The sequence below is a fragment of the Seriola dumerili genome, unplaced genomic scaffold (assembly GCF_002260705.1).
Source record: "Seriola dumerili isolate Sdu_G_001 unplaced genomic scaffold, Sdu_1.0 BDQW01000226.1, whole genome shotgun sequence".
Taxonomy (NCBI): Eukaryota; Metazoa; Chordata; class Actinopteri; order Carangiformes; family Carangidae; genus Seriola; species Seriola dumerili.
The window spans coordinates 2,127,873-2,192,111 of NW_019174481.1; the positions used below are offsets into that span (position 1 = coordinate 2,127,873).

Genomic DNA, 64,239 nt, shown 5'->3' on the forward strand with positions numbered 1-64,239 from the left:
TGCCAGGAAGATTCTAACAGTTTTTTAACAGTTTTCTAACAGTGACACTATTTTTTTTTTTTTTTTGATTAAGCTCCAACTCCATTTCTACCTTGTTGAAAATAAAGGTCTATACAAACTATCTTTGTTTTATATGTGCTAACTTGGGTTCTAAAACAACCGTTAAGTAAGGTATAAAATATCGTAAAGACATCATAATAAGGTAAAGCAAAAAACGTCATTAAACTTCATAATATATGTAAGGTGCAACATTTCATAAAAAAGTCTTATTATATAAGGGAAAAAAATGTAAAAACTCGTCACCGTATAGTAAGAGCATGAAAAACGTCATAGTATAATATGGTATATTGAGAATTTTTTTTTCAAAAAGAGTATAGTAGTATAAAAAATGGTAAAAATGTGAAAAAAGTCCAGATATAGTAAGGCATGAAAATGTGAAAAAACGTCATAGTATAGTAAGGCAAAAAAATGTCAAAAAACGTCATAGTATAATAAGGCAAAAAAAGTAAGAGTATAGTAAGGCAAAAAAATATCAAAAAACGTCATAGTACAATAAGGCAAAAAAAGTCATAGTATAGTAAGGCAAAAAATTTCAAAAATCATCATTGTATAGTAAGGCATGAAAATGTGAAAAAATGTTATAGTATAGTAAGGCAAAAAAACATCATAGTATAATAAGGCAAAAAAAAGTCATAGTATAGCAAGGCAAAAAAATGTCAAAAAACGTCATAGTATAATAAGGTAAAAAAAAGTCATAGTATAGTAAGGCAAAAAAATGTCAAAAAACGTCATAGTATAATGAGGCAAAAAACATCATTATATAGTAAGGCATGAAAATGTGAAAAAACGTCATAGTATAGTAAGGCAAAAAAATGTCAAAAAACGTCATAGTATAATAAGGCATGAAAATGTGAAAAAACGTCATATTATAGTAAGGCAAAAGAATGTCAAAAAACGTCATAGTATAATAAGGCAAAAAAAGTAAGAGTATAGTAAGGCAAAAAAATGTCAAAAAACGTCATAGTATAGTAAGGCAAAAAAAAAGTCATAGTATAGTAAGGCAAAAAATGTCAAAAATCATCATAGTATAGTAAGGCATGAAAATGTGAAAAAACGTCATAGTATAGTAAGGCAAAAATAAGTCATAGTATAGTAAGGCAAAAAAATGTCAAAAAACGTCATAGTATAATAAGGCAAAAAAAGTCATAGTATAGTAAGGCAAAAAAATGTCAAAAAACGTCATAGTATAGTAAGGCAAAAAAATGTCAAAAAATGTTATATTATTATAAGTCATAAAGATGCGACAGTATAGTAAGGCAAAAAATGTCAAAAAACGTCAATGTATAGTAAGGCAAAAATCGTCATAGTATAATAAGGCAAAAAATAATTTTAAAAAAACTTCATTTTATAGTTAGGCGTTAAAATGTCATAGTATAGTAAGGCAAAAAAAACGTCAAGAAACGTTATAATATTGTAAGGCATAAAGATGTCATAGTATCGTAAGGCAAAAAATTTAAAAAAAAACGTCATTGTATAATAAGTTATAAACACATCATAGTATAGTAAGGCAAAAAATGTCAAAAATCGTTGCGGTATATTAAGAATATATATTAAAAAACGTCATAGTATAATAAGGCAAAAAAGTCATACTATTGTAAGGCAAAAAATGTCAAAAATCATCATTGTATAGTAGGGCATGAAAATGTGAAAAAAAGTCATAGTATAGTAAGGCAAAAAATGTAAAAAAAAAACGTCATTGTATGTAGGGCATGAAAATGTGAAAAAAAGTCATAGTATAGTAAGGCAAAAAATGTAAAAAAAAAACGTCATTGTATAGTAAGGCAAAAATCGTCATAGTATAGTAAGGCATAAAAACGTCATCGTATTGTAAGGCATAAAAACATCATAGTATAATAAGGCAAAAAATGTCAAAAATTGTTACGGTATATTAAGGCATGAAAATGTGAAAAAACGTCATAGTATAGTAAGGCAACAAAAAGCCATAGTATAGTAAGGCAAAAAAAATGTCAAAAATCATCACAGTATAGTAAATCATAAAAATGACATAGTATATTAAGGCAAAAAAATGTCAAAAAAAAGTCATCGTATAGTAAGGCAAAAAAAATGTCAAAAAACGTCATAGTATAATAAGGCAAAAAAAAGCCACAGTGAAGCAAGGCAAAAAAATGTCAAACAACGTCATAGTATAATAAAGCAAAAAAAGTCATAATATAGTAAGGCAAAAAAATGTCAAAAAACGTCAGTATCTTAAAACATAAAAATGACATAGTATAGCAAGGCAAAAAAAATGTCAAAAAACGTCACAGTATAATAAGGCCAAAAATGTAAAAAAACGTCATTGGATAGTAAGGCAAAAATCGTCATAGTATAATAATGCATAAAAACGTCAGATTATTGTAAGGCAAAAAAACGTCATAGTATAGTAAGGCAAAAAATGTCAAAAATCGTCATTCTATAGTATGTCATGAAAATGTGAAAAAACGTCATAGTATAGTAAGGCAAAAAAAGTCATAGTATAGTAAGGCAAAAAAATGTCAAATACCGTCATGGTATAGTAAGGCATTAAAACATCATAGAATCATAAGGCAGAAAAACATCATAGTATAGTAAGGCAAAAAAATGTCAAAAAACGTCATAATATAGTAAGGCAAAAAAATGTCAAAAAATGTCATAGTATAGTAAGGCATTAAAACATCATAGAATCATAAGGCAGAAAAACATCATAGTATAGTAAGGCAAAAAAATGTCAAAAAACGTCATAATATAGTAAGGCAAAAAAATGTCAAAAAATGTCATAGTATAGTAAGGCAATAAAATGTCAAAAAATGTCATAGTATTTTAAGGCATAAAGATGTCATAGTATAGTGAGGCAAAAAAAACATCATAGTATAGTAAGGCACAAAAAAATGTCATAGTATAGTAAAGCAAAAGGATGTCTTAGTATAGTACAGCAAAAAAAATGTCAAAAAACGTCACATTATAGTAAGGCAAAAAATGTAAAAAAAAACGTCATAGTATAGTAAGGGAAAAATCGTCATAGTATATAGTAAGGCATAAAAACATCAATGTATTGCAAGGCATAAAAACATCAAAGTATAGTAAGGCATAAAAATGTGAAAAAACGTCATAGTATAGTAAGGCAAAAAAATGTCAAAAACCATGATGGTATAGTCAGGCATTAAAACATCATAGTATAATAAGGCATAAAAACGTCATAGTATAGTAATCCAAAAAAAAACATTATGGTATAGTAATGCAAAAACTGTCAAAAAACGTTATAGTACAGTAAGGTATTAAAACATCCTAGTATAATAAGGTATAAAAACGTCATAGTACAGTAAGGCAAAACAACGTCAAAAAACGTCATGGTATAGTAAGGCATAAAAACGTCATAGTATAGTAAGGCAAAAAAAAGTCAAAAAACGTCATGGTATAGTAAGGCATAAAAAACATCATAGTAGAGTAACGTAAAAATTGTCAAAAAACATCATGGTATAGTAAGGCATAAAAACGTCAAAAAATGTCGTAGTATAGTAAGGCAAAAAAAAGTCATAGTATAGTAAGGCAAAAAACGTCATAGTATAATAAGACATAAAAATGTCATAGTATAATAAGGCAAAAAAATGTCAAAAAACGTCATAGTATAATACGGTAAAAAAAAGTCATAGTATAGTAAGGCATAAAAATGTCCAAAAACATCATAGTATAGCAAGGCAAATAACGTCATAATATAGTAAGGCAAAAAAATTTCAAAAAACGTCATTGTATAGTGAGGCAAAAAATTTTAAAAAACTTCATCGTATAGTAAGGCCTAAAAACGTTATATAATAGTGAGGCAAAAAAAATGTCAAAAAATGTCACAGGCATAATAAGGCATACAAACGTCATAGTATAAAAAGGCAAAAAAAACGTAATAGTATTGTAAGGCATAAAAACGTCATAGTATAGTAAGGCATAAAAATGTCCAAAAACTTCATAGTATAGTAAGGCAAAAAACGTCATAATATAGTAAGGCAAAAAAATTTCAAAAAACGTCATTGTATAGTAAGGCATAAAAATGTCCAAAAACGTCATAGTATAGTAAGGCAAAAAAACGTCATAGTATAGCAAGGCATAAAAATGTCAAAAAACATGATATTATTGTATGGCTTAAAAACATAATAGTATAGTGAGTCAAATAATGTAAAAAAAAACGTCATAGTACAGTAAGGCATAATCATACTATAGTAAGGCATAAAATGTAAAAAAAAAACGTCATAGTACAGTAAGGCATAATCATACTATAGTAAGGCATAAAATGTCATGAAAATGTCATAGTATGGTAATGCATAACAAACTTCATAGTATAGTTAGGCAAAAAATGTCAAAAAACATCGTAGTATTGTCAGGCATTAAAACATCATAGTAAAATTGGCAAAAAAAAGTCAAGAGACGTCATGATATAGTAAGGTATTGAAACATCATATTATAATAAGGCAGAAAAACATCATAGTATAGTAACGCAAAAAAATGCCAAAAAACATTATGTTATAGTAAAGCATAAAAACGTCATAGTATAACATGCAAAAAAATGTCAAAAAACTTCATGGTATAGTAAGGCATTAAAACATCATCGTATAATAAGGCATAAAAACGTCATAGTACAGTAAGGCAAAAAAATGTCAAAAAACGTCATGGTATAGTAAGGCATGAAAACATCATATTGAAGTAAGGCAAAACTGTCAAAAAACGTCATGATATAGTAAGGCATTAAAACATCATAGTATAATTAGGCAGAAAAACATTATAGTACAATAAGGCAGAAAAACAACACAGTATAGTAAGGCAAAAAAATGTCAAAAAACGTCACAGTATATTAAGGCAAAAAAATATAAAAAAACATCATAGTATAATCAGGCATATAGACATCATAGTATTGTAAGGTAAAAAAATATCAAAAAACATCATAGTATAATAGGGCAAAAAAATGTCAAAAAACTTCATGGTATAGTAAGGCAAAAAAAATGTCAATAAACAACACTGTATTGTAAGGCATAAAAACGTCATAATATATCTAGGCAAAAAAAATTCAAAATTTGTCATAGTACAGTAAGGCATAAAAACATCAAAGAAGGTATATGTATAGTATGGCATAAAAATGCCCCAAAACGTCATAATACAGTGAGGCATAATCACTGTATCACTGTAAGGCATAAAATGTCATGAAAATGTCATAGTAAAGTAAGGGATAAAAATGTCAAAAACCGTTATAGTATAGTAAGGCATAACAAACATCATAGTATAGTTAGGCAAAAAATGTCAAAAAACATCATATTATTGTAAGGCATAAAAACGTCATAGTATATTTAGGCAAAAAAATGTCAAAGTATTAAAAGAACCTAAAACTTTATTAGTTTAAGGCAACAGTTATAACCCCTCCCGCCCCATCACAAAGGTCATAGTATAGTAAAGCATAAGAAAAGTAATAAAATTCATGGTGACATGGTGATTCTTCCTCAACCTTCATTTGATTTCTGCTTTAAGCCTAAAAGTTTGCATTTTCCGATTGATGCAATTTAAAGCTTAATAAGCAGTGTGTCACCTAAAAATAAGATACAACCCAACCCGTGCAGTAACAGGCCTTTTGCACATTAGACAATTCAACTTGTTGTCGTTGAAAACCACAGGTTTCCAGGCATGCTATTCAAGTGTCCGTGCCAGTGTGACTGTGAGCCAGCATGAACTGAAAGCCTACATGAAATTTATCCATCATTAATTTTAAAATTTACCCTACTGTGAAATGTACACATTGTCTCTGAAACCTGTGTTGTTTTAGGACTGAAAAAATATGGCAGATTACACGAAGATCCAGCACATGGTAATCAGAGTCAGAGAAAGAACTGAAATAAAAACTGTCAGACCCCAAGGTAAATATCCCATGAGCTCATGGTGCCATATGAGCTAAAATGGAACATGATGGTGCATCTCTTTTTGGTTTATAATTAAACCTTTAGAGAATTCCACCTCGGTTTCAAAAGTCTGTCCTTTGATGTGGCTGAGTTTTGATATTTCGTAATGCTGATCCCTGAACACAGCTGTCAGGAAAATCAATTTGAAATCTGGACTATGGACAGTTTCATAGATTTTTGTAGAAAACACTGAGAAATTTAGGATCAAATGAAGCACTGAAGGTATTTCTTAACTTAAATAAACAAATGTGGGAACTACAAAGCCAGAAGACTCACTAAAAAACATTTATCAAAACAGATAAAGCAGATAAAATTATATGTTAAGGCTCCAAAAATCTATGTGGATACCTCCATCTGTAAGAATCATTCCTCTATACCTGGTCTAAACGATAATGTTTTTTCCACTTGGAAACAAAGAGGTATTGTAAGTATTGTAGGTGACCTTTATATTAACCTGAACTTTGCGTCATTTGCAGTTACAAGCTGTTTGTAATATTCCTACGTCACGTTTTTTCAGATATCTACAAATTCGAGACTATGTCAGGAAACAAATGAATAATTTTGAAATTCTGGACAAAAAAATGCATTTACTCCTGTTTCTCTTTTAGGGGTTACCTTTTTCTATCAGATCCTACACAAGAAAACTCTATTAAACACAGCAGGACTTCAGCAGGCATGGGCGAATGAACTTAATTTAGAACTGAAATATGAGGTTTGGGATGAGTGTTTAAAGATCATACATGACTGTCCAGGCAATGTCTGCCATAGTCTCATCTCATTTAAAATATTACATAAATTTTATTACTCTAAAGAAAAGTTTCACTTATTTTTCTGATTTCTCACCTATTTGTAATCATTGTAAATCTGGGATTGGTAATCTGACATACTCTTTCTGGTCATGCAGTAAACATAACACCTATTGGAAAGCATTTTTCATTGTCTTTCAGAGGCATTTGGGAAACAGTGGGTGCTTTACTATCTGCCAATAAATATGAGAAAATGGCTGTCTTGTTTGGAATGGTAACTGCAAAGAAGTTAATTTTACAAATGTGGAAGCTGGACTCTGTACCCACATATGATTTGTGGCTGGGAGAAATGGCAAACACACTATATTTGGAGAGACTGAGATTTTACAATGAAGATGTGTGCTTGATAAGATTTGGGACCCTGCTCTGCAATATTTTCAGGCTAAGAATTAATGTGTGGAGTCCAATGTGAAGCACCATGCCTTTCAAAAGGTACTTTGTTGTTGCTTTTTTTTAATCATTACTAATGATATGAATTACTTTTTTTTATCATTATTAATCATTACCTTGCACGTAATTTATCTGACTGTGGCTACTGTTATCATGATTGATGTGCTGTCTGTTTGTTTGTGGGATTTTTTTTTCCTTCTCTGTTTTCTGTATGTTTGTTGAATATGCAGCAAAAAATTAACATATTTTGAAAAATAAATAAATAAATGTGAAATAACAAGAGCAGTGTTTTCTTGAAAATGATCGACTCTCCTCTTAGATATGTTCATGTTGCGGTGTGTACCAAAATGGGAAATAACAATTGAAAAACAAAGTAAAAATATGACAACAAATGATATAACAGCTGTACATAATACTGGTCTGTGTACTTTGTTCACATTTTTAAAGAACCTCATTTCAGCAAAATACTATTGCAAAATGTGACTGATCTGAGTACATTTCTGTTGACTTCCAAACAACAGCATAATGACAGTAATGCATCCTAATGTTTACTATTTCTCAACCTTTAAGCTCATTGGGGAAATGGCCTTAACAATTATTAACCGTTCCAGATCTGAACAAGGCTCTTCACCCTGCTTTATCATAGTGAACAAAATGAGCATGAGGTATCTTGGATTTGTTCTCCTGGTTTGGATGCATGGAGTGCTGCATGGTAAGAACAAATCAATTCTGTCACTTAGAAAAATCTCAGTTTGTTAAATATATGTTTAGGATGTACTTTTGTGTATCATTGTATTTCAGCACAAGATGCAGCTAAGTCTTGTAGCGCTCCCAAACTGGCTGGTGGTTATTTTGTCCCTGTTGAAAGAAATTATCCTCCTGGAGCTAAGATCACGTATGCCTGTGATGACAGACTTAAACCAGTAGTGGAGGATTGGTGGGCAACCAGCACATGTGAAAATGGCACATGGGTTCATGAACCACAATGTATCGGTAAGTGTTTCATAAATACTTCTACTGGAATAGGTTGGAGGTTATTTGTATATCCTGCCAAGGAATAATGTCAACAAATCATTCAATACATGCACTAAAAATGCAGTCAGAGTCAGTGAGATTTTTGGAAGCACATTATTTCAGCAATTAAATAGGAGAAGCATAAAACCGGCATTTCACATTTTGTGCACGCTAACGCCTCCTCTTTTTAAATGCAACTTCTTCAAATGCAACACCTTCCCCCAATCCCTACCGAAAGGCCTCAAGATGAATCACCAGTAAGAAATATAAAAAATAAAATAAATAAATAGATAAGAATTCTGTTACTGAAGGTTATGTTTATTTATGTATTTATTTTCATCTAATCTTTGCTTCTTCTCAACTTCTGAAGTAAGGTACATATTACTTCATATTTCCAAAGTATCTATATCAAACATTCATAAAAGTAATTTTGTAAGTCCAAAAATGTTGAATGAGACTGAAATTTTGTTTTTTTTTCCTCAGATGAACAAGACTGCATTTCACCAACAATCCCCAATGGACATAACAGTAAAAACTCAACTTGGTATAAGAACGAAAGCGTATTAAGGACAAAATGTAACAGCGGATATGAACACAAAGACCGAGTCACAACAGCCAAATGTGTAGATGGAAACTGGTTGTCTTTGCCCATCTGTCAGAGTAAGTCTGGCAGATATGTTACTTGAGAAATAAAAAAGGAAAAAAAAACAGTTCATAGGTTTCCATGTCTAAATCCTGAACCACGTTCATCATCTGCAACAACCAAGTAGTTATTCATAGGGGCAGCTTTTCCTGTTCCTCTTCATGATTTGTTTTCTTATTTACAGAAAGTACCACTGCATGCGGCCAGCCCCCTAAAGTCCCTCATGCCGTAATAATTCATCAGAGATACCAGGAGGTTTTTCCTGCAGATTCAGAAGTGCAGTATAAATGTGAAGATGGATACGCTACAGAGGAAGCATCCAGCAGCAAATCCATCTATTGTATAGCTGGGAACTGGGATGAAGTCCCAACATGCAGTAAGTGGACAATGTGCTGAGATATGCAGGGATGAAAATAACATTTATGAATTGGTATTAAAGTGGATATTATCAATATTTATATATTAGCAATGGATCACATGACATAAAAACATGATGGGAAAAATGATTAACCATTATGGAAGAAATGCACAAAAACAACAAGGTGGTATGATAACTAACCATAACTAATAACTGGTGTGTTCACTGTCTCTTATAGCATATTCTAGCAGGTCTGGATCAAATACAAAAGGGAGTCAAACTCAAATCCCAAGTAAATAACTTAATTTCTCCTTATACATTGTATAATGTACCAGTTAATATCTCAACCAACAAGAAACTTTTTTGTTTTTTCTATTTCAGTCAATAACTGTGGAAGACACCCTACCATAGAAAATGGTGACGTTGTGGAAATTGCTGACATGTTTTTGAGATTCCGCTGCAATAGTTTTTACAGACGAGTGGGTCCAGAGAAAGTGACGTGCGATACAGATCGCACATGGTCAGATGAACCCATGTGTGAAGGTATAAACAAGTCAACCCTACTAACTTTTATTTCAATGGACTGCCCATGAGGTTGGTTCACGAAAAAGTTAACAAAGTGTTGTTCCTTGTGTGCAGCTGCCTACTGTTCTTTGGACACTTCTGAATATCCTGACTTAATACCTGATGGAGTTAAATTTATAAAAGATGGTGACAGAGTGGAATTGAAATGTGTGAAAAAACACTGGCGCTGGGTGACAGATCATTACTCTTTGGTCCAGTGCATTAATGGAAAAGTTAAGTTAACAAAATGTAAGTATCACTTTAAGCTCTTTACATTAATATGCCATTGACAGAAATACAGTAGTATCATGATGAACCGCGAGGAAAGTGACAAGGTTTAAATATTAGTGTGATCCTTACAGGCTAATAAAGGATTTGTTCCCAGGCTCAGCTCTGGTGTACGATTAACCTTAGCCTTAAAGGAATTGTTTTGACATTTTGGGAAATACACTTATTCACTTTCTTTCCAAGTGTTAGATGAGATGATTGACACTATTTTCATGTCTGTACTCTAATATGTAGCTTGAACCAGCAGCTAAGTAGCGTAGCTTAGCACAAACACTTTCAACAGGAGGAAACAGCACCTGGGTTTGTCCAAAGGTTTATAAAATCTTCCTCCCTGAACCTCTAAAGCTCTCAATGATCACTTCAATATATTTGTTTGATCCGTACAACAAACAAAGTGTAAAAACAACAACTTGTAGTTATACAGGGATTTATGTGCTGGACTATATTTGGCTGAGATTCTCTGCTGGTTGCCAGGCAACCTCAAGGTGATGACCAGAGAGCTGAAGTCATGACATCATACCTGGGCTAGCGTCTGTTCCCCTATAGCTTCTGTATCTAAATGCTATCTCTCATTTAGCATTTCTTCCATCATTTTCTCTGAAGTGAAGTGTGTTTCTGGGGTTATTATTATTATTATTATTATTATTATTATTATTATTATTATTATTATTATTATTATTATTAGTATTAGTATTATTATTATTATTAGTATTATTATTATATTCATGGCTGTACTTCTATATGATTATTTTTAGGTTGTGGCTATTTCGAAAGAAATACGGTGAGTGTTATTCCTTGCATTTATGATTATGTATTTATAGTATTTGGTTTTTTTTTATTATTAGTGTTTATATAACTATTTATTGTCTTGTGACCAGAACACTTGCTGGGGCCCTATGACCGAGTCGTCTTAGGATTTGATCACCACTGACTGAAAACGACTGCCAGCCTGGAAACTTAGTTATGGTGATGTCACACAATGTGTTGAGTTTTTCAGAAACTGTTTCAGGCTTCTCATTTTGATATATGAATCCCTGCATAATGTAGTAGTACATTTTTGTCTGTATGCTCAAAGCCACAAAAATGACTGGCGGATGGCCTGAATAAAATCTCAACACTAATCTGTATAGAATTGTGTTTCTAGAGTTTTTTGTGTCATCAAAAAAACAAAACAAAACAAAAACCCTGCTTATCCTGTTCAGGATCACAAGTGGCAGGTGGCTTTCCCAGGTGGACCACATCCTGGACAGGCTATCACTTTGTCACAAGACTAATGACTCACACAGATTGATTAATTAATTAATTAGTGGTGAATTCTGTGATTGCTGTGACACAATTAAAATCCACCCACAACACTACCCCTGGATGCAACCGATACTTTATTGTACTTGATTTCTTGCCATTCAGTTTTACTGTTTCCGTTTGTTTATCCCCTCCTTAGTTACTAAAAATAAGTAATTTCACAATTAATCACATTTCATAGGATTATATGTCTGTATTCAAATTAAGTTTCTTGCATATGTACATGACTACATCAACTTCTAATATCTAATCATTGTGCTCATTTATGCTAAATGGGTTAAAAAATAATCACCTCTCTATGTTTATTTTGCATTGCACAGTTACAAACCTAAAGATTTTGAGTATAAATCAGGTAACTGTGTGAATCATTGTGGTTCCACAAAAACATGTGCCATTGCACATGTAAAATGTGATGACTGCTGAGCTTTGAAGATGTGAATTCAGCTGTAAATGAGACATAACTTCATTTTGGCAGTGTATATTTACATTTTATTGCTTAAATATCCTCCCCAGGCATGTTTTCATATACTCTGCTTTGAATGATAACTTGTGTCAACAAATTTAGTGGCAGATATAAGTAATGCATTCATGTTGTAAATGAGATTCTGACTGTGAATATTTCAGGTTTAATGTATGTAAAATTCTATAAACCTTCAGTGACTTGACCAAAGATAGGTATTTGCTCTGACCAGCGTTGCTCTTACATTGTGCTAAGTTGTCATTTAATAGATCATTGGATTTAAACATGCTGCCAACATGCATGTTAATTACTTGGTGTCTTTTGTTTGATACCATACAATGTCTCCATGTTGAAACAGGTGTAAGTATTTGCATTGTTAAAGTCAAGTTTGATTTGTGAGGCATTGTAGGTGACTGTCATTCAGTGACCAATGGTCAGAAATATTGTTGTTTTTAGACATTGTGCTCATCCAGAAGTGATGAAGACAGACTCAGCTGGATAAATAATTAAACTAGGGGAGGCATAAAACTGACCTGAGATCACAGCAATCCGGGAAATCATTTTGAAATTTGAACTCTAAATAATAATCAATCAATAATATTTTGTTGACTGTTGCAGAGCAAATGACCCTCAGATAGTCTGGTAGCTCTTCTCCAGGGACAAATTAATCATTATCATAGACCTTTCCCAAACAAATTTACAAATGTGGAATTAATACAATAAACATAAAAACTGTGTCAGTCTTTGAAATATGAATAAATTTATGTTATGCAAGGTCAGGAAGCAATGCTGAACACAAAACTGACGTTTGTTAGCAAATTCATTTAAAAGAGATTCTTTTGCAAAAGTGACTGATCTGAATGTGGAGCCTTCCAAACGCTGTCTTTCTTATCGTAACAATCATTTAGATTTCTAAACAAATTTCACTAAAACTGCTTGTGTGAAGCCTATGTTCTTATTGTAACGCTGGTGACTCTTACGCTTGTTAACTATAAACTAAGTTCTTACTGAATCCATCTACATTTGGGTCGTGGGTAGATCGATGACTCAGTGACAGCTTTCTTCTGGCTAACTTCATCCACTTTAATGTCCGCTCCCACAGAAGGACAACTGAATACCACCAACTGTCATACACCACATCACTGCCTCACATCATATCAAAATAAATCTTAACAGAAATAAATCTCATCTTACACTATGTTTTGTATGCATTAAGAAAATGAAAAAGTACTACAACTTAGAGTGTATGCATGTTTTTTCTCCTTTTCTGTGTTTATATTCGATCTGTAGCCCTTCTTGCTTTGGCCCTACACCAGCAACATGATGCTTGAGTGTTTACTCTAAAAACTCTTGGGTGGGGGTTCCTGTCAATATTAACTAACTGCTGCTGATCTGGACTATAGTCTTAGCTCTGCTTTGTTTTGAGATCATTTGAATCCTGACAAAATGTGCATCAGATATTTTGGATTTCTTCTCCTGATTTGGTTTCCTGACGCGCTTCATGGTGAGAAGATCGAATACTTTCACATACGATCAATGAAGTTTGTAAAAAACACATTTATTCTAGAGTAATCTTGCATATTGTTGTGTTTCAGCACAAAATCCATCACAGTCCTGTAGTGCTCCCAGACTGGACGATGGTTTCTCTTCCCCAAAAGTGGCTTACTCTCATGGAACAATGCTGAACTATACCTGCAATGACGGACTTAAACCAGTAGTGAAGGTTTGGTGGGCCACAACCACATGTGAAAATGGCAAATGGTCTCATCAGCCACAATGTATAGGTAAGTGTTCCCTAAATACATCTAATGTTCTCTTTTTTTGCCATGCTGCATGGCTCTGCAGTTGGCACCGTTAGCATGTTGGTCCACGGGTCCACAACTTTGCGCCACACTGAAATATCTCAACAGCTATTGTTTGTACTGACACAAAATGATGTTCAGACATTCATGTCCCCTTCAGAATGAATTGTAATAACTTTGGTGATCCCTGACTTCACATCTAGAGCTACATCAGGCCAAAACTTTAACTTTTAGGACAATAATTTGCTTTATAATCAGCTGTACTTTGTGTTTAGTGCTAACTAGCAAATGTTAGCATGCAAGTGGTGAACTAACAAGCTAAGATGGTGAACATGGTAAACATTATACATTATACCTGCTTCACATCAGCATATTAGCATTGCCATTGTGAACACATTAGCATGGGGACCTTAGCATTTAGCTAACCGCATCTAAACACCCTACAACCCTGAACAACATGGTTGTAGACTTTTAGATTTTTGTTTTCATTATGCTACAGAGCTGCTTCTTGATTTTTCATGTCAACATAGTTGTGAAACTTTTGAAAGAGTAATGTCACCTAATATTTAATTATATGAGTCTGTAAAGTAAAAAATTATTTAGGCCTAAAAATGATCAGCAAAAGCCAATATCCCACAATCTAGCCGTTACAAGGAATATAACAGCTGGTAAATGCATAAACACTACAGTGACAAACTATAGCACACAGTAATCTATATGTTAGCACATGTAAGGAAATGTGCATTTGGGAACATTTAGTATCCCTCCATGATTAGTGTTTTAACAGATAATACATGGTTTATAACACATTGTGACATACAGTAAGGAACTAAAATGTGTAGCTACAATATGTAACGAAAGTAAAAAGGCAGGTAAAATAAAAGACGACAGCAGCTTAAGACACATTTCAGAAATTGATCAAGAGTAGAAGAGGCATAAGAATGGCAGCAAACATTTCTGACTGAAGATACAGCCAAAAAGTGTCTTAATATTAACTCAGATTTCGACTGTTAGATTGTCTATAAGCTTGTTGGTGATACCAGCATATCCACTATACTTTGAGTGTTGATTAAGGTGCATGAACTTGTTTTGCTTCAACTCCAACAAAAGCTTTTTAAACTTTATAACATTGAGACAATTTTCAAACATAAAATGTCTTCCAGGAGCAAACATCTGTAGTTTTATTAACCTTCAAAGAAGAAGACATTTGAGATCATTTATTAAACCATGTGTGATAGGATTTATGGTAACATTGGGAGTTTAGGAAGTATCCCATTCTTTGTCATTAAATAATAAAGGATGTCATTAAAAGTATGAAAATGTTGCCAAACTATGGTCTTGTTCTTTCTTTTATTTCTCAGATATAAATGCCTGCATTCCTCCAACTATCCCCAATGGATATTACCGTGAAAACTCAAATGGTTGGTATGAGGAAGGCCACATAATACGGATAAGATGTGAACAAGGATATGAACACAGACACCAGATTGCTACAACCAGATGTATAAGTGGAGAATGGTCGTCTTTGCCCATTTGTGAGAGTAAGTCTGTCTATTGTTTACTGTTTGTTTGTAGAAAAATCACAATAGTAGGAATAATACCAATTTAAATGCTTTGGGGTCATCTCTGGTCACATGAGCATTTTTAATTATTGATTACTTTTCTTATTTACAGAAAGTATCACTGCATGCGGCCGGCCCCCTAAAGTCCCTCATGCTGTAATAATTCATCAGAGATACCAGGAGGTTTTTCCTGCAGATTCAGAAGTGCAGTATAAATGTGAAGATGGATACGCTACAGAGGAAGCATCCAGCAGCAAATCCATCTTTTGCATAGCTGGGAACTGGACTGAAGGTCCTATGTGCAGTAAGTGTAGTATGTGCTGAGATATGCAGGGATGAAAATACATTTTATGAATTGCTCTTGAAGTGGATGTTATAAATATTTATATTAGTAACAGGTCGCATGGGAAAACAAATTCAAAGTAGTCTAATAAATTAACATTTTATGAGATACGGTCACAAGGTTAATTCTTTCTTTTATTTTTAAAGCTGATGTAATCACCATTTCTACATAAATGATTTGTGAAAGGTATCATTCATAGTGAGAACCCCATAAAGAATTATAACCTGACAGTATTACTCACTAAAATACTCACTAGACTTTGAGGTTTCATATTTGATATGAATGAAGACCATAATATTTTAAATGTTAATGTCACTCACAGAATTAAATTTCCTCTACCAAGAAAGAACATGCAACTTTCAAATTTTACAAAGAATCATGGGAAAAAAGTTGAGACATTCTGGAAGAAATGCATAAAAACAACATGGCGGTATGATATCTACCTCATAACTAATAACTGGTGTGTTCACTGTCTCTTGTAGGACCTTCTACCATCTCTGGATCAAATGGGAGCGAGATTCAAACTCAAATCACAACAAGTAAATAATTACATTAATTTCTCCTTTTACGTTACATGTTCCAGTTGATATCTCAACCCACCAGAAACCTTTTTGTTTTTTCTATTTCAGTCAATAACTGTGGAAGACACCCTACCATAGAAAATGGTGACGTTGTGGAAATTGCTGACATGTTTTTGAGATTCCGCTGCAATAGTTTTTACAGACGAGTGGGTCCAGAGAAAGTGATGTGTTTTACAGATGGCACATGGTCAGATGAACCCATGTGTGAAGGTATAAACAAGTCAACCCTACTAACTTTTATTTCAATGGACTGCCCATGAGGTTGGTTCAGGAAAAAGTTAACAAAGTGTTGTTCCTTGTGTGCAGCTGCCTACTGTTCTTTGGACACTTCTGAATATCCTGACTTAATACCTGATGGAGTTAAATTTATAAAAGATGGTGACAGAGTGGAATTGAAATGTGTGAAAAAACACTGGCGCTGGGTGACAGAGCATTACTCTTTGGTCCAGTGCATTAATGGAACAGTTGAGTTAACAAAATGTAAGTATCACTTTAAGCTCATTACATTAATATGCCATTGACAGAAATACAGCAGTATCATGATGAACCGCGAGGAAAGTGACAAGGTTTAAATATTAGTGTGATCCTTACAGGCTAATAAAGGATTTGTTCCCAGGCTCAGCTCTGGTGTACGATTAACCTTAGCCTTAAAGGAATTGTTTTGACATTTTGGGAAATACACTTATTCACTTTCTTTCCAAGTGTTAGATGAGATGATTGACACTATTTTCATGTCTGTACTCTAATATGTAGCTTGAACCAGCAGCTAAGTAGCGTAGCTTAGCACAAACACTTTCAACAGGAGGAAACAGCACCTGGGTTTGTCCAAAGGTTTATAAAATCTTCCTCCCTGAACCTCTAAAGCTCTCAATGATCACTTCAATATATTTGTTTGATCCGTACAACAAACAAAGTGTAAAAACAACAACTTGTAGTTATACAGGGATTTATGTGCTGGACTATATTTGGCTGAGATTCTCTGCTGGTTGCCAGGCAACCTCAAGGTGATGACCAGAGAGCTGAAGTCATGACATCATACCTGGGCTAGCGTCTGTTCCCCTATAGCTTCTGTATCTAAATGCTATCTCTCATTTAGCATTTCTTCCATCATTTTCTCTGAAGTGAAGTGTGTTTCTGGGGTTATTATTATTATTATTATTATTATTATTATTATTATTATTATTATTATTATTATTATTATATTCATGGCTGTGTTTCTATATGATTATTTTTAGGTTGTGGCTATTTCGAAAGAAATACGGTGAGTGTTATTCCTTGCATTTATGATTATGTATTTATAGTATACTGTTTTTTTTTTATTATTAGTGTTTATATAACTATTTATTGTCTTGTGACCAGAACAATTGCATTGGCTCTATCACCAAGTTGTCTTAGGATTTGATCACCACTGACTGAAAACGACTGCCAGCCTGGAAACTTAGTTATGGTGATGTCACACAATGTGTTGAGTTTTTCAGAAACTGTTTCAGGCTTCTCATTTTGATATATGAATCCCTGCATAATGTAGTAGTACATTTTTGTCTGTATGCTCAAAGCCACAAAAATGACTGGCGGATGGCCTGAATAAAATCTCAACACTAATCTGTATAGAATTGTGTTTCTAGAGTTTTTTGTGTCATCAAAAAAATCATCGCCCAAAAGCAATCCAATCATCAATCTATTATCCATACTCACTTAACCTGTTCCAAGTCACAACTGGCTGACAGGTCACCACTCTGTCACACAGCTATGGACATGCACATATTAACTCAGTTCTGGTTTTATTGGGCATTGCACAAAATCTGGGAAGACTATTACCATTGTTTCTTTTCATCTGATTATTCTTTGTCTTCTTACTTTTCTCAGCAAAGTGTTTGTGCAGCAAAGTCTGTCAGAGCAAAATTCACCAAAACTGGCAGGTGGCTTGCAAATTCCTGATACTTCCTGACCTCAGGGTGGCCCTACTTTTTAAAAATTTGTTAAGTTTTCAGAATTATCTGAAAAACGACTTGGCTTAGTTTCAAAATTATTTAATTGTTTTAATCTCTTATTTCATCTGCATCTGGAGTTCTGTTCTAAAAGGTCAAATTTAGCTTTTTTTCCACAATCTGCTTTAATACCGATTATTGACAATTACAGCAATAGTTACACACATTTTATATGATTAAACATTTGTATTTAAAATAACATTCTTGCACACATACATAAGTACTTAGACTTCTAATACTTAATAGTTGTGCTCATATTTATTCTGCATGAGTTAAAAATGTTTCTCTTCATTTTGAATCTAATAGGTACAAAATTCTGTGACACTTAAAAACCCTGCTAACACTGAAGCTCAAGTTGTTGTGCAGAAAAGGGACCTGTTTATGAAAAAGAAAAATTGCCAAAGTAACTTTGTATCATCATCTAACATGTAACAAAATGTTCCCAGTTTTTCAGAGTTAAGGTGATACTTTTCATTGTTTTGCTATTTCGCTAATTTCCAGTGAGATCAGCCTGAACATCAGAGGTTTTCCTGTGACAAAATGAATCAAGTGCAGTTGTGTCGTGTTTGTCTTCAATTTAATAATTTACATGGAGGTCAAATATTGCCCTCTGTCTTAAAATGTTTATATATTTTAGTGGTGTATATTGTAGCATCTGTTCTTCTGACTGAAATGACTGGGTAGGTTTCAGGGCTGAGAAGCATCAGTGTGTGTGATCAGAGTTGGAGATGTTCTGCACAGCAGAAGCTGAATCCAGTCCCAGCAGCGAGCCCAGGTAGGACTGCTCTCGAGGGTCTAGCATCTGGTCTGGCCTCACAGGGTGGACGATGTTGGTGGCCTGGGGGGTGAGGGTGTACTTCTCTAAGAATGCCAGATCTGTGGCGGCCTGGTAGCCAGAGTTCTGCTGCTGTCCTTGAGCCTGCATGCTCACAACACTGTGACTTTGGGAGGACAGAGACGAGGCTCCATGAGCACTCAGGTCGCCTTGCGCTCCTCCTGCCATCTGGACAGGAACTAAAGTTACTGGCACGCAGACATTCATAGTTGGAGGGGTGTTTTGGAGGGTTGACTTAGGTTCAGCACGATATGCCTTTGAGGTTTCCTCAAAAGGAATGGAGACTATTTTGTCCTCGCTGAGCGTGCTGAGGGGCTGCTCAGTAAACCGGGTGCTGTGCACATGGTCAACATGGTACTTGAGCTTGTCTTTTCTTTTAAAGGTGGCACTGCAATGGGGACAGTTAAAAGGACGAGCGTCTGAGTGAATCACCATGTGCTTTGTCAAGGTCTTCTTGATCCGAAATGTCTGGTGGCATTCAGGACATCTGTGGGGTTTCTCACCTGTCACAGCAACACAAGTGGAAATCTGAGAATCATCAATCAAATATACAACCCGCATGATCAAAATATGTTTCTATTGTACTCTCTCTTTTAAGAATAATTGATCATTTTGATGAGCCCCACCCCAGTACAGCGATCGTCCATAGATAGTTTAGCGAGAGTTACAATAGCAGCTCCTGTCCTGGAAGATGTACGCCCATAATTTCAAACTTTATAATGAATTTCGAGCGGGAAATCTGCTACAGTTATCATCACAAACTGAAAATATGTGCCGTGCTAGAACAGATAGCATAGCAACAGGAAGTAACTAAGGGGGCGGGGCTTATGAACAGTCAACTGAGAAAGTTGCCTCCTCTAGCAGCGAACTGCCGCTCTTGACTTCTTTGGGGGTTTTTTTTTACCTGAGTGAGTCCTGAAGTGCATTTCTAGACTGGACTTTCCTTTAAATTCCTTCTTGCAAACCTCACACTGATGCACAGCAGTTTTATACCTGTGAAAAAAAAAAATCCTCATTAACAGAGACAGAAACCAACAGCATTTGCCAAACTTTGAAAGGCACACTAACACTAATAATACCATTTTTTACAACGTTACCAAAAAGAGATTAAGTGTGACTGTGATATATATATGATAACATACTTCTGCCGGACTTTCTCTCCCAAATGAACACTTTTGTAGTGGACAGTCAGATGATCATGGCGCCTGAAGCATTTGCCACATTCCTCACACTGGTGTGCCTTCTCACCTGTAATAAATGTGGGTTAAGTTAAAGTAAATTCTTACTGGAAAGATTAACAGAATATCCCACTGTACTGTATTGTAATATGAAATGAAATTTAAACTGTGTGAAGAAGACAAAGTAGACCCTATCACAAAAGGAGATGCCCAAGAAAGACATACGAGATCCCACTGCTGTACCATACCAGAGTGTATTTTCTGATGTTTGGTCAGGTGATCATGGCGTATAAAGGTTTTCCCACATTCATCACACTCATAGCGCTTGTCATCGTGGTGGACTCTGAGGTGAAGCCTGTCCATGGAACAGTTTGGTCATTATAGGCAACTTCATCAATGACACAAGCCAAACAAATTGAGAGCTTGAAACATTTTACAACCCCCAACATCAAACATCTTCTTCAAATCTCACTGGAATCACCTGTAGGAGCTGCCGTGACGGAAACTTTGGCCACAGATACTACAGAGGTGAGGCTTTTCCCCACTGTGGATCCTCAAGTGCTCCCGCAAGGTCGTCCTATGAGGAAAAATCATCATCAAACATGTTTTTTTGCAGCTCTGCATGTCAAAATAAGGGTTTAGGTTTTAATAATACATAATATACACACTGCCACCGTCCAAAATATCTCGGTGCTCTTCCATATAGGAAAGTGTTTAATGACAGTTTAGGGACAGAGAGACGTACCTTTCCCTTACGGATTTGCCACAAACAAAGCAGGTCCACTTCCTTTTGCCTCCATGAGTACACTCGATGTGTCTCTTTCTGTTACCTGAGTCATTAAACTGTCGGCCACAGATCTCGCAGGGAAAAGGGCCTGAGAATGAGACAGGATGTAAACTCTTTTGTCAAATGCATAGATTGCTATAGTAATATAGTTGATGACTAATGTTAATGTATTAGCAGCTGTCATACAGCAGTGAAATCATTTTAAGGTTGTATTAACAGGTTTGCCATTTAGTAGCCTATAGGTTGGAAAGATGCAATAACATCTTTCTGAATTCTCTCTTTTAATATTTAATTGTTAGAAAGTGCTTCCATTAGTAAAAGAAAATGTTTATCTATAATTCTAAGAGTTTAAAATTCTTTTTCATGGTACATTTCTTACCTAAGTGGTACTTTTCTTGATGCTTCAGCCTGGCAAACCGTGACTTGAAGTATTCATCACAGAAGGAGCATTTAAAAGGCCGGTCTTGGGTGTGCAGGATCATGTGCTCTTGCAGATGAGGCCTACGGTTGAAGGTCTTCAGGCAAATCTGGTTCATAAAGTCAAAGGTTACAGATCTCTGTTAAATTCTTTCTTTACATTAACTGTAATATATATATTAATTACTACTATTACAAATTAATTCATCCATCATTGTACTTCATAGTTCAAATAGAACAAATAGTTCTAGCTAAATTGGTGTGATCATGTTGTAAAACAAAAACCTGTGGCCTGTACTTATGATCAACCTGCATCATCAGGAAAAATATGAAGAATATTCCAAAACTGAAGCCAATTCTTACAGCACATTTCCAGCCTTCACTCTTCCTCTTCCTCTTGGTGAGAAACTCTTGGATGTGGTCTGGATGAAACCTGGCAGGATAGTCAAGAAGATCATACAACATGACTGTAGCAGATTAAGTCATCATGGAGATCCAGAAAATAATAAGTGCTATACAAATTGATTTATTTCTTATAACTTAACTAGAACTTGGAAAATAATTTTCAGTTAGTATGAACACATAAAGTATTTTTCCAAACTTCATCACCATAGTATCTGCTGACACTTTCATCATTATACATCTATACTACACACAATAATACACACATGTTTAAGGTGTAACACTGTCGATTTTTAGCCAGAGTAGCTCTAGAAATGGCAACGTCAGTCAGTCGACCACTTTAGCCCAGCATGAAAAGCCTTTGCAAATGTGATGCCAAGAGATGATACCTGCTGACTTTTCCTCTAGCACCACCATGAGGATGACCTTTTTGTTTTTTTATGAAATGCCTCAACAACTTTTGGATGGATTGTAATCATTTTTTTGATCCTTTAACTTTCCATCTAGCACCATTATCAGGTCAAAACTTTGGTTTATGACCAAATATGTGCAAAATGAATGGCATTCTTATCAGCTTCACCTGTGGCTAATTTACTTTGTTGTTAATGTTAGCATGCTAACACAGTTCACAAAGATTGTACATGTTAAACCTGCAAAAAAATCAGCATGTTTACATTATCACTGACTTGTTAGCATTTAGCTTAAAGCGTCGCTGTGTCCAAGTACAGGCTCGCAGAGCCACAACATGGCTGCAGACTCTTGTGTATGACTGTGATTATCAGAACATGAAAAACAATCTATTAAAAAAGGATAAAAACCTGATATTTTCAAAATAATTCAGAGTGAACTGAGTGAGTTTTGAGGAAATACTGAATATAGAGTACAACTAGGGAAGGTGTTTGCTGTGGCTGTTGGCAAAGACAATAATATCATAAAAAGTTTTTTTACTTCAAGCAAGTTTTTTTACTTTCTTGGCTCTGCCAGCAATGTATTTTGTCAAGGCAACTAAAATAGCATGACAACTACTAAGACTGGCTTTTGCCAGACAGGTTGTGTGAAAACCAGATGTTTGCAACAATGACTGTCATCAACAAAGGTATTAGAGTTATCTAACCAAGACAATAATGTTACCTAACACCAAATTGTAATAAACCAGTGGAAGCTGGTTAAAACACAAACACCTAACAGTTAACCTTTGCTGAATTTAGTTCAGATGACTAACACACAAAGTAGAATGAAAGGAAAGGTAGACTGAAGGTAGACTGGATGTTTTGATACAGCTGTCTCTAACCTCCTGACATGCTTGGCCAGGGTTTTCTTGCTGGCATGGAGTTTGTTGCAGAAGGGGCATTTGTGCTCCTTCTTCTGGAAGGGAGCGTCGCTGGCATGCTTCTTCTTGTGCGCAGTCAGGTTAGACTTGGTGGAGTAGCACTGCAGACAGATGTCACACTGGAATGGTTTCTCTCCTGTGTGCACTCTGGTGTGACTCTCATACTTCCCTGAGCAATGCAAGAAAGGTTAATATATTGTATCAGTAACACATTTGAAACATTTGTATAATCACTCAATAAACATGGCAGTAAATATGACTACTAAATTATACATTGAGTGCCCATCAGGTTGAAGGAAACCTACTGTGTTTCTACATAAGACGAAACAGGAAGAGAATCTCTCGTCTACTCAACACAAACACAACCAAAGCTTTTAAAGAGACTTTCTAGCAGTGGCAACAGGTGACAGACAAAAAGGAAATTTGCTGTTTAAATGATTGGCTCTCATTCTTGTTCTTACTTTTTAAACCAGAGAAAAGGGAGAATGGGTAGAATACTAACCAGCAACAATTCGGATAATTATTTGTCATTAATCAAACAAAATTTCCAAACATTTGCTGGGTTTTTTTCTATGATATACTTGTCTGTACTGAACATCTTTGGAATTTGGACTAATTTCTGACATTTTAAAGAGCAACTTAATTACACTTAATTCACTCACTTAATTAAAAAATGTGATTTATCCATAATGAAAAATAATTGTAAGTTGCAGTCCCACACCCCAACCATGTAAAATTGAATTTATAATTCTATCAATACTAATAGTGAGTAAAACTAGATGCTCAATAGAGCCGATTGTTGTGTTTCATATCTGTGTGGAAAGGTAAGAAACTAAAAAAATTAAACAAAAAGCGCTGGCCACGGTTCTCAGTAATACAGCTACCCCTCTACAATAGCCACCACTACTAATGCTTCTACTGCAAGAGGTAACATTAATGATAACACTAATACTCTACTCTATGGTTCCCACCTGCACGGTCAAAGGTCTTGTCACATTTGGGACACTTGAGAGTCTTCTTGTTGGAGGTTTGGATGATGACTGGAGCCAGACCCTCGGGGTACACTGGACTCTGGCTGGAGCCTCCTGCTGCCGGCACATGCACTTCCACCTCTCGAACAGCCTGGAGCTCTGTCCTTTCTCCTTCTGCACTCTTGTCAGCTGTATAGACTTCAGCAATTTTCTTTTCAGCAGCCACATCCTCATTCATGTCTCTTCCCTCTCCCTCTTCATCCTCCTCATCCACTACATCATCCCCCTGAGCTGGTTTAGATGTCTTGTTTGTGTCCAGTTTGGATGTTTGGTTTTCCAAAACCACCTCTCCTGCTTCTTCTACTCCGTCTTCATCCTGCTCTCTGGGTGATACAGTCCTTTCCTCAGGAGTGTTGACAAAGTACTCTACATCATCTCTCTTATACTTAGTGGGTATTCTCCTCCTACGAGCCGACCTCCTCTGACCTGCCGCCCTCTCTTTCTCAGTTGAGATTTCCTGCTGTACATCAATGTGACTCTCAGCCAAGTGGTTCTGCACAGAGTTTTCCGACCTAAAATGGCGACTGCACAGGGTGCTCTGCTCAAATGGGCTCTGGATGTCTGTGTCACATGCTGGCGAGTCACTGGAGGTCGTTTCTACCTCAGGGGACTCTCTTATCTCAGCCTGGGCCTGGATCACACTTACAGGGTGGACGTCTCCTTCTTCACACAGCATCTTTAGTATATCCATCATGTCCAGGAATCGGGCCGCTTCAGTTAGAGCCGGTAGGTCTGTCTCTGCGACAACGCACTCAGAAGTGTACAAAAAGCCAAGCAGGTGTTGGAAAACCGAGTCCTCCACATGGTCCAGGGTCACATGAGTGGTAGCTGGGTTCTTGGACAGCTCAGCGTGGAAGTAGCTGCTCCCATGGGCCAACACCACTTTGTGGGCACTGTAGAGCTTCCCACCCACAGACACAGACACGTCGCAGAACTTCTGCCGGGTCCGGTCCTCATTCAAAAACTTGAGGAGGTTGTGACTGTGCTGCAACATTGTCAGGTGCCTGATTTGTGAGTCTGATTCTGGGACAGTTTCAGAGTTTGGTGGAGCACTGGAGCTTTGCACCGTGCCTGGCTCTGTAACACATTCACTGCTGGCACTGACCAGCCTGCTGCGTTTGGGACGCAGAGGAGTACTAGGCTTTTTCTTCATTGGTGTGTCTGATGGGCCACCATGAATCACTCCTGAAAACCAGAGTAATAGAAACAGCGTTGAGATTGAACATACATAGGTGTTCACCTCTTGATTACTGTGTTTTGATTAAAATTTGATAGGATTAACCAAGAGGCTAGACAAATGTTTTAGGATTAGAGCTGAATTATATGCACAATAATCATATTGCGATTATTTTGACGGGTAAAAATTGTAACGATGTGATGTTTGCAGCCTTAGGACGGGATATCTCTGTAGCAACACAATGCTTTATTTATAATAGTATGTTGTGACAAATTCTGCCTTTATCAAACATCTGCAGCTTATGTGATTTGAATATTGCACTTGGCCACATTGTAATTTCGCTAATCAGCCCTACTTCGCATGTAAATGTACAAGACTTTAACTACACAATGAGAGGATTGACAGCTGACACCGGTAGGACATTGGTGAAAAGTTACCACAAATGTGAAAACTGTGCATGAAAAGATGAACAGTAACGACTTATTGCTAACGTTTCTCCCATGTATTAACACGGGGCAGAAAGAATGAGCATTAACACTGCACTCAATAGACAACATAGGCCTAACAGACGACATGAAATTAAGCTAGCAACAGTGTAGATATCCTGAATTATTGACGATGGAGACGCTGCATTTGCAGATTCGCTCCCCACCTCATGGACCCCTCACATTATGACGACTCCGACGAGCGGACCCCCTCCGGGGAGAGTGTTGACAAACGACCCTTAGTGCTTCCCCGGGAATTAACGATGATATCGGGATGTCTTTTTTAAAGAAATCTTACCTGAAAGATACAGGCCTCGTTTACAAAGTACTGTACACTCCAGCTAACATAAGTGAAGTGGAAAATAAACAGAGGAATAATAATTTCCTGAATATCTGTAACGCCCAACCTCGCCATCCTACCAGAAATGTCTGACCCTGCAACAAACTGATCGCCCATTGGCTGTTTCAGCTTGTGTCTCCTACTGCTCTTGTTTAAAGATGTAAACAGAAGAAACAATAATAAACAGCGACGGAAACACGAGCTTTTGATACTTTCATTCGTATTGTAGTTCGTAGTTTGTATTGACCGCATAAAAAGTCAAACACGAATTGAACAAAGAGGAGGTGTTGACGAGCAGTATCATAGGTTCACGAGAGGGTTCACCAGACGAGGGAGTTATGGGTAATGTAGTCTGAAAGCTAATAGCATACTTCCATTAGCTGCTCTCATTAACATATCAGTCTTTTACAGCGGTATAAAACAACTAAATATGTTTACCTAAGTACTGTACTTGAATACAGTTCTGAGTAACTTGTACTTTACTTGAGTAATTTAATTTTAGGTTACTTTATAGTTTATCAGCTATATGTATCTGACAGTTAAACTTACAAGTTACTTTGCAAAATTAAGATAAAAAGTAGGAGTTACAAATGCTGCTTACATGTTAATGCATCAATAATAATAATTCAACAGTATAATATATATTAGCCCATCTTAGCTGCATACTGAGTTCTTTTAAAATATAAGTACATTTGTTGATAGTACCAACCCACATTTACTAAAGTAAGGATTTTACTTGTAACAGAGTATTTTTAAATTGTGGTATTGCTACTTGTACTTGAGTAAAACATCTGATCGCTTCTTTCACAATTTGTCTTTTACTTTACTCAAGTAGTTACACGAGCCTATCTAACATTTTAAATATATCTGCAAATACACCAGCTATATTTGCATACATATACAAATTACAATGAATGTATGCTCAAACATAATGATAAACCTGTACATTACAGTATTTAATAGTTGTTTATATTTTTAAAAAATGGATAATGGCCCCAAATTCTGAGCTATAACATAATGTGGGTGTGACTGTAAAACCTGAGCCAGAGCAAGTGTAAAACTAGTAACACTAAAAAGAGCAGTAAGGCAATTAGTATTACTAATGAGCAGATTGAATGCTCTAAGGGCTGTTCAGAGAAATAACTTGTGATTACGTCAGAGATGTGTTAATGACAGAGATGCTTCCCAGATTAGAACCACTGGCCTGAGTTTACATCCTTCAAAGACTGGGACTCAGTCCAACCAATTGCTGAGACCAAATAGTAATCAACTGTGGACACGCCCTGTAGTAGACTACATGTGTTTGTGCACGTGCACACACGTATTTGTGTTTATGCCCATGTTTCAGGGTGTATATTATGTGTAGTTAAATTGTTGGAATATTTCCCTCTACAGAAAACTGAAGCTGTAATAAACATCTGAATTACAGTTTGTTCCTCTGCTGAGGTGAGGCTCACCGTCTGTTCCAAAACTCTTCTATCCCATTGGTTTCAATTGTCAAAAGTGAATATCAAAGTTCTGTAAGTGAAAATGTTTGGAGTAAGTCAAATTAGCCTCCTGGATGAACCCCTCCCTTCACCAAGACATGAAATGTGTAAGACATTGTAAGTGCATTAGCTTAATCCCTCCTATCTGGCTCACAGCACTCCAGTGAGCACACACATGCATGGAGGAGCAGAGTTGAAGATGAAGCTGCACACACAAGTGTTCTCCACCTGTCTTTGACTTAAAATGAAGATATTGCCAAACATCTAGTAATTTGGAGGACTTGTTGAGGACAATGTTGAGATACAGCGTGCATGTGTGGATGTTATGGTTGCTTTATGCAGGTAACCTTTGGATTCAGTATAAATGTTGTAACCACAGATAAATATTATTTGCAAATGTTTAGCATATCTTTAAGCATGTTTAGTGGTATCAATAGGGCAATAATTTGTTCGTATTTCTCTTATTGTCAGTGTGTATATCATATTTGGAAATAATAGCTGAGGTGCTCAATAATTCTATAGTATAATACACAACAAACGTTTGTACAGTTGTATATTCTACATTTATTTCATATGTGTAACATTTTGTGGATGTATACATTTTTAAATTTTGCAATTATATGAGTAGTATGTTTTTAAATTCTTTTCTTTTTTGTTTTATTGTCATGTTTCTTTTGTAAGTTCATACATTGATTGTAGATTATATATATATTATAATGGATTGTTTTCATATCTGCAGGCACTTTGTCTGGTGAGGACATAAATGAATGTGAACAGCAGCCATGCCAAAATGGTGGCGAATGTGAGAGTCACAATGAAGGATTCAGATGCCTTTGCTCCCAACAGAGCCAAAATGGGCGCTTATATGGTGGGGAGACTTGCACAATTCCACTTTCAGGCTGTGATGACAAACAGTGTGAGAATGGAGGAATATGCTCTCCTTTACTTGTAAATGATCAGCACACCTACACATGCATCTGCCTTGCTGGCTTCACAGGCTCAAAATGTGAGACCCCCACAGTCTTCTCATTTGAGTCCAGAGGCTATATGTACATAGAGACACAGCTTCTCGACCCAGAGGCTCCTCTTCATGTCACATTTAGCTTCAAGACAGACAGAGAAGTCGGCACCCTCCTGCAGCGCAGAGTGGACGACCTGCTGCTCAGCATTGAGCTGTTGAATGGGCATCTCTGCCTCTGCAGCCTGAGAGGTCAAGGCTCCAGCACACTGGTTCAAGAGCTCCCAGAGTACTTGTCCAACAACAAGTGGCACACAGTGGAAGCCTCTCTAGGCGGCGTGGTCAGTCTCATCAGGTTGCTCTGCGCTGAAGGAAGCTGCACCGGAGACTCCGGCGCTGAGGTCCAGCTGCTTGAGCAAGCCTCTGCTCTCCCTGTGCCAGGAACAGTTCGTCAAAGCCTCTTCATAGGAGCAGTCGGGGGGAGCTGGGGTTTGGACAGAGCAGTGGATGAAGCAGGCTACCCACCTGCTTTTCTAGGCTGCTTCAGAGATGTGTTTGTGGACTCACATCTGGTGTTGCCTGTTATAGTGCCAGAAGATTCAGACATCCAGGCAAACATCACTGTGGGATGCAGCGACAAAGACAAGTGTGACAACAGCCCATGTCAGAACCGAGGGCGCTGCGTGAGCAAGGGCTGGAGGAGCTACATGTGTGAGTGCCACAGACCATATGAGGGAAACAACTGTGCAGAGGGTAAGCCGTGAACACACACACACACACTAGCCATTTCACATTTAAATTAAATCATATTTTTCAAAATAAGTCCAACTACTTCAGTGGTTCAGTTCTTAATTTTTCTGCCCTTTTCCACTAAGAAAAACCCACCAACTACAATAACAATATGCACACACTGTGCGCATGCAGGTGCACAGAGTTGGCTATTTTCTCACCACAAATAACAGTAACACAAAAGCAAAATTCAGGTGGAACATTTATTGTCTGTCATCGATTTCAGCACGTTCTCCTTGACACATCACACTGCTGTTGGCAGAATTACAGGAAGTCATGCTGTGAGAACAGGTACAGGTCGAGTGAAGTTCAACCTCAGTCGCTGCAGAAATCTTAATGGCTAGCTATGAAGAGAGCCACGCCCCACAGGATGTTAAAGTTAGTCAGTAGACTTTAAAGGAGCTTAGAGAGCCAGTAGAAATAGCACAGAGTGTTCAGCCATTCAGTCATGCAATTAGAAGGCATTCAGCAACACCTGGGCCAAGGATTTAAAAAACGTGGGTTTCAGGAGCCGACCTGGAATGCCTCTACTTTGACAAATCAGGGAGACTTATGGACTCACGCCATGCAGAGGCATTTTTGTTGGTTGGCATCCTCAGCAGCTTCTTCTGATGAATGAAAAGAGAGCACTCATTGTGAAAACCATGCTGGAAATACTAATCCTCAACCTCACCTTTTTGTCTAAACGTTTGATATGTCAATGAATAACTTGTGGTCCATAACACTGATGACGGCATAAGAATATTTAGATAGTATAAATATTTTGTTCACTCAAGGAAATAGTTTGACATTTTTGGAAATACTCTTTTTCACTTTGTGGTGTAGAGTTAGATGAAAAAGATCAATACTACTCTCATTCATGCCCATTAAATAGCTGCAGCCAGCACTCGGTTAGCTTAGCTTAGCAGACTGGAAAGAGGGGGGATACCATAGACTGTAAATAAAGATGAATGTAGCCTCCGTGAACTCACCGATGGGTTCCTTAAGAACAGTTTTGAAGGTCACATTGGACTGCTCCACCATTGCCATCTTGGCAGTACTAATGCAAAAATGGGCAAGAGGTGAGTCATTAACCTCATAAAGCCTTAATAAAATTTAAACAAGTGAGTTATATAAAAATTCACTCCATGTTTAGTTTCCACAAAGGGGTAAATTAACTATAGAGACCAAAATGTTTTCTGTACCAGGCTGTCAACATGTTCTGATGTAAAGTTGGGCATTTTAACATGAGACTCTACAGGGATTCACTCGCTTCTGGAGTCAGCCTCAAGTGGCCGTTTGAAGAACTACACTTTTTGGCACTTCACAATATACTGTATGTTATTTGTTTAATCTGTGCAAAAAACTAAGTTAAAAAAAAATATTTCACTGTTGGTACTGAAGGTCTCATTCACCTGACTATTTCTTGGCTCTGAGCCGTTGCCAGGCAACCAGCAGAGCCACCTGGAAGTTACTGCTCCGTGCCAAGAAATAGTACAGCACAGAATAACACATGAGATATAGCCAATTCATTCTACAGGTGCTGGTGGGCAATTTTTTTTTACCTTACTTGGACAAACCCAGGCTAGCTGTTTCCTCCTGTTTCCAGTCTTTATGCTAAGCTAAGCTAACTGACTGTTGACTGGTTTACAGTGGTATAAATCTTTTCTCCAAAATGTCATCCCATTCCGTTAAAATGTACTTTTCATCAGGTTGTGTTTAAGTTTGACTTCAAAAGCTTTCTCTCTCTGTGCCCATACAGAGTATATCACTGCAAGGTTTGGAAACAAAGATCTGGAGAGTTATGCTGTCTTCTCATTAGACGATGACGCAAGTGATACCTTGACTATATCCATGTTCATTCGCACCAGACAGTCCAGCGGCCTGCTACTCATCCTGGCCAATGGCACCAGCCAGTACCTCCGCCTGTGGCTGGAGGAGGGCAGGGTCAAAGTTCAGGTCAACAACTTTGAGACCCTTGTTGGTCGGGCTACTGTCAGTGATGGCCATTTCCATCTAGTGACTGTGAAGCTGGAAGGCACGGCAGCCACTTTATTCCAGTCAGCTCAAGACCAGGGTTCTATGCCCATCAGGCACATCCGAGCCCATCCTGGGGATCTGGTTTTCATCGGAGGGCTCCCAGACTCAAGGGCCTCTGCATCGTTTGGTGGGTACTTTAAGGGTTGTGTCCAGGATCTGAGGATTAACAGCAAACGGTTGCAGTTCTACCCCATAGCGACTCCGGTGGAGTCTTACAACCTGGAGCAGCTCATCAATGTTGAACAAAGATGCAGCAGTGACAATGCCTGTGCTGTGAGTTACATCAATAATGTCATATTCACTATAATGCCTTGAATGAGCAAGTGACACATTTTCATTCCTTATCTGCACCAATCATGACGGTGGACATTGTTTTAGTCTGTTTGTTTGATTTCAACTGTTTTCTCTTGATTAGGTCAACCCCTGTCTCAACGGGGGAGTGTGTTACTCAATGTGGGATGACTTCATCTGTAACTGCCCCCCCAACACTGCAGGGCAGCGCTGTGAGGAGGTTAAATGGTGTGAGCTGTCTCCCTGCCCCACCAGTTCCCTTTGTCAGCCCCGCTCTCAGGGCTTTGAGTGTAAGTCTCCTGAGATCAGAGCCTGTTGTGACATTTTTCCTGTTTTCAAAAGAACATTGTCTTAAAATATACGACTGTGGGTTCAACAAAAGTCTCAGATAATCTCTAAGAATGGCTAAGGAATAGGCTTTATGCTATAAATATCATATTGTGCAAAGCCTCTGTTGCTATTCCTGTTTGTGGCATGTAAACAGATTGCCAAGAAAAAGGATCCACAATTAATGGGTGAGCCTTTTGTTATACCAGCCCATTTCTGATCTTAGTTTATGTCCACGGACGGGACTGCCTGCAGTGTGCAGGCAGTCCCTTCAGGGCCCTCACCAGTGCAGGCACTGATTAATTACTGTGTGACTGATTACAGCATGGAACAGAGTTGAGGCAGGGATCCTACATAGGATTCCTCTAAGACACAGTAATCCCTGGTCAGATTAAGTCTATCGCCACATGCCTGTGGAAGTTTATGATGACAAGTCTTCCTGGAGATGTCACATGTTCACAAAGAGAAAAGGAGGGGAGCTGCTGATCCAGAGTAGCCGCCAGTCCAAGCCATTTCAGCAGGTCACGTTGTTTGCAGTTTGTTCAACACACTGTTTTGTCTGTTGGGCATTTTACCAGGCTAAACAAACTAACAGTTTAAAGGCCCTGAAAACCTACTTAGCTTTGTATTTTGACTGATTACATGAATACATTCATTTGCCAAAATAGAACAGTTTAGGTTATTCCACATAAAAAAATGCCCTGTAATTGTGTTTCTGTCCTTGGTTTTCTCGTTATAAGTGGGCAGGGCTCATCTGGAGAAAAGCGATGTCCCATACTTCCATGCACCAAAAAGGATTCAGCAACAAAACATGATGCCAGTTGTTGGGTTATTGCTTATATTTCCAACAATATCAATCAAGTCTGATCAAAACACACCCTCACAGTCCTGATAAGGCCAATTAACTTCAAGTTGTCAGTGTTTAACTCTTATTAATAATACCCATTCATGTTTTTTTCCAACCCTTAATTTTGGTTGTTGTGTGTTTAGTTTTATATGAGTAACTTAATACCCCCTAAAAATCTTGTCTTTGCTGATCAGCAGTGGTTTAACTTTTTGCTTTCCTGTAGGGATGTACAAGTGTACTTTAGGACACAGTGACACTGCTGTTAGGTGTGGTTACAGATGCAACAAAGGACTTTTCAGCTGATTGTGGTCAGGCGGGTGTTGGGTTACTCTTTAAGATTTGAAACCAGGTTTCCAGAGGGTTTTTATGTTCCAAAGGGATAATTATAGTAAGAAAGGGCACTGTGTCTTGGTAATGGAATGACTTAAATGACTGGGAAAACTACATTAAATAGTCAAATTCAATTTCAGTTCATTAAGTCTTTTCCATTTCTTTCCTTCAGGTTTGTCTAATGTGACGTTTCGTGTTGAAAGCAGCATTTTGCAATACCGGAGCAATGGAAAAATTAGGCGCAACCTCACCAGTGTGTTCCTCAGTTTCCGCACAAGACAGTCCACTGCCACCTTACTGCATGCACAAAGAGACACAGACTACCTCACTGTCTCCCTCCAGGACTCTCATTTGGTCATGGAGATACAGGCCAGGGATGACAAGCTGACAGTTCAAAGCCAGGGTCCAATCAGTGATGGAGAGTGGCACACTGTGGAGTTCAGCATGGAGAACAAGACACTCACTACCTCCAGGTGGATCATGGCTGTGGATGGAAGCCAGAAGGAACCTAGCATTTCCAAAACAGCTGCAGGGGACCTGAACTTTCTTAGGGAGGGAGCAGACATTTTCCTGGGGGGGCTGAGCCTGGACGCTGGAGTGAAACTGTCTGGCTGTCTGGGGACAGTGGAGATCGGAGGCCTTCTTCTCCCTTTCCACCTGGACATAGAGTTGAATCTTCCGAGACCTCAGGAGGAGCAGTTTGCGAGGATAAATAGCAACTCAGCACCACAATACGGCTGCTGGGGAACCAGTGTGTGTGCACCCAACCCTTGTCAGAACCAGGGTGTGTGCGAGGACCTTTTTGACCTGCATCACTGCACGTGTCCCTCCGAGTGGACAGGGCCGCTGTGTCAAGACTCGGCAGACAGCTGCGCCTCCAGCCCCTGCATCTACGGCAACTGCACCAACCTACCTGGGGGATTCAAGTGTGTGTGTGAGCTGGGGTACAGTGGTGAACAGTGTGAGGAAGAGGTCGACATGTGTGAAAACAGCAACTGCAGCAATGGCGCCACGTGCCTCAAAGGCTTCCAGACCTACACATGCCTCTGCCCTCAAAATCTGACAGGCCAATACTGCGAGTGAGTTCATCAACACTTTATCAATATCTTCCTGACAACCTGACGAATGAACAGTAGCACACACTCACAATAGATTAACAAGTAGTTATTTGAACTGATTTACTAATTTGTCTCTTACAGTGACAAGATCCCAGAAATCCCATGGTACATTGAGACAAACCCGTAAGTGCTTCTACATTAAACAATAAGAACATTTCCATTGTTTTGTTAAACCAAGTAAATATTAACTTTACCAGACTGGAGGTTATTGACATGTCTTGTTGTGTTCTTTTGTCCGTTAAGACTTCCTCTGTTGCCTGTATCTACGTGCATGGGTACAAGATGGAAATACAGCTGCTTTAATGGAGGGAACTGCTCTGAAGCAGACAACACCTGTTACTGCCTGCCTGGTTTCACAGGACAGTGGTAGGACATGTATAATAATATTTAATCCTCTTTACACCCCGGGGGCAGAGAACCTAATGGGGTCGCGAGATATTGAGACAGGACCACTAGGATTTCTGCCACTGATCTATTGATATGTCTGTGATATGAAATTAACTGAAATAATTAATTAGGTATTATCTTATTTCCTCAAATAGAACAGGAGTTGATTAAAAGCTGGCTCTGCAGTAATGGGAGGGGGCGTGGGCAACACGAATAAATACAGGCTGGGGGAGAAACAAAGGGCGGATAAACTGGTGTCTGTTTTATATTGTGCACACCAGTTAAGCATAATGTCCATTTCTACCACTTTCATTTAATACATTCAACAATATAATCATGCTATTTTCAACACTTTGTTGTGCTGGATTACTCATCTAAAGTATTTGATTCAGTCGTCCTGTTAGTCTAATGCAGTAACTTCAACAGGGCAAAGGTCATAATGAGTCTTCTTACCAAAATATGACCAATTATACTAATCAGACAGAGGGAATTAGAAATAAAGACCCACCGCCAATAAAAGCCTGTTACTTTTCTGTAGTTGAGGTAAATAAATACAGAATAGCTGCCATTACACTGAAAAGGCTGAAAAAACACTGCACCAGAAATGTGCTGAAAGTTGCTGTCGTCAATATTTTTACATTAACACTGGATCAAACGGGTATGTGTAATGTAAGGTGTTATTTGAATTGACAAAACCACAAAAAAAATGACCCAGGTTTGTAGTTTCCCTCATTTGTACAGAGAATTTTAGTGTCTTTCAGCTCATCGTTTTCTTTTTACAACTCATAACTTGACTTGTTTGGTTCACTCTCATTACTCTTGAGTTGTTTCTAGATACAGCATAGAGCTGTTTTCCACACAAAAGCTCTAAAAGCTAATAGCCCATTACCAAACTGCAAAGACAGACAAAAGTTAGCAACTAGCCAGTGAACATAGCAGAGCATTCAGCAGCAAAAGAGCCAGATGTTTCCCTCAGGAGTAGGTGGAGCCAAAAAACAGAGGTAAAAGGAGTAAACTTTAAGCTTACATTTGTCAGGTGGTCAGAAATACATCTCCAAATGAATGGTAATGTTGCTTCTGTTAGGTGTGCAGATTTAAGTCACTGTTTGCTAACAAATTTAAAGGTGATGATGTCATTGTGGCTTGTTTCTGCCGCCCCCAAGTGGCCAGTTACTGATTTAAGCTTGCCATTTGTGCCAATATGTTTTACAAGATGCTCTTTTCCTGTTTTGTTCCATAATACTTCTCTCCTTATTCCCCTTCCCAGGTGTGAGAAGGATGTGGATGAATGTGCCTCAGACCCGTGTATGAACGGAGGCTTCTGTGTCAACTACGTGAACAGTTTTGAGTGTGTGTGTGATATGAATTACTCTGGGATACACTGCCAAATAGACGTCAGTGACTTCTACTTGTACCTCTTCTTGGGCCTGTGGCAGAACCTCTTCCAGTTGGTGTCCTACCTTGTGATACGCCTCGACGATGAGCCAGAAATTGAGTGGGGGTTCCACGTTAATGATTAGGCCTCTCTTTGTCTGTTGTGGTCAAACTTGACTATTGGTCAAGAAAGAGGGTCGCATTGGAGTACATGTGACTAATTTAGGGAAATGTCATGTAATCATGTACTGTGTTATCACAAAACTGCACACAGCACAGCAGCCTGTCTGTAATCCTTTATACAAAAGGGAGGAGAAAATCACAACATCTGTGGATGAATTCAGCTTTCTCTGGACAGGCTGCTTCTTCACTGCTGTATGAGTGATAGTTGGAGCAAATATATCTACCCACACGGTCTCAGTAGTGAAGCGAAGCTCTTCTCTTTCATGGTATCTTGTGATTTCACTTGATAAATGAGGTGCATATTGCAGCATTGACTGGATCTCCATTGCAAAAAACAAAGTGGACAATTTTCTCAGCAACCAAAAGGCTGTATTCCAAAACTTGTTCCCTTAATATCACGGAGAGTTTTGACCTTGTTACTGCTTTTTGGATAAAGTCACACCCGTGAGTTTTTCTGATATCAGCTCTACAAACAACAGTTAACGCGAGGAGTGAGTTCACAAGACCAGAAGAGACAGAGTAGTGCTGCAATAAACATATATTTGGTGTGAAACTGTATTCCATTATATCTCGTGTACTGACAAGGTCTGTAATAGAAATGTGTCTGTTGTAAACAGATTTATTTGGTAATGAATATTACATATTTTACCATATTTATTACAGTATATTCATACATTTTATCTGGTTCTCATACTGAAAACCAGTTTTTCCTGTGCCTTAAAAATTTCCACTTTTTTTCTGGAGCACTGTTTTCTAACCAGTGTATATTTTATAACTGTTCAGGGACACACTCAGATACAGTTATAATGTGCTGGAGATGAATAAAATACCTGTCTATAGCTAAGAAGTTGTGTATTTACAAATACTTATGTGACCTAGAATAGATTAATACAGGACATTCTGCATGCAGTGCATACAGCACCTGATCTGTAAGATGAAACATGAAATAAACTTTGTGAAATGTTGGAAACACGCTTTTATTTAAAACTTTATTTACACATTTCCTATTAGGCAACAAACAAAAATAATAAATTGGAGACTGAGTCCAGTTCTATAACTTTCTTTAGAAACAAAATACATCTACTTCCTACTCAGTCATCTGGTGCTAACAGAAACTATGATGCAAAATATCTCAAACTACAAGTCAACAATGCAAGATTAGACTTCAAAAAAACAAAGTGCAAATAAGGTGAACAGATATTTTAAACAGCAACACAGACATGTACCATGACGGATTAGATCCATTTCAACAGGCAGTCAGTTCAGTAAGGCTCTGTTGGTGCACTGTTGATGTGTAAACTCCCAGAACAATAAGATGTTTTCTTTTATTAAATAACATGCCTGATTAAATATTGACCATATAAATACAGCTATCATACAAGGATCATGGTTTAGCATGAACAGTGCACCACACACAGAAGTGACTCTCTCCTGCTGAGATCACCTATATATCCTCACAGTGCTGTAAGGCTGTGAGCTGGGAGTGAAGCCCTGCACTTAGAGAGAGTGTGGGCTGCTGATTTCATACCCAAATTCAAAGCAGCACATATTATGAGCAAAACCCACAGACATAACACTGTCAGATACTCGTCAGCCCTCTTCATGGAGCTTACAGTCACAGAGCTCTTTGTAGATCCTCTTGCGTATCTTTGGTATGTCCTCCTGTGAAAACTGAAGAGGTTTTGCGAGTGCCAGGCATCTAGAATACTGAAAAGGAGAGCAAAACAGAATTATTACGCAATTAGCAAACAGTTTTTTAAAAAATGGAAAGGATAATGACTAAATTCATGAATACTAAGCAGGCATAGCATGTTACCTCCAACACAAAAACTCCACAGTCATTTTCATTAGTCTGCTGTGGGATTTTCTGTGAAGGACAGCAGGGGGAGACAAGACATCATGTCAGTTTGCAGAGCGAATCTCCAGCAGATGATGCCTCCAACCTGCACGATGCCAGCTTTCGTCATTTCAGGGCAAAACATACATACCTCATCGAACGACACCGCCCAACCATTTTCAAAAGCCGTTTGCTGCTTCTCCTTTGCTTCTGTCATCAAGTATTTCAGGATGTTCTATTGTAAGCAAAGCATCAAGAAAAACAACGTTTTACAGATGTGGATTTATGATTACTTGCAACTGAAATGTTTATATATACACAGTATATTGTTAGAGTGACAAAATAAATTTCATGAAATCTGTTATTACCCTTGCAACTTTCTGGAGCGCGTTCCCTTGAGAGTCGTAAAGGCAGATCTTCTTTTTGACAAAGTCAGCAGTCACCAGACACCAGTGAACCTCCAGGTGGATGGGCACCAAAAGCAGACTCTTAGAAAACAAATCCACCTGTGCAGAAGAGATGGGGTTAAAACCACTCTTACTGTCTTAAGTCAATGTCATCGCATAATAATTTGACGATGAAAAACATTTTTTTTCCGTCTTAAAACCAACCTGCTTTGTCCATCTCTTAACACCATCATATCCTTTAGTCATGAGCTGCCGGTGGAAGAAGCTGTTGAGAAAGTGGACCTAGGAGGTGGAGACAGAAGGAGATAATAGTAACCGAACTACAGTTATAAAACAACAACAATGTAGGTCTGTGCAGGTTTGTGTGTTTTTATTTCTTGAAATCCTTTTTTAGTCAGCTTATGACAGTAAAACACACTGGGTAAGCTTTAAAAAGCATATGTACAATTATCATTGTCTTAAGGTTCTTTCAGTATTGTATAGATAAGAGTTCAAGTCTAGCATAAAGGCAAATGCTGTGATTAATTAAAGCAATGGGTCAACATTTTGGGAAATACGCACTGGATTGTCTGGTAACTTCACAGTGAAGACAAGACTCAAGCTAATGGTCATGAAATTGAAACAGTTGAATGTTATAATACTTGGGTCTCTGGTTGGACACCTCGTTTATGACCCATGTGAAACACCTATCAAGCGAACTGAAGGTAAAAACTGGATTTCTGTACAGAAACAAATCATGTTTCTCTTCTGTTGGACGAAAGACCAATGAACAATCTACAATTCTGTCTGCTCTTGATTATGGTGATGTTGTATATATGTGTGATTCTCCCACCACACTGAAACCTCTGGACTCTCTATCACAGCACACTGCGCTTCATCACAGGTGACACTGTTTTCACTCACCATTGCTATCCTATCTGAAAAGTCGGGATGGTCCACCTTAACAAATAGTAGGAAGCAGCATTGTATGTTGTTCATTTATAAGGTTCTGCTAGAAAAACTTCCAAATTACCTCTGCTCTCTGGTAACATTTAAATACAGCACTTACACATCAGGTCACAGGACATTTTAACTTCAGCTGTTCCTCTTGTTCACTCTGAACCCAGAAAAACTGGTTTCAAATACTACGCTGCATACAACTGGAATGAGCTCCAAAGAAATAAGAAGTTACACTCTCTTATTTCACTGCAACATTTCAAAAGACTGTACTTCTGTATTCACAATCACACTTGCACATGCTTTTTAAATGTGAGAGTGTACAGTGTGTGTCTGTGAATTATCTTTGTGACCCTTTTAATCCCTGTGAATTTATGTGCGTCTGTCTATGTATAAACTGTACATGTCAATTTTTGTTCACAGGTCTCTCTTGAAAAAGAGATCCCACTCTAAATGGGACTACCTGTTTAAATAAAGGACTTAATAACAAATAATAAAAATGAAGTCAGTGCTGGTAGCCAAGAAATAGTCCCCAGCAAAGTAACATAATGTCATTTTTGCACTTTGTTTTTTTATCTTTGAACTGAGCCAGGTTAAACGTTTCCTCCTGTTACCAGCTATATGCTAAGCTAAGCTAACTAGCCGCCGCACTAGCTACCGTAGAGACATAAGAGTGGTATCAGTTTTCTCATCTAACTTTCAGTAAGAAAGCAAATGAGCATATTTCCTAAAAAGTTGAACTGTTCCTTTAATTACTGGCAATATTTAAATAGCCCTGGTAAGTAAAAATCTTCATGCATCTGATGCTTTTTTAATTAGAGAAGAAAAAACATTTTAAGCTTGTTAAGTTCATTAAATTACCTTGTGACTGGCAGATTCCGCAATCAATTCTCCATACATGTTCATCACCTTAAGCAGAAACAAAAATATTTATATACAGTTGTAGTAAAAAGTTAAAAAGTAAATACAACCCCTGCAGCAAACAGACATTTTCTTCATGTTAATGCACTGTATCCTTTTTATTTAATCTACTTTTAAAAAATATCAAATATCAATAATCAATCAAATCGATCAAAAATCAATAGCAATTTTACTTATAGAGCAGGGTCAGGGTATACATTTGTCAAACCACAAAGCTGTCAAAGTAATAGTGCATTAACATTTGAAGAAAGGTTGAGTTTTTGATGTGTGTTTGCTGGTTGGATTTACTTCTTTAAAACAAAATATGTCATTTGTCCAAACCTTTGCTTACAACTGTGCCAGTTCCATTCAGCATAAACATTAAGGCTTTCGCTCATCACACAAAATCTCTCCACTCAGAAATCTGCATGAGAACTGAAACTCTGGGTGTGATGGATCATTACCTGGTCGTTGAGCCAGTTCTGATCTGCCAGTGTCAACAAATCATCCAGTGTCAGTGTGTGTTTCTTGTAGACCACCTGGAAGGAGGGCACAGGCTTCTGAACGATCGCAGTTCTGTATTTGGTAACCTCTGAGAAAATTATATTTTTCCTGCAGAAGTAGGAAAACATAAAATGATTGGTGTAGGAATAAAATAATTTCAGATACCACTCCCACTGTTGCACTTGTAAACACACCTTTAACACATCACCACAAAAAAAAAAAAAAGTACAAGACATTTTAATCTTGCAAAGTGAGAGAATCACAAGATTAAACAAGATTTACCTGTCACTGAAATCACTATTAAACTTCCTCTTCAGATGTCTCAACACGTCACTCTTTTGTAGCGGGATGAAACTTCCATATATTCTGTAGAAGCCATCGAGGAATTCTAGAGAAACATCGAAACACCGTTATCTCAAATAGCTGTAAAAAAACAGAAATGGAAATCCAAAGAAAAGGATAAAAAAAAGGGTTAAAGCGAAAAAACATCTACCGTGGATGTCCTTAGTCAGGGCTCTAAGGCCGACATCAGTGATAGAAGACTTGTTACTGGTGAATCTCTCATCAGTGTCTTCGCTTTGAGCCTGGTCCTGACCTGGAGTGACATTAGTGTGCTGTCCTGATGGGCAGTTGACTTCAAGCCTTTGAGGAGGTATCATTGTCCTTGGTGCCTTAAACAGCGTAATCCCTCTATCTGCCTCACTGTCCTCTGTGCTCAGCAGGGGTTTGACAGTGCAAGAATATTTAGAAGGATCTGCAATTTCACAAAACTTCCCAAAGAGTGCTGCTGTTGGAGATGGTATGGTTTGAGTTATGGTAGCTGCAGCAGCATTCGTGTCTGTAACCTGGTCGTGTAAGGAGCTGGAAGCAGTGAAAGTTTCTGACAGACTGACAGATTCACGGGGCTTCAGCAGGCAATCCTCCCCTCTAAGTGTGTCCTCTGAAGCTTCACCACCAATTGGTGACACAACAGATGAAGCTCTGGCTTGCGAATTTTCTAAGTTTAGTGTCCGGTACATTGGAACTTTCCTTTTATTTTTCTGTGATTGTGCCTTTAAACTGAGACAGGGGCCGGAGCCAGAGCTGATCCCACAAGCTCTTTTCTTTGCTCTGTAAATCCCAAAACGGCATTTCTCTCTTCGCTTCCTCCACATCCAAAGCTGTAATTTACAATACAAGCGTCTCTTGGTTCGCCTGGACAGATGAGAAACTCCCTTGACTGAAGACATGAAGCCCTTCTTCCTCTTGAGGTACTTTGCTTTGCTCCGGTGGCTCTGTGTTCGGTGCATCTGGGAGAGACTGATGGAGGATCACATGAGAACATGGAGTTGTGGGTATCCTTACAGCTGCGGGAGGGGCAGGTCTGAGTCAGAGAGCTCAAACGCAACAGTGCTGAATCTGGATTTTATTTTGTCTTCTTCGTGCAAGGAGATACTCAGCTTACAGGCCATGGTCTGCGGTGACCTTGTGTTTGCTTCCACTTCTGGCGGCGTACTCAGCAGAGTAATGGGCAGCCTGAACATCTGCTGCAATACAAATTGGATGTGTTGTTACATGCAGTGTTTCTACACATGTTCATCTCACTTTGTCGTTAAGGTTACACTAAGTGACCTTAAGAACAAAGTAACTTTTTTTCTGAAATTTGAACAGTTTTCTTTGTTATGAATGAGGGTTATGACTGGGAAATACAGCAGTACTGAGCAGTGGTTGAATGTAACAGAGTAGTTGCAATTTCTACTTCAGACTTCTACTCCACTATTTTTCAGCATTTCATTGTACTGCATTCCTTTATTCGACAGCTGTTGCTACTCAAGAGATACAATACTGTGCTAAAATTTTAGGTGCTTAGGATGTTTAGATTCTTGCCAATCAAACAGCACCATCAGGGAGGCAATTGATTGGTCCATGATTCATTCTGCAGCATGGAAACAACACCAGACACGCAGCCAGAGTCATTAAGACCTATCTTCAGAGACAAGTATGAACGGGGAGTCCTGAAAAACATGGTGTGCAGGTGTATTGAGGAGAACTGGTGCTGGTTTAAAGGCGAACAGAGGTCACAGCAAATACTGATTAGGTTTTTTTCTACTTAATGCACTTTGTATGATGTTAATTGATAAACAAAAACTACCAATGGCATTGTGTTTGAAAGGATCCTCACTTCACTTTTATAACCTCAAACTTTTGCACAGTTCTGTGTGGTACATTTTATGTAAGTGGGTAAAAATCACCTACAGCATTAAAATGACACATGTTAAATCATGTTAACATGTAACACTGCTGCATAGTAACTACTTTGCATTTTGTTGATGTAATGTTCACTTAAGGGTTTGAAAGCAGGACTTTCTACTTGAAATGGAGCATTTTGTCATCACTGTATTGTTACTTTACCTCAATAAAAGATGTGAATACTTGCTGCATTTACAGATACTTAAAACACACATTTGCACGTGTGTGTACTATTTACACACATGTTTTAGTGGGATCCAACTGAGGGAAGATCTAAGAACAATGCAATGAGTTTAAAAGTTGTCAAAGCTGTGTACAACAGTGCAAGATCTTCCTACGTGTCCTACACAGTCTCACAGAGCTACGCTAACAAACGAAGACTAAAACCTGGTTTCTTCCAGCCGGTCAAACCACAGAGGTCTCACAGTTTTGAGCTGCCTGGCTTGGTATCTTCTCGACACGTGTTTCCAAGCAAAGCCCACCTCTGGCTAAATTAGCTAACATAGCTGGGTTCACTGACACAACAACTGGGGGTAACACACACCTCACCGTGACTGCCTCGTTTGCCTCATTGAAACCTCGCAGCGGAACGAGCTCTTGTCTGATAAACGTCCTCCATGTCTACCTTCTGTTGAATTAATATACTTTCTATTTTGGACACGGTGTTTGCCGGTTTAACCTGCAGCGCACTACACAGCATGTATACAATTAAGTCGCGTGTGAAATGCGTCACCCTGGCGCCGACCAATCAGATTTTAGTAAGAGCGACGAGTAGATTTAGGACAAAAGAAGGAATACTACCACTACTACTACTACTACTACTACTACTACTACTACTACTACTAATAATAATAATAATAATAATAATAATAATGATAATAATAATAGGAAGAAGAAGAAGTTTATTTATAGAGCACTTTTCAAAACACACAGTAAAAACAAGGAAACAAAAACATAACAAATTAAAGATTAAAACAATTACCAAAAGTTAGGATAAAAGTGGGTTTTAAGAGGAGATTTAGGAGAGATGCTGAGTCTGCCTGTCTTAGAAAGAAAAAGAAATGTAACAAAAAGATAAAGACAAAGACAAAAAGTGATATAACATGGGTGTCCTTCCAGTGCTTTATTGCTGACATCTGTATGAGAGGACACTACTTTTTACTGGTAATCCTCTCATCAGTATCTCTGTTTGTAGCCTAATCGAGACCTGAGGCGACACTAGTGTATTGTGCACATGGTCCAATAAAGAGCAAATATGTGGGCGGAAGCAATGCGTGTCACTCAACTGTACCCCCCTGTTGGCAAACATCCTCTTTGGTGAACTTTCATTGAGCAAGGCACTGAACCCCTGGTGGCAGTGACTGTGGATGACCACTCTAATCGACCTCCGTGGATTGCAACAGCCGGTTGCCCAATACGGGTGTTTAAACTTGCAGCTCTTCACACGCTTTCTTATGACATTTAATTCAAGGGACAGATCAGATGCCAGATCTGGGGACAGCTATTAAATGATAGAGATGTTTGCAAATCTCTCACCATAAAAAACAGTGAATTATCACTGATTTAAACTCCAATGCTAGACTTTGTCAACTTACATTTGTTTTGGCAGCAGTCCTGAAACAGAATACAACCCACATGTGACGCAGGAGTCAGGAGGGATGATCATTGTGTTTGACTTGGCTCTGTTTCCTGTTTAAAGTACAGGATATATACATGGGCTGCATCAGCTCTGCCACTCCTCCTTATCTGCTCCACTGCTCTGATACCTCTTGCATCTCTGAAAGAAATGAAGACTCTGGGCATCACTGTTGTTCTGGGACTACTGGTGGTGGTATGGGCTCAGGTCAATGTGCAACAGCCTCTGTGTGACTCCCCTGAGGCGGAGGAGGCTGCTCTGGTGGCTCAGAATTACCTCAATGCCCAGCACACTCATGGCTACAAGTATGCACTGAACCGGATCGAGGATATTAATGTCCTCACGAGGGTAAGTCAGTGAGTAGATGTGTGGTTATGGGCAAAGACAGATACAGATAGCTACCTCTTTTTCCTTCAGCTAGGAGGTGGGAACATGATATGCACTACACTGCTAAAACACTCTGCATGTGCATTTCCTCTACATCACTGGGCAATAGAAAAGAAAAAGTACATTTTATTGAATATATCCCCTCTTTCTTTCAATTGTGTTATTTTATGCCTTCAACGCTCCGTTTAAGACGTTTGCACAAACATGTCAAAAAAGATTAAGAATCAACATGTCAACAATGCTCTACTTTTCTGTGTCATTAGAAACTACGTATGCACATTCATCCACACGACTGTCTGATGGCGGCGAGTTAAAAAATAAAATAAATGAATAAATAGTGTTTCGTTTCACTTTTTCTTAGCCTGATGGAGACATCATATATGGCCTGGAAATTGACCTGCTCGAGACAGACTGTCATGTGTTGGACCCCACACCTGTTGCCAACTGCACAGTCAGACCCAAACTGTTGACGGTGAGACTGCTTACCTTTTGCACACAGAAGCTATCATATTATAGGTATTCAACCTAATGTAATGATGAGAATAATTTTAGGATATAAAATAATGACAATTAAAATGAAGACTGTTTCGCTCTATGAGCTGATTCTTTGTTTCCAATCAGGCAGTGGAAGGAGACTGTGATGTGGTGCTGAAAAAGGTTGGCGGAGCTCTGACTGTTATCGCATTCAAGTGTAAAACAGATGGTAAAACTTTCTGATCACACACTCAACCATATGAACACACACATACAGAATATACTACACAAGTGTCACCTTGCACACAAAAACCTACCTGCATGTGTCTTTTTGTTTATTGACATATAGAATCAAGAGAGGACCTCTGCTTGGGCTGTTATTCCCTCCTGCCCCTAAATGACACTGCAGGGCTGGAATTTGCCCATGCCTCCCTGGCAACCTTTAATAACAATACTGTGAATGTAACTTACACTATTCTGGAAGTTGGAAGGATGTCATCCCAGGTGGGCTCAAGCATAACCTGTTCAGAAGAATTACAAGATTTTTTACAAGATTGAATGCACCTGCACGTTTAATTAGCGCCTGTCAGTACATCAATACTTCCCTTGTTTCAGCTTGTGTCTGGTGGGCCACAATATTCAGTAGAATATGTCATAGTTGAGGCGAATTGCACTAATGACGTCTGCGTGCCCCTGAATGAACCCCTGGCTGTAAGTATACAAAGCATCAGTTTATTTTTTCACAAGAAAAAACACTTTTTGCTTGTTTTGTTTTTTTCTAAGAATGGAGGGATGGTTCTCAAAATTATTATTGGAATTATGTATTATACACGTTTTTAGCCCAGGTGATAAGCTAATCTAAAATATAAGGCAATGATAAATCTAAAACCCTATTAAAACAATTTAAATGAACGAAAACAATGAATAAAATCATGTTTTTTCTTCTCTACCAGGAACGTGGCTTTTGCATTGCCAGAGGTTCTCTCACTGCTCACGCAGTGGACTGCAAGATGTTTAACGTTCTGGTAAAATACTGTTTCATGTCAACAATAGGTTTTGAAGTTTATCATCTTAAAATTTGTGTAGAAAATATTATTTCTAAGCCTCTGTTGATGTACACAATTTTTTCAGATGCCTGTTGTAGATGCCAACAGCACTGCAGTGCCAGATCCTGCTTTGCCACCAGCAGTCCATGTGTTCACAGGCAGCCCATCACACAAGCATGGTCTAAGACACCATAAACTGACCTCTCACCATGACCCTCATCTAAGCGGCCTTCTGTCTGCAGAATCAGCAGAATCAGATGAAATTGTACCAATAGTCCCTGCAGTGGTTGGTGCCCCTGCTGCACCTGGTAACCCAGCTCCAGCTGGTGATTCCACTCCAGCTGCTGGTCCCACTCTAGCAGCTGATCCTGCTCCAGCTGTTGAAGCCACTCCAGCTGCTGATGCTCCAGCTGCTGATGCTCCAGCAGCTGATTCTGGATCAGCCTCAGATTCCCCACACAGTAGTGAGATCCCTCGTATTTTGTTCAAGAGAGATGTGGCTGTTACACCCGACCTGACAGTCGTTGACGGCCCTGGACCTCAAACAGACCCTATTCTTCTTGTGCCAGCTTGCCCAGGAAGGGTTAGATTCTTCAAGTGAACAGGTCCCACAGACTCTATATTTACCTCCTTCAGCAACACTGGTGCTAGCTTAACTTTAATTGATATATGAACATGTGCTGTGGTAGGTAGATGTAATACTAGTACATGTCCTAAAAATGAGTAATGATCAACTGTTTGAAATGACCAGTTTTTGAAATATCTGTAAAATGGGTGATAAACATTTGCATTTAATGCTGCTGAATAAATCTCCTAAGTTGAAGCTTTTTGTGTTGTTACTTTCAGGTCATCATGCATTCTTTAATATTTGAAACAGTGAAGACAGTCAGTGAAGGACTGAGAGTCATGTAAGGCCTTTTACAGGTTTAGTGAGGACACTCTGATTACCTCTCTATACAGAACTTAGAATGAACAAACTCAAACAGGAATGTATTTATTAATTCATGGCACATCTTTAAGGGCGATTGCAAAACACAGTGTTGTTTGCTGATCATGTTGACTCATGCCAGTGGCATTCCTGTGAACTCATTGACATTTCTACTAATACAGCCACGGCTCCATGTCCGAGACAGTTCAATATTTCAAACATTAGTCAAATGTTTACGGGCTGGAGCTTGCACCAGAACACTGACAACATGTGTCTCCCAACAAGAAACCCCCACCCCCAGACACAGGATGGCATATTCCCATGTACCCGAGCACCACTTATAATTATGGGTTAGCATAAGATTAATATCAATAGAATATCCAACACACAGATTCAAATATAAAATTTGTCCATAAACTTCCACAACATATCTGTGTAAGTGTGCAGTTATCTCCTCAAGTATTTCATGTGCTTTGTACGTCATATATTGTGGATCTAGGTCAGATGTTTTGTTCTGGTGGCCACTGTATATTGCTGGTATCATTGCAGTTGTCTGTGTTGCTTACATTTATGTATTAAAAAGAAAACTTTGTCACTCTGACCAAAAAAACACTAACACGCTGACCAATCACTGCTCTCCATTCCACGCACCCAGTCAAAATCCAAAGGTGAGTATTTTCTGTTTTTGGCCCTGTATTGTGGAATAGTTTACCACTCTGTTACACTATTAGATCTTCCCTGTCTAAAGTCTCTCTTTAGCCTTTTAATTGTCATATTGAAGATAGAACTGACCACACTTAGTCTTCTATCTTTATTTGTTCTCAGTGCAATGCTATTGTGTTTATGATTTTATCCAGATATTTTGTGCTTTTATTAATCTACTTCTCTTTATTAATTTATTCCTCTTAGTCATGTTTATATCTGTTTTTGTTTTATTGTAATGATCAACCAAGTAATCCCTCTGTAAAGCACTTGTCAACAAACCATGGTTTATGGCATGCTCAGTCATAGTTGTTCTAAGCTCATACACCCTTGGGTCTTCCTCCTCACACATGTGCTCCTGCCACCCATCTCTGTGACTGTCTAGGTCCTTGTTTACTGAGATAAATTGATTCCAAAAACTAGCCCATTTGTATGGGCTGCATGAACGGAAACCTTAATCACTTTGGTGACACTCAGCTGAATGGGAACCGGTTGTGGTGGGTTTTTTCCTTTTTTGTTCCTTCTAATTTTCCTGTTTTTTTTTTTTTTTAGATGTAAACGTACAAGACTGTAGCAAATTGCAATTATTTTGGATTGTTTTAATTTAAAGTTTTTAAAATGCACATACACAACTTCAGTGGTGGACAAGTTTGAGTGAGAAAATAATTGTACCTGATTTATGAATTTGGAAAGATGTGGTCACTGAATGCATTGTCAAGGCAAAGAAAGTGATCCTGTTTAGTTCACACCGACTAATGTTGTACTGACTGAAGAGTTTTGAAAAAGACTCAAGTATTGTTGCTGTTGTAAAAGAAAAAAAGAGCAAATAATTTTACCCTACTGTATAAACAGCTCTAGCATTACTGTGTGAAAGAGTGGAATGTTAAACTTGCAAAGAAAACCTGAAATTTTAACAACAAGCACAAAGATTTTAGGGTTGCACTCACTGAGGCCACTGTTGATGAATGGATAAAGTAGTAAGTGTGTTTACATGAATGGGTCAATGTTCAGTAAGCACCAGTTCATGGTAAGGCAAAATAAGCAAGACAAATCAGTTCAACAAGGGCAATGCACTGTTTGGGTCTAAAAAGCAGCTATAATGCCAACAAGAACTGACTAAACCATTAACTTTGAAAGTAGTCAAAAAGACATACTTTACTGTCTCTGTCAAGAGATTGACTTCTAACATTTGTTTTACACCCACTTTCCAGATTTTGTTTACCCACAAACTTTTACCAATATGCAACCCAGACAAAAACTAATTCTTAAGCTTATTGCTGGGGAAAGAAGCACAAGCTGAGGTACTGTTTAAATTGTTTATTCACATTGAGGGCAACTTGTTTCTGCTTCTGATTTCCAGCTTCTCTCTGGATGGCTTGGTTCAGTCCTGCAAGAGACAAACACATTAGTACAAAAAAAAATAGATAAATAAAAATTGGGCTACAGCAAAAAAAAAAAAAAAAAAAAAAAAAAAAAAAAATCAAAAACATTAACAACACACCGTTTGTTTGGTAGTCAGCTGCAGCACTCCGTTGCTGAAATGCCTCTCCAGGAACATGAGCTGGAATCCTTTGGTTGGACCCTAGAGGCATAAGGGGCTTCCACATATCTTTCAGTGATTCAGGGAATTCAGGCTTTAAATGCACTGAACTGAAAGAAGGGTCCTGAGGCAGATCCAGAAAATGAGGGTCATTCAAAGCAGAGACAAACGATGGCACATTTTCTGATTTATCACCAGGCCTCGGCATGTAGTTGACATTTCCAGGTAAGGGATTGGCCATTTTCCCTAGCCATTTGAGATCCGGGCGTTTGTCCTGAGGGGGATTTAAATTCTGAGGATGTTGGGGTTTACTACTGTCATGCCTCGCAAGATTTTGTGCCTGCAAGTTTGCATCATCAACCAGATCTCTAAAAGGCAGCGACGATTCATGGAAACTGTTGGGCTCCCTACCAGGTGGGCCATGCTGTAGCAGCAAATAACTCTTAGGTTCAGAGTAGGGATGGACAGTCTGATTATGTTTGGTGGATTTCTTTGAGCCACTCACAAATGACTGTGGTTGTGACGAGTTATATGTAGAAGCTTGAGCATCTTGAAGCATGTAGTAAGGGATCAGAAAAGGATCAAGTTCACTTTGGACTTTAGGATGCATCTGCCCCTTAGAGTCACTGGATTCCATGTTAAGTGGCTGTAGTTCCTTAGCTCTAGGTTTAATTTGCTGGTTTGCTGTATGCTCCTTTTTTTGATATTGGCCAGTAAAATACATTAAATTAGGCCCAGAAGGATTATTCATGTCTGCAGGTGATGGCTGGCTCATTTGCTGCCCTGGGGGCTGTATGTAATAAGGCTTATATTGCACCAATGGATTTACTGGGTCATTACCTGGAGCCTGAGGGTTAGAGAGAACATTGTAGTCAGCTGCTGATTGGCTTTGTGGTAAGTTTTGCATCTGACTCTGTGGTACATACGGCCAATTAGGATATTGTGAATTAGGTACAAAATAAGGGTAAGTTGGTAGTTGAGGATTTACAGGCTTCTTGGAAATACTTGTTGGTGCAGCGAGGTTGCCATCTGGTGGCAGGAAGTAGGGCTGCTTTCCATTTCCAAGTGGAGAGGCCTGTGGAGAAGTAGGTGCAGAGGTGGAAGCTTGCGTCGTTGTTGCTTCAGTTGACTTTTGAGGAAGGACAGCAGTGCCCAAGCCATTACCAAACCCAGAATATGCCAGTGAAGGGACAAAAGGCAGTGCTGGATAGACTGGAGGAGTATCTTTACTGCCAAGTCCAGCTGGAACAATATGATGGAGATGCTGATGAAATGCAATTTGTGGACAGCAATTAGAAAATCCAGAAAGGCAAAATTGAGGGCAGTACAAAGAGGGCATATGTGGAGAGCCTGGCTGTGGACCTTGTGGGAATATACCACCATTACTAGGTTGTGCAATGGTGACCGGTAGTGGCTGCTGCACAGAGGTAGCAGGGGGTAATATTATTGGTTGAGGGTGCTGGGGCTGCTGTGGGTAGTACAGGTTGAAAGGTAGATACACCTGGCCGTCTGGAGGTTTGACACCTGGAGGCTTTTCACTTGGGACTGGCTTTTCAGTGGCAGTTTTAGCACCATTTGTTCCAGCATCTGGTATCTTGTATGGTTGTTGGTAAGAGGGTTTATGCACTGGCTTCTCAACTGGCTGATTTTCAGGCTTCGGCTGGGGGTAGAAGGGGTAGAATGGCTGGTGCACTTGGCCCCAAGGGGCTCCAGGCTGTTGTGGGGGTTGTTGGACAGTGGTCGGCTTTTCAGTTGGCTCTGGCTGAGGGGAGAGAGGGTGAGGGTACAGAGGGGAAGGGTATTGGTGTACCTGACCCCGAGGGGCTCCAGGCTGTTGTGGGGGTTGTTGGACAGTGGTCGGCTTTTCAGTTGGCTCTGGCTGAGGGGAGAGAGGGTGAGGGTACAGAGGGGAAGGGTATTGGTGTACCTGACCCCGAGGGGCTCCAGGCTGTTGTGGGGGTTGTTGGACAGTGGTCGGCTTTTCAGTTGGCTCTGGCTGAGGGGAGAGAGGGTGAGGGTACAGAGGGTAAGGGTATTGGTGTACCTGACCCCGAGGGGCTTCAGGTTGTGGTGGTTGTTGGACAGTAGTCGGCTTTTCAGTTGGCTCTGGCTGAGGGTAGAGAGGGAGAGGGTACAGAGGGTAAGGGGATTGGTGTACCTGACCCCGAGGGGCTTCAGGTTGTGGTGGTTGTTGGACAGTAGTCGGCTTTTCAGTTGGCTCTGGCTGAGGGGAGAGAGGGTGAGGGTACAGAGGGTAAGGGTATTGGTGTACCTGACCCCGAGGGGCTCCAGGCTGTTGTGGTGGTTGTTGGACAGTGGTCGGCTTTTCAGTTGGCTCTGGCTGAGGGTAGAGAGGGTGAGGGTACAGAGGGTAAGGGGATTGGTGTACCTGACCCTGAGGGGCTCCAGGCTGTTGTGGTGGTTGTTGGACAGTGGTTGGCTTTTCAGTTGGCTCTGGCTGAGGGTAGAGAGGGTAAGGGTAGAGAGGGTAAGGGTATTGGTGTACCTGACCCTGAGGGGCTTCAGGTTGTGATGGCTCTTTTCTCTCTGAAGCTGGTTTGCTAGGTAACAAATTTCCAGGGACTTGGGGTTTAGATGCCTCAGGTTGCAAAGGGCTAAGAGATTGTTGTACTTGGCCCTTTGGAGCTGGTGTAGGGGTTCGCTGTGTGGGTGGCATGTGTGTCTGAAAAGGACCTTGAGGCCAAAATGGATGGTGAAATGGGTAATGGTAGAATGGCTGATATATTTGTCCCTGAGGTTCCTGAGAAACTGGGGGCTTTGGTGGCACAGTCTTTTCAGGTAATGGTTTTCCAGGGGTTTCAGGATACAGCGGCTGGAGAGGTTGTTTTACTTGAGGATCTTCAGAAGGTGGTGGTTGAAGGTAAGGAGGAAATGGATTAAAGGGTTTGTGTTTCTCAGGCTGGCTTACAGGTGGTTGTACAGGTTTTTGAGGAGGTCCAGGGGGGGGGTTAAATGGATTGGGAATGACATGTTCGTCCAACTTACCTGGTGGTGGTTTAGTTACTGGTGCCTGTGTAGGGGGAGTTTCAGGCTTAGGTGGTTGAGGATAAAATGGAAAGGGGTAGTAAGGTTGTTTTCTTTGTCCTTTAGTACTTTGGACGACTGGGGGAGATGATGTAGGTAAAGGTTTTGGTTCAGGCCTGTGTGCAGAAGGGACATTAGTGTTAGGTGGTTTAACATTGTACGGGTAAGGGTAAAAAGGGTTTCCCCATCTGCCATTAGGTATTGGGGCAGCTGAGGCCTGTATAGGAGGTTCTTTTTCAACAGGCACGTGTTCAGGCTGGGCCGGCCAAGGGTAAAATGGTAAAGGTATGAAAGGCTGGGGCACTTGTCCCTCAGGGGCCACTGGCAGATTCGAAGGATGGACAGCATGTTGGGATTGCAGTCCATTTTTCTTAGTAACAGGAGAGTGAAGTGGCTGTACAGTAACTGGAGGTTTAGTGTCCGGTTGAGGGTGGAAGAAATGGGGGTAAAAAGGATAGTAAGGTAACTGAGGTTGATTGATATCCTTTGGCCCCTGATTCAGTTTTTCATTAGGTGCCTCTGGGTTTTGAGGAAAACCTGGGAACTGGGGAAGAGCAGGCTGAGGACTCTGAGCTGGACCAAAATTATGTGATGGGGTGGGGGGAGGCCCCCCCTTGCTTGGTGTTTCAGTTTGTGGAGCAGACAGTGATGGACAGGAAATTTTAATTTCTCCATCTCCAGCTAGTTCAAGTGTGTAGAGCCCATCCTGAAACAAAATGTTGATGGTTAAGCAAACAATGTTTTAAAATGTGGAAATTTTGGAATCAAAGAAATATATACTGTACCTTTTTTTCCAGGCAAGGTGCATAGTGAACAGAGATGACCACACCCTCAGGATGTACAACTACACTGAACCCACATCGGGGTGAGGCTGTCATCAGTGGCTCCCAGTTACCATTTACTGTAAAGTAAAATATACATTACTACCAAGCAAACTTTCTAAAAAGCAGTTTAATGTGTTCTTTCACTCTCAAAATTAACCAAATGTCAACTAAGCTATGCTTTAGGAAAATGAAAAATTACATTAATACCTCAAATCAATTCCCACAGCCTGAGCCTATTTTAGCTTCCTACACTTTATAGCCAAATCAATTAAGGATAAGAAAATCATCATTATATTATAATAATAATAATAATAATATAATTATAATTAAAATTATGAGCACAGCACTTCCTGCAGGCATTATGGAATTCAAAATAAAATTTCCCTCACAATAAAGAATTAATAGAAAAGATTATAGTATGAGATGAGACAGCTATGATAGATCATAAAGCAACCCAATAATAAATTTGCATCTCAGCGATAAGTTATTGTTTTCCAGAACAACCTAATGTCTTATCACCCAGCAAACATTTTGCTGCATCACTGTGGAGTGTGCTGCGTGGAATAGGAGGAAAAGCCCAAATTTCACTTAAATTATGGTGGCAGTAAGCAAGCCTGAATACAAGGGCCCTGGCACAACTAAAAGGATGTGCCCATTGTGAAGTGTTACACGTGTTTGACAATCAAAATGTCTCCAAGAAAGGTTTCTAGTGCAAAAGACATGTCATGTCTTTACTAAGCTTTATAAATTATGTCATGAAATAACTTACAATTTATTTTAATTTTAGTGACAGAAACTGTCCATTCAGTTTTCACAACCATGCCTTCAGTGTGGCAGGTGACCATCGGAGGGTTAGATGTAGATGGTCTCATCAAAGGGCAGGACATCTTCACGGGTACCCCGCACCAACGCAAGGGGAGAACGTAGCAGTCCTCCTGAAGCCAGCAAGTAAAATGTTACAAGTGCAGAAATGTAAATGGTTCAAGTGTGCTGTGCTTTCAGAAAGTATCCCACCTCATGTGCAACAAAGCAACCATCATAGGGTGCAACTAGCACCAAATCTTTTTGTGTTGACCTGACGGTGTAACCACAGTTTGGTGGCAGCTTTGACAGAGGCAGAGGAGACAGTCGACTACCTGAGAGATTAAATTACAGAGAAGAGGAATATTAAAAAAAATTACATGAAACTGCTCTGTGCACACTGCAAGTACTGTGAATGATGGTTAACGCACAACTCCACTGGATACTTAACTTACCCCTATCCACAAAGAGCAGAGATCCCTGAGTAGAAGCAACATCTTGGACTTGAAGCTTCATGGAGTCTACGGTACATTCAACCTTTGGTTCCATTTTGAGGAGTCGCTCCACTGCTGCAGCGTCTGGCCTCAGCATTGAAAATCCTTCACCTTGCCCTTTAAGATGCTTTGGCTCAACCCAACCTTTTAAAAAAATAAGGTTTTTGCTAAGTTCAAATAAATACACTTATTATTTAAACATTTTAACATGCACATAATTTAAATTAAAAGCCTAGAGGTGAACCATTGCTTTAAATTATAACAAACAACTTTTGTAGTGCATATTGTACAGAACTGTAATAAGAATTTGAACTGTACATACCCATGTCTGCTTGGTAATCAGTATCAATTTCCAGGAGGCTTTTTGTGGCCTTGGTTCCTTTGAGTTTAGCACCATAAAGAGATTTTTGCCCAATTAAGAGTCTTCCATGGCGCAGATCATTTCCTGTAGCTTGACCTTGGCCGAGTGTCGAGTTATCTCTTAATTTATCTAGTGCCTTAAGCCTCGTCAGTGGAGAACAACGGCAAAATGAACTAACAAGCACAATAAGTCCTAAACATAGCAAAATTTTAGTGCCCCCGTTCCCGCTATACGCCATTGGAACAAAGAAAAAGCACCGCACACAGGCAGATTAGCCTCAGCAGTGTGCCTCAAGCGCAGGTAGTTTAAACGACTGAGCGCGTGAGGTCTCGTCCTAATTAAGACTAAGGGAACACCTGGCCACAGCAGCTGCTGACAATCGTGCAGGTACGGGCGGGGCGTCAACGGGCTACATGGCTAATTGTAGCACGCAGTTGGTGTCACAGAGCTGCGACAAAGGTTTTGTGGCAAATCTCTTGTTATAAGGTTTTGCTTATAGGCCTATCTGTTGAGCTTGACTGTACTCACAGTACAACAGTACTTGTTCCCCTCCCACCACAAAATGAACACACAGATTTAGTGCATCATATCTGTTTGCAATGTATACCATATAACAGGCAAGTTCTTCTCACAGTGGCGTCTCCCCTTTTTGTGTTTTCACAAATAGTATAAAGATCTCACAGAACAAAGAGTCTTTTTGGTTTAATCTAGTTCAGATTTGAATCTAAGTATAGTTCAGTCTAAGTATAGTGGTTTTTGATCTGAACCTAGTCTGATGTGGTCTAAATGTGGAAAAAGCAGTGAAATCTTCCTTTGCGTCCTTGCATTTTCACAAATAGAATCGGACACTAACTTCAGCGTGTTGTAGTATGGGTTTCAAAGCATTTAACAGCAGCACCCCACTGATCAAACTCATATTTTGCAGCCACACATTATTCAGACTCATGTCACCTAATTTTAAATTATAGAGGACATCCCAAGTTTCCAAAACATGACATCTTGAACATATCCACTGTGCAGCCATAAGAAACTCTGATTGTTTATTCCAAATATTTCACTTCAGCTTCAAAGAGTTGGAACAAGCAGAATATGAGTGTTGACCAGAAGAATAGGCTGAAATCTGCATAGAAATAAAAGGGAACAGCTTTATAGAGTTTACTTTTTTATGGGGTTTCAAGCCGGCAAAAACAGCCCATCAATGAAAGCCAATAGGTCATTACTTTCAGCTACTTCTTTCCTTTTGACTGAGCAAGAACTCACTTAAAAGCCAAAAGTCAGATTAGTATCTAAATTTTGTTACTCTGATAATAGGTTTGTGTCTTCTCATTCATTCTGAACCAAGGACTTTCATGTATTTGTATGACTTTGAAAAAGTGCGTTCACAACAAATTACTACATGGATTGTTTGACACTACCAGGGAAGGTACAGCCCCACCAAAATAATCTATTATAAATTTGGTTTCTGTAAAAATAAATAAATATGGTGGGTTACTAATTGAACCACAGGGAGAGAGAACTTGTCAACGTCCCCCGACAGTTAAGATTCTCACATTAGAGAATATTTGAATTTCTTAGCTCAACAATGAATCTGAGTCTGAGTTGTGCTCCTCCGTTTCAGTGTGCAAGATGCACATCATTATCCGTTTTTCCAGTAGAAGTATACATTGTTGCTAATATGCAGTGCAGGACCAATACAACTAGTTTAAACTGAATAACTGAATTAAAACTAAAGACTGTAAAACTCTTCAGTCTACATACAGTTGTGAACTCAAAAGGCAACAGACAGGACATGTTGGCTTTACCTCTGGTTGGAATAACTTTTATTTGATCTGTCTGTAAACAAGATGTCTCATCAATTCATGGCATTTGAAATAGCAGATTTTGTGGCAGAAGGAATTTCCATCTCAAAAAAAAAAAAAAGACAAAATATTGCAAACATATTTTTCTGTCGTTTAATTCTGTACATATTCCACAAAGTCTGGAGATTACTGATGCCAAAATATCCCTTAGGAAAGTGCCATTAAAAGTTACTTCTTGCTGGGGCAGCAGTTAAAAATCCAACTTGTAGTAGCAACAGATCAGATCGATTTTATGGCACAGAATACACAATTATTCTCAGAAAATTTTCACAAGACAACTTACAAATGTTCTTATTCCAACCAACACCATTTTCAATATGTTTAGTGTACACAGCATCATTTTTTCTTTTAAATATACTTCTAAGTACCGTACTATGACAATTTGTGAATACACCTTTGATGACTAAAGCACAAGGCAAATAATTCCAAGGCCCAACAGCCTGGGTTTACAGTCAAAATGCATTCATACTGTAGTAAAATGACATTGCCATTTCATTGGTTAACGGACATGAAGTTAGCAACAAATCAGTTAGTGATGAAAAGTTTAAGTAGTGTTGAAGTCTAAAGAAGCAGTTAAATGTTTTACAGTCATCTGAAGTTGTCTTAATGATTTACAGTCAACAGGTGATGCCAACAATCATCCATCAGAATAAGCTGAAGTAATTCTGATAATCCTCTTATACTGACAATTGGTCCAAAGGGAAGGGGGGAAAATAACTTCACATAACGTGTAGTGATTCACAGCAAAATTTACAAATAGCAGGAGCTGACTGACAAGTGTCTTGAGCCGTCACAGAGGTGGAATGTCCACTGAGACTCCAGGATGTGTGGAAGTATCACGACAATATCTTGAGACCTCAGCAATGCTGACCTTACACTACAGTCAAACAGCCCAACACCACATCATTAACTTTTAAGACCACATTCAGGTACGACAGCAAAAGCATGAGATGAAGGGTAAAAGAAGTTATGCCCGAAGGTGGCGAATCGGTACACACATACAGGACTTTGTCAGAGGAAATTTGCCATTTCTTTAATGGAGGCTACCGAAGACTTGAAGATGGAGGCAGATGAGAAGATGGTTTTGGCTGGAATATTACACTGGGACAGAGAGAAGATAGGACTGGGATTTGTATGCTAAAGAGGTGTATGCATGCAACTTTTAAATGCCCACATGCTGATTTAAAATAAAAAACTAACAAAAAATGACCCCGGCATATTTTAGTAATGCTCAAAAAAGCACAACTATGCAAACTGTCACCACCATTACATGTGTACTTCCCCATGGTATATTAGCTAGTCACTAAGTGAATGTTAAACAAGGAGAGTCCAAATTTGTTTAACACTTTTATTACACTTGCAATAATTGTTTGCACACACTCTTTTGGTTATTAAACATTTCAAAGAACATGCCATTACTGTAGTGCCAAAACATGAGAAGTACAATGTTAAAGTGGGGATGGTTTTGTCCTTTTTAAAAAAAAAAAAAAAAAAGAAAGAAAAAAAAAAAGAAAGGAGGGTGGGGAGAGTTTAGCAAACAAAAGGCTGTATATAAAAAGTAGACTGGGGAGGAAGTTACATTGTATGCCATCTAATCCTGGAAGTAGTGTCGACACAATGCAGTGAGTGGGAGTGAGCTGCTAAGTTGATGGATGGGTGGAGAGGTTGCTTAATATCCAGACCTCCTCAGGTACTCAGCCATTGCATGTGCTTTCTTGTTAAGATTTCCACCATGGACCGCCTCCTTTCCCATGACTAAAACCAATACTGGAGCACACAAGGAAAAAAAGAGAAATGAACAAAATTGAAGAGTCTCCCCCCTACAGGATGAAGGGGGGAACAAAGGTGACACAGTATCTTACCACTCTTCATTGCTATTAAAAGTTTCCATGACATTTGACTGCTTGCAGGAGAAATCTTAACAGCAATATTTCTTTTCTCTTCTTTTTGTCCCTCAATTTTATCTAAGTGAGCTTGAAAACATTAAAACCCTGAATCCCTCAAGTATTTTGCCATTGAGTAAGCCTTCTTATTCAATCCGCCTCCATGGACCCCTTCTTTGCCCATTACAAGAACCAAAACTGAAAGAGAAGAGATAGAAAAGGGACAGTTAAGAAAAGCAAAAAAGGTAAAGTAAAGGCATTCCCAGTAATACGCATCATCACCAGAAGTGTGTAGTGCAGGGATATTCAACTGTGTGCCATACAGAGCTAACTTTTTTTGCTACCATAAATGTTACCAATTGACATGATGTAGTGTCCATACATTTCCTGAGACACTGCACCTTTGACTGATGACCATCAAATGATGAGAAATTAGTGTCCAGAAATTGCAATTTATTACTTGTTAGTGTCTCTTAAATGAGGAATAGTCAACAGGTGAACAATTTCGCACACAGTTCTGGTCCTCTATAGCACATGGCTGAGTATCATCACTGTGTGCATTTTTCAAAGTGATAAATATAAGCTGGAAGAAGATCAGTGCACTTGGTGTTACAAAGAAAACAGGAGTTGTTGGAAGGTACAGCTCTCAAGCAGGCACTGGCTTATTCTGCTAAATCAAGACATGACAAAGATGCATGCAAGAAACTAATTAACATGCAATTTATCTTCCACATTAGTTGTGTGTGAAGACTGAAGCATCTCACTGCACTTATTGGTACAAATTAAATTTGTGTAACACTTCATTTGTCCTTTTTTGACTACCGTTCACAGGAGCACAACATGCAGAGAATTCATGCAGAAAAGGAAAAAAGAAATCACTCAACAGGAAGGAAGAAAGAAAGGAAAAGTTTGGTTTTGACTGCAATCAGTGTTTCCCCACTTAAAACATTTGGAAGTTTATTTTTTTCCTCATACCCTAATGAAGGGAGAATTGATTAGAAGATATCTAGATAGATGAGATAGCTGTGGGCAAATGTATAGACTGAAATACAACGCCATATCGTGGCCAATTATCAAGTCTTAGATGTCAGATCCTAACAGTCAACAATTTCAACTTGTAAGAAACACTGGAGCAATGTCAAACATTAAGGACCACAAAGGCAAACAGCCTGGACTAGGCAAACGATGGCTTACATGAGGTTTACAATGATCATTACAATGACCATTAAGTAAATCTGTCATTTCAACTTAACAAGTTTGCAACTATACACTTTGCCTGAGAGCATCATGCCTTGTAAAATATCTATAAATTAATTTTCTGTAAATCAGCTAATTGTTTCAGCTCTAATCTGCAACTATTTTAATAAACCTTTTAGTGTTTTAAGTCGTTTTTCAAGCGAAAATGCCAAATGTTTGCAGGTTCTGAAATGTATGAACTCGCTCTTTTTGCCTGTCGTAAATCTAATATTTTAGGTTTTGGAATGTGGATCAAACTAAGAAAAGCTATATGTAGATGTTATGTTCACAAATGTCACTTGCATAGGAGATAAATTTGATAGGGCTCATGCTCATGAGTGGGTCACAAGTATGACATTTATTTTGATTATTGAAAAGCATCAAAAGCAGGAGGTAATATGATTTTCAATCAGCACTTCTTTAAGTCACAAAACTGTATGACATAACTCTCATACCCATGTTATAATTTTACAGTGTAAAACAATATGGGGTCATACCCCATTAAAGCAGCATTTTAATAATTGTGATTAAGAGAACATTTTTAAACTACACCTTTACCTTTTCCAGCTCTTCCCACAGAGATATTGTATGTAGGTTCTCCTCCTTGGCTCTTTGTCCTGATGTCCATTGTCCAGTCCCCGTCATCCTGGAGGCTGTCTCTGAGGACTGAACACTTCTTTGAGCCCAGAGTGAGACCGCTGGTGTAAAAGGTCTCCCTGTCCTTACCAATAAGGACATCAATTTCTTGAGACTGAAAAATATGCAAAAATCACCAGTTACATGACTAGTATAATTCTTCCTAATAGATAATGAAAAATTATTGTTAGTTGCAAACTTATTCATCAAACAATTACAAAAATCCTCAAATGTCATGAATGAAATGATTTGCCTTTTTTCTTTGGTCTATGGCAGTAAATTGGCTTTGGCACTGTTGTTCTGTTAAACTGAGCATATTTCTCCGTTTTGTGATAATTTATATAACAAGCGATAATTCAAGAAAATAGTCAGCAGATTAATCAATTATCAAAATTATTGTGAGCTGCAGCCCTATTCCAAACACCAGTAAAACTGCTATACCAGCACTGGATATAAAACTGTAACGTTAGGAATTCCAGCCTGATTATAAGAGAGGAGATTTGTGAATAAAACTTGCAAATGTATTGACACCAGTACCACAATTCCTGGCGCCTTACACATCCCATCCCGCACCCAGGCAATAATAACAGCTTGCAACCTTTGCCTGCAGTAAGGAGCGGAAGTAAAGTGACGTCTATGCACCCGTTAGCTCTAATGCAATCCCTCACAATGAATTAAAAAAAAGAAAAAACACACACATTGTCATTACCACCAAATTCTATAATGTATTAATATGTATTAATATGAGACAAAGGCTGCGGAATCGTAGACTGACCAAACGTCAGCCGGTGACAGCTTTTTTTGACCACGGTCTGCCGGTACAGCAGCAGCTTAATGTTTCCTAATCAAAGCGGCCGTGCACACAAAAGCATGCACGCTCTCTCAAATCAGACACCGTCTACTCACTGGTTTTAAATTAGCAAGAGGTTAATTTAGCAATGTCCTGAAATTTTGATTTGTGCTTGTCAACGGCAACTAACTGCTTTATGTATTTATGGTACATGCAAGCGACAATGAGAGAAGTCTTATCTGATCCACGCCAGGTCTAATCCTGCAACGTTTCCTTAGCAGGAAATAGCCGAGACAGGCCACCGATGAGCAAGCTAGCCCGCTAAGCTAGCACGGTACCGTTAGCTTGCTAGTCATTTAGACAGTGCGAGGTAACGGTTTTAGCGCTATTCAGTCTGGTGAGCGTCTGCGTGGGTGATACATAACAACACTGTCAAATGGAGCCAAGCGTTCACTCTAAATACCAATTTTTTTTCACTCTTACCGTGATATTGTTGAATGTACCACCGGCATGTGCTGCCCAAACATATTTGGCGTCCGTATACCCAACAATGGCGCTATCCTGACAGCTGCCATCGGCCATCAGGTTTTCCACGTAGCTTTGCCAAGACATATTCAAGAAATTGATGCTATATAAAAATCCCTACAGCTTTGGAAGTGAGGTTGCCAATCAAAAGACAGCCGAATTGGAAGAAAACCAACAGGCGAATTTAGAGTCTCCAATCTAACCCACACTCCGACGTTAACCAACGTCAAGGCTGGGGCAGCAAAGAAAGCCAGGGCAGTGAGGCAGCGGCTGGGTGTAGTCCGTATCAGATCACTCCGCACAATGAGCTCCCCGGCGCTTTTATGGCAGCAGGCGGCGGAATAAAGAGGGACTTATCAGCTCAGCCAAGAGTCAACTGTCTGAGGGAATGCCGGGGTACACATAGACGCGGGTGGGGATTTGTTGATTGAATCATTTAGTCATTCATTCATTCATTCATTCACTCATTCATTGAACGCGTTTTCATGTTGTAGGAATAACATGACAAAGGGCGTCACGTCAGGCAGTTTAGTTTGTGTGGTTAAGGACAGCAGTTACGGTCAGTGCATACAGAGAACAACATGTCCATGCCCATGTTGGTGGTGGATTCCAAAATTATTTATTCACTTTCATGAAATCATCACTTAAAATGTATTTTAGAATGGTTAGACGTTACTGACTGGTGGCTACTGATGGCCCATTTCTCCTGCTAAATCATTCATAAGTATTTGCGATACATGAGATATCACTCAAAATTGTATAGATTTTATTATGAGGAAAGATGAAGAAAACAGAAAATCTAGGTATGTATGTAGTCATCTTTAATGTGCAATCCCCGTTTGTGGCAAAGGGTTACCACCTAACGCTTTCTAGATACAGAGTTTTAATGAAGCCAGAAGAAAAGAAAAATAATCTTTGAAAGAAAATATTGTACCTTGTTGGACTTCGTACTCAATATCAAGAAAACACGAATGAAATAAAAGTGTCCTATTTCATATTCCCCTTCATTTCGCGCTACATTGAAGTGTTGGAAACATTTAGTGCCCTGCTCAAGATAAATCATTCAGCACATTTTCATCTTGTCATAACCAGGGATCAAACCAGACACCTTGGCAAGGTGTTATATCATTAATGCCAGATTTGAATTACCCCACCCACAGACTGAAAGGAGTATGTGGCCCACCTCCCAATTAGTTAAAAAGATAAATAGTTGCATGATGTCTTCTCTTCAGAGCAGATTAAGTGATAAAAACAAACGTTCATTTTTACTGTGATCCATGACCAAAGAGAATTTGCCAGTAGTTTAGACCAATCATTGTGCATAGACTGTGAAGTACCCTGAAAGCTGAACCTGAAGTTCCACTGTTATTCTGTTCCTCTCTAAGTACCATGAATCTATTGGATAAATAATCTAAATTGCAACCAAGATCCAAAACATATGATAAAGGGTCATGAATTACTATGTCACTTAACCTTTCACCAGATGATTTTCTTCCCACACCAGCATAGTTCACATTGATTTGAATCGATACTATTTAATTGTGTGAAATGGCTGGGGGGGGGGGTTAAGTGTTCAAACTCTGCCAGTGTAACACCTCTGCAATTTCCCTAAAAACCCAATGCTGCATTATAAAAATGTAAAGCTACATGTTTCATTGTTTCTACTATATAACTTGAATGGATTTTATGATTAAGATTTAAGATATATATATATATATATATATATATCCAAAATAACTAAAAAAAGAAAAAGAAGCACGATACCCTGTCAAAGGAAAAATACACTCATTGGCCAGCAGGGGTAGTGTTCTCTACGGTTTGTGAATACTCTGGATCATATTGGTTTATTTCTGGTGCAGAGCTATGACTTGTCATGTGTCTTTTAACCTGTATTTCGTCTGGATCATTTAAGGAATATTTTTATCTTATGTTTTATAAAAATAAAACTGGCATTTCGATTGACTTTTAATGATAGAATTTGAATAAATGTAAAATTGTATGCAGATTGACTCATATAATTGCTAAAGTTTGTCACATAGTAAGGCCTGAGGCCTTTTTTAAAAATGTCTTTTGACTATTTTAGATAATATACAGTTC

General features: G+C 38.6%; 7 protein-coding genes across 13 annotated transcripts; 4 read left to right on the forward strand and 3 right to left on the reverse strand.

Annotated features, from left to right (window-relative positions):
* Positions 1 to 6,325: 6,325 nt before the first annotated feature.
* LOC111229065 (complement factor H-related protein 1-like) lies at positions 6,326 to 11,164 on the forward strand. Of its 3 annotated transcripts, none has more exons than XM_022755226.1 (10): positions 6,326 to 6,393; positions 7,777 to 7,877; positions 7,967 to 8,158; positions 8,663 to 8,839; positions 9,007 to 9,198; positions 9,419 to 9,472; positions 9,562 to 9,723; positions 9,820 to 9,993; positions 10,788 to 10,813; positions 10,911 to 11,164. In XM_022755226.1, the coding sequence occupies exons 1-10, from the start codon at positions 6,362 to 6,364 to the stop codon at positions 10,944 to 10,946; spliced, it is 1,146 nt and encodes a 381-aa protein (XP_022610947.1). In that variant the 5' UTR covers positions 6,326 to 6,361; the 3' UTR covers positions 10,947 to 11,164. The 3 variants fall into 3 exon arrangements, with proteins under 3 accessions (XP_022610947.1, XP_022610949.1, XP_022610948.1); XM_022755227.1 differs by lacking the exon at positions 6,326 to 6,393 and adding an exon at positions 7,179 to 7,207; XM_022755228.1 differs by lacking the exon at positions 10,788 to 10,813.
* A 2,024-nt stretch (positions 11,165 to 13,188) lies between these two features.
* LOC111229066 (complement factor H-like) lies at positions 13,189 to 17,695 on the forward strand. Its single transcript, XM_022755229.1, has 9 exons — positions 13,189 to 13,298; positions 13,390 to 13,578; positions 14,958 to 15,137; positions 15,271 to 15,462; positions 15,984 to 16,040; positions 16,131 to 16,292; positions 16,389 to 16,562; positions 17,318 to 17,343; positions 17,442 to 17,695. Exons 1-9 carry the CDS (start codon positions 13,241 to 13,243, stop codon positions 17,475 to 17,477), a joined length of 1,074 nt encoding a protein of 357 aa, XP_022610950.1. The 5' UTR covers positions 13,189 to 13,240; the 3' UTR covers positions 17,478 to 17,695.
* Positions 17,696 to 18,105: 410 nt separating this feature from the next.
* On the reverse strand, positions 18,106 to 26,117 carry zbtb41 (zinc finger and BTB domain containing 41). Its single transcript, XM_022755384.1, has 11 exons — positions 26,011 to 26,117; positions 23,991 to 25,235; positions 22,981 to 23,188; positions 21,651 to 21,720; positions 21,250 to 21,397; positions 20,829 to 20,958; positions 20,565 to 20,660; positions 20,332 to 20,438; positions 20,048 to 20,153; positions 19,810 to 19,898; positions 18,106 to 19,408 (listed from the first exon to the last, which is right to left on the reverse strand). Exons 2-11 carry the CDS (start codon positions 25,201 to 25,203, stop codon positions 18,774 to 18,776), a joined length of 2,802 nt encoding a protein of 933 aa, XP_022611105.1. The 5' UTR covers positions 25,204 to 25,235; positions 26,011 to 26,117; the 3' UTR covers positions 18,106 to 18,773.
* Positions 26,118 to 28,329: 2,212 nt separating this feature from the next.
* On the forward strand, positions 28,330 to 36,701 carry LOC111228904 (protein crumbs homolog 1-like). The gene is made up of 8 exons (XM_022755015.1): positions 28,330 to 28,341; positions 28,386 to 29,250; positions 31,028 to 31,578; positions 31,721 to 31,886; positions 33,273 to 34,179; positions 34,300 to 34,341; positions 34,462 to 34,584; positions 35,873 to 36,701. The coding sequence occupies exons 1-8, from the start codon at positions 28,330 to 28,332 to the stop codon at positions 36,123 to 36,125; spliced, it is 2,919 nt and encodes a 972-aa protein (XP_022610736.1). The 3' UTR covers positions 36,126 to 36,701.
* A 439-nt stretch (positions 36,702 to 37,140) lies between these two features.
* Positions 37,141 to 43,682, reverse strand: LOC111229010 (sentrin-specific protease 5-like). 4 transcript variants are annotated; one of them, XM_022755158.1, is made up of 11 exons: positions 43,520 to 43,682; positions 42,191 to 42,272; positions 41,240 to 42,092; positions 41,029 to 41,134; positions 40,707 to 40,854; positions 40,204 to 40,251; positions 38,611 to 38,688; positions 38,368 to 38,505; positions 38,151 to 38,234; positions 37,979 to 38,029; positions 37,141 to 37,869 (listed from the first exon to the last, which is right to left on the reverse strand). In XM_022755158.1, exons 3-11 carry the CDS (start codon positions 42,033 to 42,035, stop codon positions 37,753 to 37,755), a joined length of 1,566 nt encoding a protein of 521 aa, XP_022610879.1. In that variant the 5' UTR covers positions 42,036 to 42,092; positions 42,191 to 42,272; positions 43,520 to 43,682; the 3' UTR covers positions 37,141 to 37,752. The 4 variants fall into 4 exon arrangements, with proteins under 4 accessions (XP_022610879.1, XP_022610880.1, XP_022610881.1 ...); XM_022755159.1 differs by having other exon boundaries at positions 41,240 to 42,269; positions 43,525 to 43,682; XM_022755160.1 differs by having other exon boundaries at positions 41,240 to 42,272; positions 43,525 to 43,682.
* A 1,036-nt stretch (positions 43,683 to 44,718) lies between these two features.
* LOC111229011 (alpha-2-HS-glycoprotein-like) lies at positions 44,719 to 47,341 on the forward strand. Its single transcript, XM_022755162.1, has 7 exons — positions 44,719 to 44,959; positions 45,360 to 45,470; positions 45,620 to 45,701; positions 45,822 to 45,976; positions 46,088 to 46,183; positions 46,426 to 46,497; positions 46,604 to 47,341. The coding sequence occupies exons 1-7, from the start codon at positions 44,762 to 44,764 to the stop codon at positions 47,117 to 47,119; spliced, it is 1,230 nt and encodes a 409-aa protein (XP_022610883.1). The 5' UTR covers positions 44,719 to 44,761; the 3' UTR covers positions 47,120 to 47,341.
* Positions 47,342 to 57,005: 9,664 nt separating this feature from the next.
* LOC111229108 (profilin-2-like) lies at positions 57,006 to 62,463 on the reverse strand. Of its 2 annotated transcripts, none has more exons than XM_022755290.1 (3): positions 62,101 to 62,455; positions 60,750 to 60,942; positions 57,006 to 58,839 (listed from the first exon to the last, which is right to left on the reverse strand). In XM_022755290.1, exons 1-3 carry the CDS (start codon positions 62,227 to 62,229, stop codon positions 58,742 to 58,744), a joined length of 420 nt encoding a protein of 139 aa, XP_022611011.1. In that variant the 5' UTR covers positions 62,230 to 62,455; the 3' UTR covers positions 57,006 to 58,741. The 2 variants fall into 2 exon arrangements, with proteins under 2 accessions (XP_022611011.1, XP_022611012.1); XM_022755291.1 differs by having other exon boundaries at positions 58,746 to 59,153; positions 62,101 to 62,463.
* Between the last annotated feature and the right edge of the window lie 1,776 nt (positions 62,464 to 64,239).

Excerpts from the sequence above, each read along its gene's own strand:
- LOC111229065 (XM_022755226.1), top strand. The coding sequence starts at position 6,362 with ATGTTTTTTCCACTTGGAAACAAAGAGGTATT. Across the intron at positions 9,199-9,418 it reads GGATGAAGTCCCAACATGCA|CATATTCTAGCAGGTCTGGA; the intron begins GTAAGTGGACAA and ends TGTCTCTTATAG. Across the intron at positions 9,994-10,787 it reads AAAAGTTAAGTTAACAAAAT|GTTGTGGCTATTTCGAAAGA; the intron begins GTAAGTATCACT and ends GATTATTTTTAG.
- LOC111229066 (XM_022755229.1), top strand. The coding sequence starts at position 13,241 with ATGTGCATCAGATATTTTGGATTTCTTCTCCTGATTTGGTTTCCTGAC. Across the intron at positions 15,138-15,270 it reads GTCTTTGCCCATTTGTGAGA|AAAGTATCACTGCATGCGGC; the intron begins GTAAGTCTGTCT and ends TCTTATTTACAG. Across the intron at positions 15,463-15,983 it reads GACTGAAGGTCCTATGTGCA|GACCTTCTACCATCTCTGGA; the intron begins GTAAGTGTAGTA and ends TGTCTCTTGTAG.
- zbtb41 (XM_022755384.1), bottom strand. The coding sequence starts at position 25,203 with ATGAAGAAAAAGCCTAGTACTCCTCTGCGTCCCAAACGCAGCAGGCTG. Across the intron at positions 23,189-23,990 it reads CAAGACCTTTGACCGTGCAG|GGAAGTATGAGAGTCACACC; the intron begins GTGGGAACCATA and ends TGCATTGCTCAG. Across the intron at positions 20,661-20,828 it reads GGCAAATCCGTAAGGGAAAG|GACGACCTTGCGGGAGCACT; the intron begins GTACGTCTCTCT and ends TTTTCCTCATAG.
- LOC111228904 (XM_022755015.1), top strand. Across the intron at positions 34,342-34,461 it reads TGGTACATTGAGACAAACCC|ACTTCCTCTGTTGCCTGTAT; the intron begins GTAAGTGCTTCT and ends TTGTCCGTTAAG. Across the intron at positions 34,585-35,872 it reads CCTGGTTTCACAGGACAGTG|GTGTGAGAAGGATGTGGATG; the intron begins GTAGGACATGTA and ends TCCCCTTCCCAG.
- LOC111229010 (XM_022755159.1), bottom strand. The coding sequence starts at position 42,035 with ATGCACCGAACACAGAGCCACCGGAGCAAAGCAAAGTACCTCAAGAGG. Across the intron at positions 41,135-41,239 it reads CCTGACTAAGGACATCCACG|AATTCCTCGATGGCTTCTAC; the intron begins GTAGATGTTTTT and ends ATGTTTCTCTAG. Across the intron at positions 38,506-38,610 it reads TTAAGAGATGGACAAAGCAG|GTGGATTTGTTTTCTAAGAG; the intron begins GTTGGTTTTAAG and ends TCTTCTGCACAG.
- LOC111229011 (XM_022755162.1), top strand. The coding sequence starts at position 44,762 with ATGAAGACTCTGGGCATCACTGTTGTTCTGGGACTACTGGTGGTGGTA. Across the intron at positions 44,960-45,359 it reads ATATTAATGTCCTCACGAGG|CCTGATGGAGACATCATATA; the intron begins GTAAGTCAGTGA and ends ACTTTTTCTTAG. Across the intron at positions 46,498-46,603 it reads GCAAGATGTTTAACGTTCTG|ATGCCTGTTGTAGATGCCAA; the intron begins GTAAAATACTGT and ends CAATTTTTTCAG.
- LOC111229108 (XM_022755290.1), bottom strand. The coding sequence starts at position 62,229 with ATGTCTTGGCAAAGCTACGTGGAAAACCTGATGGCCGATGGCAGCTGT. Across the intron at positions 60,943-62,100 it reads GTACATTCAACAATATCACG|TCTCAAGAAATTGATGTCCT; the intron begins GTAAGAGTGAAA and ends CATATTTTTCAG. Across the intron at positions 58,840-60,749 it reads TGTGGGAAGAGCTGGAAAAG|TATTGGTTTTAGTCATGGGA; the intron begins GTAAAGGTGTAG and ends TGTGTGCTCCAG.